The sequence below is a fragment of the Protopterus annectens genome, chromosome 2.part0, assembly GCF_019279795.1.
Source record: "Protopterus annectens isolate FY-2018-M chromosome 2.part0, PAN1.0, whole genome shotgun sequence".
Classification (NCBI taxonomy): Eukaryota; Metazoa; Chordata; order Ceratodontiformes; family Protopteridae; genus Protopterus; species Protopterus annectens.
Window position 1 is genome coordinate 1,514,380,840 of NC_056728.1, and position 72,089 is coordinate 1,514,452,928.

Genomic DNA, 72,089 nt, shown 5'->3' on the forward strand with positions numbered 1-72,089 from the left:
TGTGGACAGGGTCATCCCACAGGTTGGTCCTCTCCCGCAGATGTTGCTGGCTTTGGGCCAACATTACTGTGTGGTTCTGTATTATGGCTTCAATTATCAGGTTGCATTCCACTGGTGAAAGGGCCTCCTGCCTGTGATGTAACATTGCACCTGGTAGACGCTAACAGGGAAACACATCACAGGACTCCATACATTTGGCAACAGTATCTCCAGTACCTACACATGTACCTTGAATACCAGTAGCCAACACTCACAACCATACCAGTAGCCACCACTCACAATCACAGCATACCCCTGTAATCTATCAGCACAGTATCAGCTTGCATTGCACTCCTGGTCCTGAGTCATATTGCCCACAGTGAGGGCAAGGTGTTTGCATAATCCGTCATTTCTCTTTCTGGTCTGTGTAAATGGATGACATTATCCATCTTCCATGTGGATGATGCTGTGGCTTGGTTTGACTACAGTGTGTAATGCAACTGGGAACACATGCCTGAGTTCATGTAGGATGCAGACAGTGATGGTATGACAAAACAAAAAAGGCAAACCGGTATCATGAAAGGTACCGTTTATTCAAACTGGTTAAAAAAAACATAACAGAAATACTAAGCGCTTTCACCCATGACCATTCTAGGCATCTTCAGAGTATATTGTCATTAAAAACTTGCATCCTTATATACACTAAGAATACAACGTCCTAATGTTAAAACCAATGAGTGACTTCCACCAATCTTGTATGTTAATTAAAAATGTCATATCTAAGTTAAAATAAAATGAAATGACAAGGCAAAATAACTCATACAAACTTACAATAACTACCATCAAATGTATATATAAAGAGCTTTCTCTTTAACCCTTACTTATTATTAAACTAATGTTGTATACATACAATTGTAATTTTATGTGACAATTAATACAATATTTAAAAAACATGCGTTTGTGTACAAAAACTTATATAACACTGTTGACTGTTGGAAATTTGGAATATATATATATATATATATATATATATATATATATATATATATATATACCTGCTTAGACTAAAACATAAATGTGTATCAAAAAACTTTTCTGGTGTCCAGTTAATCATATACAGTATGATTTCTGTTTTAATATACTTGAAATGGAAATGTAATCATTAATTCCAGGTGAATTAGTGGCATCCAATCTCAGTTGCCATAAACATTCCTTTGCTTCCAATAAATTTTTTTCATCACCTCCTTTAGTATTATTAGGAATTCTATCAATCACAAAAAATATAAATCTCTTGAATTGATTACATTTCTGGCTGTGTAAATATAATGAACACACTGTTTTTTTTGTTTTTAATGTCCCTTATATTTTCTAAAATTTGTAGCCTAAGTTATCTGATGGTCTTCCCTACATAGAAAGTGGGACAGCTTGTGCATGCCACAATATAAACCACCATTTTGGTATTACAATTGCAATAACCAGGACATCTAATGGTTCTCCTATAGTTCTGAACTGCTGCATAGGGTCCATCATTTATAAACTTACAAGTACTGCATAGACCACATTTACTCATTTTAGACATTTTGTGTAAGTTCTTATTGATACCCATCTCTACTAGTTGTTTCAAATACATACCCCTACCGTATGTTATCTCTGAGTAACAAACAATAATATCCGTGGGTTCAGTTTTGTTCTTAAAAACACTAAGCCATGTTTCATGTACTATATTGACAATTTTAGATGCTGTTTCATTGAATGGAAGTATCAAAGCATCTTTTTTCTTTCTCTTTTAATTCTTTGATGTTACACTGTCCATTCCAAATTTGATGATGGGTTTATAAATATTGTTTATTTTTAGCATCACCTCATTCCTAATATTGTTCAATATATCCTGGGGATATCCTCTGTCACTAAACATATTAATAAGCTTCCCTATTTCCTCTTGAAATACTCTGTCATCACTCACTATTCTAGATAGTCTAACCATCTGCCCTTTCACTAAGTTCTTTTTTTGGAATTGGGGATGGCAAGTCTCATAGTGTAGGAATGAGTTTGACTAAGTCTTCTTACGGAATATGTTGGACTCAAGTCTATCCTCTTCCTTATAAAATAATATGTCAAGATACTCACATCTTGTGTCATAAATCCTACTTGTAAATTTTAAGAAGGTGGTGTGGTACATAAAAACTCAACAAATTCCTGGATTTCTTCTTTGTTACCCTTCCAAAAAATGAGTATGCCGTCCAGGTATCGTAAATATAGTGCTATTCTGGACCAATATACAGAAGTGAAAATGAACTGTGTTTCCCAAAATGCTAAAACTAGATTAGCATATATGGGAGCACATCTAGCACCCATAGCTACTCCTGTACTCTGTAGTACTCACCATCAAGAAAAATGTAGTTGTTATGTAAAACCATTTCTGTAAGCTCCACTATCAGTTTACGCTTTACTGTGTACATATTCCCAAATTTAGATAAACATGCTTCAAACATTTCTAATCACAAGACGTGTGGTATAACTGAAAACAAGTTAATAACGTCTATTGTAACCGTAATAGTGTTAGTGTTAATATCGGTTGTATGTTACCTAACAACATCTAGGCAGTGCCAAGAATCTTTTAGAACTTGGGGTAACTGACTCAAGATATCTTTACAATGAAAATCCATATATGAGACCATGGCTTCTGTTTTGGAGCCTTTAGCTGAAACTATTAGTTTAAAAGATGAATTGTTCACATCTTTGTGAATTTTTAGAATACCAAAGATGGATGGTGTAATAGGTATCTCAACCATGAGATAATCATATTCATCTTTGGACAATACACCTTCCATCAGAAATTCATGCAACTGTCAATCCAGTTTGGTGTAGGCCCTGTAAACCTCAAACTTAGAAACCTTCTCGTATGTATCATTGTCACTTAACATAAATGTCATTTTGTTCAAATAGTCCGTGTTGGAAATAACCACTACTCCAGCACCTTTGTCAGGTTTCATAACCCTGTATTTGTCTGTAGAAATTAATTCATTCAGACAGAATCTTTCTTCTGAGGTCAAGTTGTCTAGTGATGTCATTTCTTTCTTAACACATCTACGTATTTGTGTTTCACATAATATTTCAAATAGGTGTATCATGGGGTTTTGTGGGGGTATAAAGGTACTTGTTCTCTTTAATACCAGTAATCCTTCCCCTATCCTAGGACTGACGTTGTTAGCAAAAAACATTTTCAAATTCAACAGTCTAACATATAGTCTGAGGTTAATCAAGATTTTTCCCTATGTCATACTTAAATTTTGGGATAAAGGTGAAACCTTTTTTAAACAATGTAATATGATTAGATGTTAACTCATTTCCAGTGTAATTATATATTGAGAAACCTCCATTTTGTATTATGGTACAACATTGTACAGGCATACATAGTTCATCACTGTTAAGCATAATATCAAAATCTGCAGTCTCTTTGTTCACACTGAAATCCAATAGTATGAGGAAAGAATATTGTCTGTCATATTGTCATAAAAATGTTCACCAGAGGAAAACAAATCACTCTGCCTTGAACCATCTTTTAAAGTTCCTGCGTGTAAATCAAGACGAGTGACATAGGGATGTCCATCAGATTCATGCTCAATTTCAATCTGTTGTATCGAGCTGATGTGTGTGTAGTTATTTGATGTCTTTGACTGAACCGGTGACAACCAGATCCCTCGTAATGGCCCTGCTGGAATTGTTGGCCCTGATACCGGTCTCATATCCGGTCGGACCGCCTGAGAGGTTGCTGTTCTAAAAAAACCTCTTCATCATCTCTATTAGTAACCCTGTCATGGGTTGTAGTAGGTTCACTCATTACAGCCTCTATTGGATGATGTGACGTCCCATGGATACTTACATTAGTTGCTTTTCAGTAGGCAATATGTACCTGCTCACTGGTGATGAGAGTAGGGGTGTGGGTGCAGTACATATTGACCTATAGTGATGCTGAGCCAGGTGAGGATGTTTGTCCTAACTCTATCTGCCTGTAGCTATGTTGTGTGTGTATGTGACCTGATTGATCACCATTACAATTTGAGTTGGTATGTTGGCTCCAAGATTGCAGACATATGGGAAGATGGCCTTTTGATTGTCCCTGGTGGATGTCTTCAATTTGTACTCATAGTTGGCCTTACAGTAGTCCAACTGAGACCATATATGCCTGTTCAGACAATGTCTGGCTTGATGCCAGGTCAGTTTCTGCCCCTTCTTTGCCCTGTACAGCCACTATAGGGACCAAGTCTGTGGTTTGTGTAATGCTGCTGTCCAGCAAAGGGGATTACTTAACGTTAGTGGAGGCAGGTATGACAAGTAAGGTATTGCTGAGTACATACAGCCATATATGTGTTCTATCACTTGTTTGTAGTGGGCATGGCCACAAAGTCATAACACAGATGGACACCTCTCCAATTTAGTCATGATAATCATGCTTACTGTACTAACCATGGCTGTGTCAGTGCAATGCAGCAACCAGTAGCTGTAGAAATGTCACTCTTTTGGGTGCACAGTAACTAAGATTACACACATGTACAACATGTACAGCTGTTTTAACTGACATTTTGCATCCCATGTCTGTTTTCATGAGGTGGACACATACACCTACTCATACTGACATGTGCATAGCTAATACCTCATATACATGTCTGTTCTATGTCAGTATGGCGCACTAGATTCACACTATTGCTGTGTAGTCATCCCTCTCAACCTGTTACTGCAGGACACCTGTAGGATGCCATGCATACATGGGTCCAATGGGACACAATCAGTGACAGTGTCTCAATATTGCTGTAACATACTTGAGTCATTCAATAGCAGAGTAGCCTTTGCACTGACAGGCATCCTCTGGAGGATGTCCAACAGTCATATGGCAGAAAGAGAGGGGAAAGGCTAGGAGGGTGGTATTGAGGGTAAGAATTGTTAATGTTGGCAGTAAGAGTGGTATAGGGACCAGGCTAGCTGATATGATGGCCAGGGGACGGTTGCTAAATTGTCTGTGTGCAAGGGGATCATGGCTGGGTGTATGGTAGGCAGGTCTCAATTGTGCTATCAAGGTGTGGACTGGGGGTGGAAGGGGGTAGGGCTTCTGCTGAAGGAACAGTATGCCAAGAGAGTTTTTGGAGGATGACATAAGTGTCTGATAGAGTGATGTTTCTGAAGCTGTCAGCTGATGGTGTAATGATGACTGTTGTGAGTTCATATGCTATGCAGCTGATGGTGTAATGATGACTGTTGTTAGTTCATATGCTATGCAGGTCGGTTGTGCGATGGATGAGAAAGAGAAATGTGGCATCAGTTGGATGACACAGTGATGACTGTATCCAAGGGTGACAGACTGGTCATAGGTTCATAGGTTCATACTAGGCTATCTGCCCTAGGGCATTTATAAGCCTAGTCAGAGTGTGTTTGGCTTTCACCACCCATTTTAAATTAATTTTGCTATGCCCTTTTTCGAGGTTAGTATACTGTGCCTCTGTCTAACAGTGACACAGAAGTGATACCCGGGGTAAACCTATGATCTCCCATCCACTCATCAAGATTCCTCTTGAAGAGAGTCAATGAGGGACTCTGCCTAACCTAGACTGGGATTTTATTCCAGAGTGAAGGGAGCCTCTGGGTTATGAATCTGTCCCTCCAGCATGTCCTATTTATTTCAGTGCTGAGGTTCAAGTCTCTCAAGCGCGTAGCTTGATGGGATTTGGATTTTCTGAGGTGCAGCATGTCCATTAATTCCGGGTTGGGCATGGCTTTATACGTCAGGCACAGATCGCCTCTGAGCAGGTGGTATGCCACTGAGTAGAGCTGGAGTTTCTTTAACCGGGCAGCATATGGCATCTGTTTGAGCCCTATGATCCTCTTGGTGAGGTGCTTTTGGGGTCTTTCCAGTTGCTGCAGGTGTCTGGTAAGGTACATCCTGAAAGGGGCATTGTGCTCAATTATGGGCCTGATGAGGGATGAGTAAAGAGGCACGATGACCTCCCCTGATCTAGATGTGAATCCCTTCATGATTAGGTGGGCTATATAAAATGTTTTCTAACCACTTTGGCCACGTGGTTGTCAAATGAAAGATTGCTATCAACTTGGGTCCCCAAGTCCCTAATTACTTCTTCTGTACTTAATGGATTACCACCTATGTGGTAATTTGTGGGCACTTTGTTTTTGCCAAAGGGGATGACTATACACTTTTTGGCATTTAGCTTGAAGCCATGGCTCTGGCACCAGTTGTCTGTTTCTATGAGGCCCTTTTGGAGGATGCTTGTGTCAGCTGGAGAGTCGATTATGGCACCCAGTTTGCAGTCATCTGTGAACTTAGTCAGCCACAGTCCTTCCGTGTTGGCCTGTACCTCCAAGAAATATATACAGAACAAGAGAGGTCCCAGGACTGAGCCTTGTGGGATGCCACTTGTAACTGGTTTGGAGTCTGACATGGCTCCAGCAATTCTAACCATGTGGGTTCTGTCCTTGAGCCAGTTTGCAACCCATCTAGTGACATAGGGGTTTATATTAAAGCTGGTGAGCTTATCTATAATGCCCGAGTGGGGTATTGTATCAAAGGCTTTTTTGAGGTCCAGGTAGTCTGTGTGGACTACCTTCCCCTCGTCAATGGCCTTGGTGACTGTTTCAAAGAAATCAACCAGGTTTAAGAGGCAGGATCTGCCCTTAACAAAGCCGAACTGGGTAGGATCCAGTGTCTGTAGGTCCCCAATATCTTTATTTATGAGGTCCATGATGATCCTTTCCATAGCTTTGCAGACCAAGCTAGTCAGGCTTATGGGGCGATAGTTTCCAGGATCCGTTGAGGCACCACCTTTGTGGAGAGGGACCACTGTTGCTGTACGCCACTCTTTGGGTACATATCCTGTAGTAAGGCTGAGATTGAACAGTAGTTTTATGTTTGGGTTTAGCTCTTCTTGAGTTCATGTAGGACGCAGCCGGGACACTGTCTGGTCCCATTGATGCTGTGTTTTTTGCTTTGGAGAGGGCAGCTCTTACCTGAGAATCTGAGATGTCAGGGGGGCAGCACTCTGCTGGGATAGATATTTGCCATTTTGGTGGGAAGGGGGGGGGGGTTTGTGCTGAACCTGTCAGCTAGGATGTTGGCAATATCTGTGGGTTCGGTGTATTTTTTGTAATTTTGGACTAATTCTGAGCATATCTGGGAATTCCCACCCAGGTTCCTAAGATAACTAAAGAAAGCCTTGTGATTATCCTTAGTGTCCTGTGCAATTTTTCTCTTGAAGCTGGCCTTAGACAATTTTATGAGTGCCCGTAGTTTTTTGCTTATACTGATTAGAGATGCCTTCCCTTTTTGGGATTTTGCCCTATCATGTAGTAGCTTCTTCTTTCTATTGTATAGTTTGTTTATGGCTGGGGTCCACCAGACAGGACGTCTGCCTTTGGAGGATTGGGTCTTGGTTTTATTTGGGATTGCATGATCCATGCATTCCTGAAGGTGTTCATAGAATGCGTTTATAAAGGATTCTGCAATCTGGGCCGTATTTTCCACAGGCCAGAGGGCTTTGAAGGACTCCACCTTGGTTTTGAGGAGTGTGAAATTTGCTTTAGAGAAGTTTTTCACTGTGGTTTTCAGGGCAGGGGTTGGAGTCGGGATGTGAATATCCAGTGAGATTAGTTTATGGTCTGATCTTACCAGTGAGGGATACACTTTTTGTCTGGAGCATAGAGTCCCCATGTTGGTTATGATCAGGTCCAGTATGTTTTCCCCTCTTGTGGGAGTGGTAACAAGTTGTTCCATAGCATTTGAGTTTATAAATTCTAGGAACCTTTGGGCTAGGGTGTTGGAGCTAGAGTAATGCTCCCAGTCTATGTTTGGGTAGTTGAAGTCGCCCAATATAATGGTGTTTGGAGAGACCTTCATATTTTCCAGTGTTCTCAGGAAGGCCGAGTAGGGTTCCTGGGTTTGGGAGGGTGGTCTGTAGCAGGCTATAAACTGGAAGGCAGTTTTACCCACTGTTAGTTGCACATGGATAGTCTCTGATGCTTTGTGCTGTGCCACCAACCTGGAGGTGTGGGTATCTTTGAAGAATATTGAAACTCCCCCTCCTTTTGTGGTACGGTCCAAGTTTTGGGGCCGAAAAGCTTGGTATGAGGTATAACCTGGTAGTGCTGGGATGCTCTCGACAGCCTTGAACCAGGTTTCTGTTACTGCACAGATATCGATGTTCTCCATGCTAAGGAGAGTTTCGAGTGCGTGCATCTTGAGGTTTAGACTTCTGGCATTGAGTAGCATTACTCTTAGTTTCTTATCCCTTGTGATACCTATGGAGGTGGGTTTGTCTTTTGAGCCTTGCCTAAAAAAGGCACTATGGGGGTAGCAAGAGCCTTTGCCAATATCCAAAAGCCCAGGGGTGACAGGTGCAAGCCGTCCCTAGCGAAGCATCGTGGCTTGTCGAGCATGTCATCCAAGGCTGACAGGCATTGGATCCCCTTTGAATGACACCAATACTTAAGCCTATTGTTGAAATTGATCATCTTGTCTTCATATTGTGGCATCATTCTTGGTGAGGGTAAAATGCTACTCAAGGGCAGGGTCATACCCGCCTGGGCTACATGCTCAGAGAGCTCCTCTATGTCTCTTTTCATGTAGTCCGGGGAGGTACATCTCAGGTCATTAACACCAGCATGGACAATGACTGAATCATATTTGTACTTGCCTTGGAGTAACCTGAGTGCTTGTGTTATGTGGCAGATCCTAGCACCCGACAGGCAGCTCACCGTGACCTTCTCCTTGTTCAGCCTGGTGAGCGGGACGTCAGTGTGCCTGATGATAGAGTCACCTATTACAAGTGTATCAGGTGTGTTGTTTAGCTTTAAGGGCTGTGACTGTTCGGCACACTGGCTTTGTGAGCTATATGTTGCACATGTTTTGTTTTGGGGTAGCGGTTGCTTGGGTGTCTGCTTTGGAGGTCTCTGCTGCTTAGGCAGATTTTTATTTAGAGCCTCTGAGTATGTTTTTGTGTGTTTATGTGTTTGGTTTGCTGTCGTGGTAGGTCTATGTGAGACTGGAATTGTAGTGAGTGTGGTTTCTTTCTCCTCCTGACTGGTTTCACCAGTACTGAGTTGAGAGAGCTTAGCCTCCAGTATGGCTATATGGTTGCATCTCTCACATGTGTTGGAATTTGTTGGGAGGAGGAGAGGGTTGTCTGTGTACATGAGGCAGTTGTAACATTGCCTCAAGATTCCCAGATTCACCAGCTGGACTGGAGAGGAGATTGACAACTGACCTTTGGACATGCTAGAATAGTATTGGGAATTCCTTTATAATTGAAAAAAAAGGGCCAAGTGGGAACGAGGTACTCAAGGGGAGTTTGTGAGGGTGTAGTGCATTTAATATTTTAGTGCTGACTTATATAATTGCTTTAGTGAGCAAGTGCCAGGTAACTTAAATGCAATGTGTTACAGGTAACTTAAATGCAAAAATGACAAACAGTAACTTTCTTTCAAGTGAAACAAGGAAATAAGTACAGTAAGCAATGCAGATATCACTAGGGATCCACAGAAGTGCTGAAAAGCCGCGTTTTAGGTGGAATTAGCGTTTCAGGGAAATAACAAGCAAACAAACAAGCAGCATACAAATAAAGCTAGATTCAGCAGGCCTGGATCTAGTCTATGCTACAGCAAACAAGGTGTACCAATTTCAGTAAGAAACAGTTCAAATATGCAGGCACTATAAGCCTTTAACCAGAAATTCCCAGCTCAGAAGGGCAGAGTCCAGCCTCTCCTCCCACAAGAGTGCAGACCATGAGCCTTCTTAATGTAAAATAACTGGCCTGAAGCCCAAGTGCTTAAACCAGAACTAATACACTTTTAGAATAACAGACACTGAGCCCTCAATCAGCAGTTCACAACTTTGAAGGATGTAAGCTACCTGTCCTGCCACCACAGTGCAGACCACAAACCTTCCTAATGTAAAACAACTGGTCTGACTTAGAATGATAGCTACTTATTAATACTACTACAGAGCAGTAGTAATAATTGAATAATTTAAAGAATGCCTGGATTATTAGTGCTCAGGTTATACAAACAAAGCAGCTTTTTTCAGGCCTTGATCTAGTCTCTATGCTACAGCAACACAATTGTAATACAAGTAAGAAGAGTAGCAGTTATGCAGGACAGGCAAGATAAGCACCAACCGAAGAAATTTTTAGAAGGCAGAGTCAGGTCTCCCCTCCACAAGAGTGGTGCAGACTTAACCCTTTTAATGTAAAATAACTGGCCTGAAGCCCCAAGTGCTTTAAACAGAATTAATACACTTTTTGAATAGCAGACACTGAGCCCTCAATCAGCAGTTCCCAACTTAGAAGGATGCTACAACTGGTCTGAAGCCCAAGTGCTTAAACTAAAAGGCTTAGAATGAGTGACACCAAGCAGTAATAAATACAACTGAGTACTTTTAAGATGATGCAATAGCAAAATAAAGTAGGAAGAAACACAAATACAGTAAAAGCAGATTTTTTTTTTGCAGCAGATGTCAATGGGCATGTTGATGAAGGCAAATAAGGGGATGGGGAATTGATGGGTATTTATGGTGTTAAGAGGAGTGGAGACATTGAGATGGTAGTGGATTTTGCAAAAAAGATAGACATAGCTGTGGTGAATATACACTATAATACGAGGGAGGAGCATAGTGTGTCATATAAGAGTGGAGTAAGATGCACACAGGTGGAATATATCCAATATATGAGGGACAGTTTGAAGGAGATTGGAGACTGTAAAATGGTGACAGGAGAAAGTGTATTTAGGCAGCAGAAAATGTTTGTATGTGAGATGATGTTGGTGATTGAGATGAGGAGTGTGGGGGCAGCACCAAGGATCAAATGGTGTGAATTGGAAAAGTGTGCTTGTGAAGTGGAGTTCAGAGAAGAGCTCAGACAGGCACTGGGTGACAGTGATTATCTAACAAGTATCTGGTTAAGCACAGCAGAGCTAGTAAGGGAGACAGCTAGATGGGTGCTTGGGGTGACATGTGGATGGAGGAAGCAGTACAAGGGCACCTGTTGGTCGACTAAGGAAGTACAAGATAGTATACAGAGACAGAGGTTGGGGAAGAAGGAGTGTGATTGTCAGAGGGAAGAGGAAAGTAGGCAGGAGAATGAGGAGATGAGGTGCATGGTAAAGAGAGAGGTAGCAAAGGCTGCGGATGGGCATATGAAGAGTTCAATGACAGGTTGGATACTAAGGAGGGATGAAAGGAATTGTACCAATTGGCTGGACAGATGCACTGAGCTAGGAAAGATGTGCAGCAGATAAGCGTGATAAAGGATAATGAGGTATATGTACTCACAGATGAGAAGAGTGTGTTGAGCACATGAACAGTATACTTTGAGTGGCTGATGAATGAAGAGAATAAGACAGAGAAGGTTGGATGATGTGGCTATGGTGAATCAGGAGGTGCAATGGCTTAACAAGGAGGATGTAAGGATAGCTATGGAGAGAATGAATACTTGCAAGCCTGCTGATCCACATTACACACCTGTGGAAGCATGGAGTTTTTTAGGGGAAATGACAGTGGAGTGTTAACCAGACTGTTTACTGATATCTTGGGAAATGTGAAGTTGCATAAGGAGTGGACAGAAAGTGCTTGGATATGGTGTTAAGATTGAGGTTGATGTGCAAAGCTGTGATAACTACAGAGGGATAACACTGATTAGTCACAGCATGAAGTTATGGGTAAGAGTAGTGGGAGCTAGGTTACGCAGGGAGGTGAGGAGTACTGGTCAGCAGTATGGTTTCATGTGTGGAAAGGGCACTACTGATGTGATGTTTGCTCTGAGACTGTTACTAGTGGAATACAGGGAAGGTCAGGAGTTGCTCTGTGTCTCTCTGGACTTACAGAAAGCATGTAACAGGGTGCCTAGATAGGAGTTGTGGTATTATATAATGAAGTCATGAGTGGAAGAGATATATGTAAATGTGGTACAAGATATGTACAAGGGTGGTGTGACAGCACTGATGTCTGCATTGGGATTGATGGATGTGTTAAATGTGAAGGTGGAATGACATCGGGGATCAACTGTGAGCCCTTTCTGATCTGCAATGTTGATGGACAGGTTGACAGAAAAGAGCATACGGGAGTCCCTGTTGACTATGTTGTTTGCAGATGACATTGAGATCTGTATTGAGAGTAAGAAACAATTTTAGGAGACCCTGGAGAGGTTGACATATGCTCTTGAGAAGAGAGGAATGAAGGTCAGCAGCACGAGGACAGAATATATGTGTGTGATTAAGAAAGAGGATAGCGGAATGTTGAGGATGCATAGGGTACAGTTGGCAAAGGTGTGTGTTTTCAAATGTTTGGGATCAACATTTAAGAGTAATATGGACTATGGAAGACAGGTGAAGAAGAGAGTACAGGCAGGATGGAGAGGGTGGAAAAGAGTGTCAGGAGTGATATGTGACAGACAAGTACTAGTAAACATGATATGTAAGGTCTACAGGAGGGTAGTGAGACCACCTATGCTATATGGGTTAGAGACAGTGGCATTGACAAAAAGGCAGGAGTCAGAGCTTCACATGGCAGAGTTACAGATGTTATGATTTGCACTGGGTGTGACATGGGTGTACAGGTTTAGCAATGTGTATATGACAGGCTCAGGCCATGTTGGACGGATATGAGACAAAGTTGGAGAGGCAGCATTACATCAGTTTTGACATGTGCTGAGGAGGGTGCTGAGTATATTGGGAAAGGATGTAACTGCCAGGTAAGTGGAAGAGAGGAAGGCCTCAGATAAGGTTTCTGGATGTAGTGAGAGAGGACATGCAGGTGTTTGGTGTGAGAGAGCAAGATTCAGAGGACAGGCAGAAATGGCAACAGATGATCTACTGTGGCAATCTTGAATGGGGAAATCCAGAGGACAATGAAGGGGGATGTTGTAATGCCAGTCTTCACAGATTTGGCAAGGATTTGACAGACATAACACAACTCTATGGGTAAATGACTACAAATATGAGGCACATATATGGTCAGTGTACAGAACAATGGGCAGCTGAATGGTATGAGCTCAGTATATAACATGCAGTTCAACACACACATCTGCAGCAGTGCATTACTCTGCACATGCTCTATATAGTTGTCTTATATTTACAAGACAAAATGTGTATCATAGTTATATGCACAGGTAACATATGGATATGTACAACATCCCAGTAGCTGGCCTTGTTATTACAGACAGAGCCACATGTTCTGACCATCAGTGCTGTTCAGCAGTAAATCAGTGCAGCAAGTCTTGTTGAGACATATGCTTTCAACCCCCTATTTTCCATTATTACAGACCACCTACTGCATTCAATTACATGCTTACTTGTCTCACATACCTTTTTTTCTTTTTTTTATGGATTTTTCACAGATATATCCTTTTTTTCTCACAATACTTCAGCATTGCACTGATGGACTGTCTATGACAGAGGTGGTTTGAATAGATGGCAGCTTGTCTTTTGTCAGTAATGCTCATGACTATGTGATGTCCTGAGCACCAGTTGATTGCATGCAGAGCAGCTGTGTAGTTATTCCAATAGCCATGTCATGGCAACACACTCCTATAACTGACTACACCATGTGGACGTTGGCCCTTTCACTTACCTGTGAGGAAGACATATTGGAGTTGTGTGAGCTAATACCTCTTAGAACAAGACCTGTGGAGACAAGCCAACTAAATGGTGGAGAAGATGCAAGACTTAGGGGGCAGAATATGAGTATTTTCAAATCTAGGTGCTTAGGATTTCGCTCTCTCTTCCCCCCTTGGCTGACCTGGTGTGACTTTGTCTGAACTCTACAGTTCCCTACAAAACGGTGTCTACAGGACTGCAATCAGTTGTTTTCAACATTTAAACAGACTGAACTCTGCAGTTCCCTACAAAACGGTGACTACAGGACTGCAATCAGTTGTTTTCAACATTTAAACAGACTGAACTCTACAGTTCCCTACAAAACGGTGTCTACAAGACTGCAATCAGTTGTTTTCAACATTTAAACAGACTGAACTCTACAGTTCCCTACAAAACGGTGTCTACAGGACTGCAATCAGTTGTTTTCAACATTTAAACAGACTGAACTCTACAGTTCCCTACAAAACGGTGTCTACAGGACTGCAATCAGTTGTTTTCAACATGTAAACAGACTGAACTCTACAGTTCCCTACAAAACGGTATCTACAGGACTGCAATCAGTTGTTTTCAACATTTAAACAGACTGAACTCTACAGTTCCCTACAAAACGGTGTCTACAGGACTGCAATCAGTTGTTTTCAACATTTAAACAGACTGAACTCTACAGTTCCCTACAAAACGGTGTCTACAGGACTGCAATCAGTTGTTTTCAACATTTAAACAGAGTAGGTTACACAAAAAGCATTCATTAAGCTTTCACTTACAGTGCTTTGTAATTAAGCAGGTCACCATACTGGTCAGCCATAGGGCTCTTTGTTTCTACTTGAGTGGTTGCCTCCTTCCCCTGTAACTGCAGTAAATTGACTCTTACATTAGAGCTGTAATACTTACCTTATAGCTTTAGGACACCTTAGGAAACCTTGTAAACTGCAATAGCCCCGCTACGTTCGCCCTCACTATGCTCGGGCTCTCTTGCCCTCCCTGCCCCAATTTCCTCCGCCCCCAGTACCTCTAAATTTATAGTACTATAGCCACTCCCCACTTTCTAGATCCTATCTGCTTTCATCTGGGATAATTCCACCCACCCCTATTCTACTACCTACATTTAATAGCACCTATTAGCTTTCATCTGGCATTCTCCCATCCCCCTTCCAGTACCTTTACCTCACCACTCTATCTTCTGGTGTTGCATCACCAGGTAAAACAGTTCCTTCACTCACTAGCTGAATCACATATAATGATATACTCCTCTTTACTACCCCTCTTGTTCACACCCCTCTTGTTCACACCATACCTCCTTACCTTGTATGAAAACCAGTTTCTTACGGGATTTCAAGTCCCAAAGGCCATACTATCACCCCAGCTGTAAATCCTTCCACCTTCAACCATACTTACAGTACCAGATCCTATCCAACATCTTGTTCAGTCTATCAGCATCTCAACCCCAGGCACATTAGCTCTAGATCCAAACACTACCACAAACTAATAAACAAATTCCTGAAGTTCATCACCAAGTATAGACTCAACCTAATACTTGGTGGTGATATTCACCCCAACCCTGGCCCACTCACTTCAGATACACATACCCCCTCTACTTGTAATCTAAGCTACAAACCTACAATTTATAGGCCAACTAACTCTCTCCTAGTCTGTCATCTTAATATTAGAAGCATTAATAACAAGGTACATGAATTGCATGCACTTCTGGATGTCCACTCCCCTGAGATTCTCTGTTTATCTGAAACCTGGTTAAAACCTAACACTAAAGACAATGAAGTGTTACCACCTGGGTACAACATACACAGGCTGGATCGTGCTTCGAGGAAGGGGGGTGGGGTAGCTGTACTCTATAAATCTGAGTTGAATGTCACCATAGATGTAATACAACCTCCTCAGATTAATAACTCTGAGATTCTTGCCACCAAATTGCAACTTAATAAAATAAATGCATTAATATCATCTGTATGTGCATTCCCCAGGTAACAATATATCTACATTTGAAGATATCCTGCACTGGTTATCATGTCACTACCCCCAAGAAACCCTACTACTTGGAGACTTTAACATAGACTGGGGCACCTGTTCCTTAGAATCCCCAACCACCCATATTAACCTGCATGCATTTACACAAATCATATCCACCCCTACCAGGATAGGTAAACCCAACCAAAAGAAAGTATACTTGACTGGGTACTCATAAACTGTCACCCCATCTGTACACCTCTGGTACCCTCCTTAATGGCCATAGCGATCACCTTCTCACATATGTAATTAAGCACAAAACCATTAATTCCCAACAACCCTTACTCAGAAAGGTTAGAAACAATAAAAACTTTGACCCTGCCAAATTCCAACAAGAACTAAACTCATGTAATTGGTCTATTCTAAAACACCTCCCTTAGAGGAAGCAGTAGCATACTTTAACAACAAATTCCTTGAGATCCTTGATTTGCATGCACCTGTTCGTTCAAAGAGAACCAAGGCAAAACTGCACCTTGGCTTTCTATAGAGTCTAAACTCAAAATTTCCCTTAGAAACAAAGCATGGGCTTTATGGCATTCTTCTAAAGACCCTCAAGATCACATTAAATACAGGCAATCCAGGAACGAAACCAAAAATCAATTTTACAAGACAAAAAAACAATACTACTGCAATTTACAGACAGTAAATCAAAATAACCCTCAGAAGTTTTGGGCAGGTTTAAATAATCTACTACATCCTGGACAAACTTCAACCCCAATCCCTGCTGCTACTATTGATAAAACTCCTGAAGATGTTTCTGATAGTTTTAACCAATTCTTTACTGAGACAATTCAAGCCCTAGCTGGCCAACTACCTCCTAGCTCCCCTGGTCCTGAAAGTAGCACCCTAGAAACCTACTTGCGTTCAGCTTCCAACCAGTCACCACTTCACTTATCCGTACCTTGATCAAAAAATTAAAACCCACTACACTTTCTGCTGAGTACCTACAAAAATCAGCTGATGCTATTGCTTACCCGTCTCAATACTAATCAATCGAACCATAGTAGAAGCTAAAATTCCCACCATCTGGAAAATATCCTATGTAATCCCACTTCACAAAGGAGGCAGCTCTACTGAATTCTCCAATTATAGGCCAATAGCTATACTCTCTCCACTTGCAAAGATTATGGAAAAATGTATTCATAGACAATTCATGCACCACCTAATCCAAAATCACCTTATGGCAGACACTCAGCATGGCTTCCATCCTCATCACAGCACTACTTCAGCCCTCCTAGCCTTTACTAACACCATAAACCATAATCGCAACAATAATTATATATCCTCAGCCCTCTTTTTGGATCTTTCCAAGGCATTCGATATGGGGATCACCAACTTTTAATCCACACCCTGCAAACATTCTGTCTAGATACTGGAGCCCTCCAATGGTTTCACTCCTACCTGAATGGTCGACAGCAGGCTGTCCTCTGGCAGAACAAACTCTCTAACCTTCTACCTAACACCCTCGGAGTACCACAAGGCTCTATACTAGGGCCCTTGCTGTTCTCTATCTTCATTAACGACCTTTATACTGTCATCCCAAAAGTCAGCTGTATCCAATATGCTGATGACTCTACTCTGATTTGCTCAGCCACATCTCCAGTAGAGTTATGGTCAGCTACCCAGACCACCTTTAATACAATAGAAAACTGGCTTTCTGAACATCGTCTGATCCTAAATCCCAAAAACTAGAATGCAGTTATTTTCACCAACACGTAAGGCTATCGCATGCACCTTTACCATAAAATCAAATGATGGCACAATAATCTCCCCTGACCCATCTACAAAACTATTAGGTGTCATCATAGACAATAATCTCAAATTTGACCTACATGTTAACCAAACTATCAAAACCATCAATAAAAAACTAGGGTCACTTTACAGAATAAAAGCCTTCTTAACCCCTCCAGCTAAAATTGCCATAGCTCGCTCTCACCTTCTTTCAACCCTTCTGTATGCATCCCCTCTACTCTCGAATTTGAACAAGACTGTCCTTAACAAATTCTCAATTTGCTTCAACCACATTGCCAGGTTTGCCACTGGGCTGCCTTTTAGGACACATCATTGCATCAATCTAAATCAGCTTGGTTGGCTTGAACTACCTAGCCTAATCCAGTATAACCAACTGATTATGGCCTATAAAATCCTCTATAATCCGGACAATACTCCTGCACTTAAAAATATTATCACCCCCTATAACAATCCTAGACCGCTGATCCTCTAACAAACTACTAATTCAGACTAGCAAAATTAAAACACAGCCGGTGATTCTCTCTTTGCAAACTCTGTAAGTAGATCCTGGAACTCACTTCCAGCTGATATTACCTTACTTTCCACCTTAGGTCAATTTAAAACTAGACTCAAACAACATTTGTCACTTAACTGGCTATGTCAATGTATCAAGCCTGGCTAACTCGAATGTGTAAAATCTGTTAACCAGTTTACTGTGTAATTTAATTTAATCCTGACTTGTGCTCAGGACTAACTTTAACCTGTGGAACTTGTTTAACTTGCTTACTTATGTAATCTCTGTAAATAATCTGTTTGTAATATGTAATGCTGGTATTATGTAATGCTGTATCTGCTTACCCTTGGAGCTTTTCTCCCCAGGCCTCCGCTGAAAATGGACATGCATCCAGTCGGACTATCCCGGTCAACAAATGTAAAATAAAAATAAAAATAAAATATTGCTGTTATAAGTTTTGAATACTGCTTGTCTAACAGTGTTTACCTGAACATGCTACTTCTGCATGGGTTTCAGTCTGACAAAGTTCAGTGTCTGCATAGCTCTCAACTGTAGGGCTATCCACATAATGACCAGAGGTTTGCCTGTTATGTTTGGTCTGTTCCCCAGACAGGTGTTCTCCTTGGCAAATCAGAAGCATACTCTGGTGATTGCAATCAGTAAATGTTAATATCCATTTGTGTTTCACACTTTATATCCCACAGAAAAGATATGTTACAATAAAAATACAAGAAAGTCCCAAAAATATGAAAATACAACAAAAAGTCCAGTAAAAAAAAATAAAAATCACCAGCTTGCACTTTATTAACAAGAACGTCTCAAGTCACTAGCGCTTTGGCAAGAAATGCCTTCTAGGAGAGCATCAGTAAGGAAAAACAGTGTCATTTTATACAAACATTAACTATCAATTATAAAACACAACTAATTAATTAATATCTAAAACAAAAAATAATGTATTTCTATTGTACTTAAAAAACAATTATATCAAAAATTTCCATAAACATTCAGTATTAAGTCCACAAGAGCTTAAAGTATTGTATTTTAAAATATAAATACTTTCTTTATATAACAAATGATGTTTATTCTTAAACTCAAAGTTGCCAACACCCCAATTAACTTGTTCAAGGATGCTGGCTTGCAAGGAGTCTGGGTTGCTATTGTGAAACAACTTAAAATGCATGGCAACAGGACTAGCAACTTTTTCCATTTGTATGTCTCTAATGTGCTCCTGCAGTCTCAATTTAAAACTTCTCTTAGTTTCACCTATATAAAGGAGACTGCAGACTGAGTTTAAGAATAAACATCATTTGTTATGTAAAGAAAGTATTTGTATTTTAAAATACAATACTTTAAGCCCCTGTGGACTTAATACTGAATGTTTATGGGAACTTTTGATATAATTGTTTTTTAAGTACAATAGAATTACATTATTTAATGTTTTAGATATTAATTAATTAGTTGTGTTTTATAATTGATAGTTAATGTTTGTATAAAATGGCACTGTTTTTTCCTTACTGATGTACTTCTAGAAGGCATTTCTTGCCGAAGTGCTAGAGACTTGAGATGTTCTTGTTAATAAAGTGCAAGCTGGTGATTTTTATATTTTTACTGGCCTTTTGTCATATTTTCATATGTTATAACAAACCCTGTAACATCAGCAATTTTCTCATTGTATACCAGCAATATTTCAAGTATGGCCATGGTTTTGGGCTTCTATCCCAAATTATGTTAGGCTTTGTACAGATGCCATACAGTAGGAGGTTGATAGTTAGGGTCTACCTATATTTTGTTCTGTCATTCCTGCTGAGGGGAATGGGTAGACAACATGTGGGACTCTGCACATTCAATTAGTTGGTGTATGGACAATGTTTTTAGATGCTCTTGTAACATATTTTATGTGGTGAGGAGTAACAAGTGTTTTAAAACTAAGCTGTTAGAACATGTGAGACATATTACTGATGAGAAGGAGGACAGTTCTATAGCTATACATTTTGCTAATTCTCACAATTGGGGTAGTAGTCATGAAAGAACATTTCTTATGTACAGAATCAGTCTAAATTCTTAAATGTGATACATTATCCCCTAGGGGCTTAAATGAGTAGTGTAACTGGAGGCTGTGTATATACATGTAATTAAGTGTGGTGGGTTACATGGTACTGCTTTGGAAAAAGTATGTTTCTCAGTTTGATCTGTCATAAAAGAACAATTGTTATGTACAGAATCAATGTATGTTTTTAAATGTGATACATTATGCCCTAGGGGATTGAATGAGGAGTGTAGTTAGAGGCTGTGTATTTAAATGTACATAAGTGTTAATTGTGTCTTCTAATTAAGGAAGTATTTCTTATAATGTGTTACTCCTTGAAGGCTTTGGCAAATACATCATAGTAAAATGGACTTGTGTGAATTACTGGCTGTTTGTATTTTTGTTTACTATCTCCACTCATTGTAGTTGTTTGGCTAAGAGGTCACGGTATATGTCTGGCCATTGTTTATGACCTATCATGATTTTGTAGCAGCGTACTGTTCACATATTATTTGGACTGGGGGAGCAGATATGAGTGTCATGGGTCTTTTTGTATCCAACTGTGCATGCTGCTCCAGTTATGGGTGGTCTATTAGCAGCATATGTTTGTATGAGCATTCAGAGACATGTATGCTTATATATGTACTTTTATACACACACACACACACACACACACACACACACACACACACACACACACACACACACACACACACACACACACACACACACACACACACACACACATATATATATATATATATATATATATATATATATATATATATATATATATATACATACATACATACATCAGTATTTCTTGGTACTAAATCTATATATTGTTATATATATATATATATATATATATATATATATATATATATATATATATATGTCTCTTGACATATATCTATTCCTCTATATATGTAAATATTTTTTATGTATGTATTTATGAATAACAATCATTCCTCATTGCACAGTGTGTCTTTTCTATTGTAAACTGACTATACTGCATGATATGTTGTAAAAAACATCCTAATATCTCACAGCTAAGATGGCCTAGTGGTAAATTGCTGTGACTATGGTGTATAGCATCACAGACTCAATACTGAACACAGCTGATTATTTTGTTGCTGGCCAGAATTGGGATGCTGGATACAGAGTGATTAAGGCACTTTTAAGCAGTTGTAAGCGGGTTTGCATTGGGTTTGTGCAGTGCTAAGTGACCAATAGGCAGTTAAACTGTGTAGGCTTCACTTACCGGCGCTTACTAGTGTGCAAATATGCTTAGCAGAGCTAACTCCTGGTTATCATTCACATTTAAGCAATGTGTACTCCTGCTAAGCATAGCTCAGCCCTGGTAACCATTGTTTACATTCCAGTCTCATAAAATAGCAGAGTAATGACATCATGTAATATGTTTATTTAATATACTGTACATAACATGCTTTCATGTGCTCTCATTACAGTAGCAAGGGGTATGACTATACTGTAGAGGACACATGGGTAGTATCACGTTTCTTTATTTATTATTTTTTATACATGGGTAGTATCACATGTCATATGCACTCACACTTGCATGTTACACCAGCATGGTACACTGGTTGATGAATATGATTCCACACATATTGTATTATGAAATTAATATTGTTGACACTGCTTTTCCATGTAAAATTAGATTGCCTATTGTAGTACTCCAACCATGCACCTCTGCATGCAGAGCATGGACTCTGAGTACTATACTATCTTGTTCTTGGTGTTTCAGCTGTATGTTTTTATGTATCTCCTATTGGATATTAATATGATATTATTATATTAACTATAGAGTGCTATGTTTTCTGCCTATGTCATTAAGAACTGCTGTCATGTAGTAATGGCATACATTTCAGTTTCAGACTTCTATCCTTCAGGCCATTAATCCTAATACATAATATGTTTGATGTCTGCTTCCTGTCTGTCCTCTGTGCAAATGTGCAGATGTCAGGTATTGCTAAGGCCATACACCTCTTTAGGTGCCCACATAGTTTTGTGCTGTGGGCCTGGGCACTGCTGCTAGCTCCAACAAATGGGACATGTTTCAAGTGGGTTTTGGCCCTATTACTTGCCTGTGTGAGGGACATTGCAGAGGTGGTGGGCTACAGATTCACAGACAGTAGGTGGAATACTTCACAGGACATCTGGAGACAGCACAACAACATGGGTGACAAATCTCCAGAACTGTGAACAGATTCTATGTCATCATCAGTGCTGTTATACACATGGTGGGTTGATAGGTTGACAGGGTTTGTGTGGACCTGGATTTAGTGAGTGACTTCACTTCTGACAGTTATATGTCTCTGACATACCTCTCCACTGGCATGCTATCCACAGACTGGCCACATGTTTGCCTGTTATGTTTTGTCTGTTCACCAGACAGTTGTTGTCCTTAGAAAATCAGTCAGGGACTCTAGGGAATGCAATCAGTAAATACTAAACTCCATTGGTATAACTGCCTTCATATTCCTCATAAAGGATATGTTACAACAAACCCAGTAACATCAGCAACTGTCTAAATTTCTGACACCGATATGTCCAATCTACGCCTGTGTTTGTGCCTCTGTCCCCAAATGATGTCAGTCCTTGTCCAGATGTCATGCACTATGAGGCTCAGACATATTTAGTAGCATTATTTCTTGCCTTCATTCCTCCTACCATCCCAGTGATGTAGTAATCCCACAGACATGTTACAGACAAGAGGCCATAGATAGTCCTGAGCCTGTACATTCTGAGGTGAACTGTACATCTGAGCAGTCTGTGCATGTCTGGCCATTGTTGACAGACTGTCAAGATGTGTACAGATGTCATATGTCATGTGTACATGTTATTTTGGCTGTGTATAGAGGGGGTAGATGTAAGTGTTATGGCTCCTTTTTTATCTGTCTATGTATGCTGCTCTAGTGTCTGCTGTTCTATTGGCTGTATGCCTTTGTAGTAGCAGACTGAGATGTATCCTGTACCATGGTCAGGATTCAGACTACACTGAGAATTGGACCACTATATGTAGGGGTAGTGTGTGACTGGAAAACTGTTATGTATTTCTTCACACAGTCCATATACTCTACTGTTCACCTGACCTACCAGTATGTGACTGTGGTGGAAATGGTTTTGGGTATGCATTTTCACACTGGTGTCTGATGTTTGGTGCTGTAACATCCCTGGTAGTGCCTGACATCCCAAAGGGGGATGACAACACATTCACTGACATTGAGCTTAAGGCCTTGGCTCTGACACCAGTCATTGGTCTCAGTGAGGCCTTTTTGCAGGATGTCAACATCACTTGGGTAGTTAATAGCTCCCAACTTGCAATCGTCTGCAAACATTGTCAGCCACAGTCCCTTCATGTTGGCATGGACTTCAGAGAAGTTGATAGCAAACAGGAGAGGACCCAGGACCAACCCCTGTGGAACTCCACACATGACTGGTTGGCAGTCTGACTTGGGCTCAGCTACTTTTACACTGTGGGTTCTATCTGTGAGACAGTTTGCAACCCACCTACTGTTATAGGGGTTGAGGTGTAGCTTAGTGAGTTTATCCATGAACCCTGAGTGGGGAATGTTATCAAAGGGCTTGGCCAGTTTGAGGTAGGCTGTATGAACCACCTTGCCTTCATCCACATCCTGGTGACTGACTCAAAGAAGCCGACCAGGTTGATTGAACAGGCATGATCTACCCTTCACAAAAGCAAACTCTGCAGGATCCTGAGTCTGGAGATTCCCATATCCCTGTTTCTTAGGTCAATGATGATGCATTCCATAGCTTTGCATGACAGCCTTTTCAGACTAATGGGGTGATACTTCTCAGGGTCTGCAGCCACTCCTCCTGTGTGGAGAGGGATAACTGTAGAAGTGCACCAGTCAGTAGAAATAAAGCCTGCGGTGAGGCTGTGATTGAAAAGGGCACACAGGTGTGATGCCAGTTCACTCTGCAGTTAATGCAGAAGACAGCCAGGGATATTGCCAGGTCCAATAGAAGCTGTATTCTTAGCCTTGGGCAGTGGTGCATTAACCAAAGCAGCAGTATTACTGGGTGATTGGCAGTGTACTGATATTGTGATAGGTCCTTTGGGAGTGGGGAGAGGGGTAAAGTTGCCACTGAATCTGTGTGCCAGTATCTAGGCAATATCTGTTTCCTCAGTATAGGAGTTAACATTGTGCAAAAGCTCAGAGCACATGTTGGCATTGCTGTGGAGATTCTTCACATAACTATCAAAGGCCTTGTGGATGTCTTTACTGTGTGCTGCAATTCTGTTTTCACAGCTAGCTTTAGAGTATTTCATGAGGAATCTCATATTTTTGTTGAGGGACTTGACTTTATTCTATATCAGTTTCCTCCTGTTGTAGAGTGTGTTTATGGCCAGAGACCACCAGACTGGCTGCCTTTGTTTGGAGATGAAGATATTGGTTCTTTTGGGTATGGCAGAATCCATGCATTTGTGTAAATGTTCATAGTGCATTGGTGTTTGATTCAGCAGTCATGCAACTAGTCTCCATTTGCATGGCTGCCATGTGGATAGCCACTTCTGTTTTTAGGAGCTGAAAGTAAGCTTTGGAAAGGCTTTTCATGGTGGTTACCTTTGCAGGGGGATGTGGTAGGGATGTGGGTTTCCAAAGCTGATTACTTTGTGGTCAGGTCGAACAAGGGAGGGGTTGACTATTGATGTACACCAACAGTCGCCTATGTTAGTAATAACCAGGTCAGTGATATTGCTACCTGTAGTGGGTGTAGAAACGAGCTGTTCCAGGCCATTGGAATTGATGAATTCCAGGAAATGTTGGGGAAGTGCATTGGTACATGAGTAGCTTTCCCACTTAATGGTGGTGTAGTTGAAGTCAACCAGTATAAGTGTTAGGTTGGACACTAATATTCTCCAGGGTGATTAGGAACATAGAGTGTGAATCTTGTGACATGGTTGGAGACCATGAGCAGGCGATGACCTGTCTCACTGTCTTACCAATGTTAGCTACACCTGCAGTATCGATACATTATGTTGTGCTACAACTCTGGAGGTGTGCGCATCCTTTATGAATATGTAAATACCACCACCTTTGGAGTTTTAGTCCAAGTTATGCAGCCAAAAGGTGTGGAATGAGTTATAGGCTGATAGTACAGGGGTGCTTTACCTTTCTACATATATGTGAATGCATATATGTAGATATATTTTAGATGCATGTCTCTCTCTCTCTCTCTCTCTCAATATATATATATATATATATATATATATATATATATATATATATATATATATGTGTGTATCGATTTGTCCACATATATGCATCTCAATACATATATACATGTACATATAGAAAACCTGAATGATTCTACAGAATCTTTTCCCTGCTGCTTGAATGACTCTACTAACTGATATGTTTGAACAATCATCGCTGTTTCATGGAGCTCACATGGTGTGATGGCACATTGCTTTGATTGTAGTTTACAGGGCCATGGGTTCAAAACTTGGCAGTGCATATTATTTTATTGCAAGGCACAACACTTGTTGCTGGAGAGGGGGGATAATGGCAATATTTTGGGAATGTCCCTAGTTTGGACCCATTAACCCCCATTTTGACAGTTTTTGAATAGATTTGTTGCAGTAAGTGGTTCTGACTATGGATCTGCGGTACAACTGCAATACATACATCTACATCTACATCTATCTATCTATCTATATGTATATATGGTTCCCCTTAATAATCTTGAAATACTGAAATCTCGAATTTCAGTATCCCAAGACCATAAAGGAAAATTTTTAAAATGTCGAAAGTGCATAATCGCAAATTTAAATATCTCGAATTCGCAGTTATGGCTGTACATTACGTGACATGCAGTGTTGGGTTTGGATGTTGGTTGGTGTAGTGTATGGATTTACGTGAAATCTAAGGTGAGAGTGTTTTGTAAGGGTTTTGGGTGGGAGTTTGAGTGTATGTGAGGTTGTTTGTAAGTTGAATGTGTGGATTAGGGTAGGAAGGTGAAAGTATGAGTGCGTAAGTATTGGATGTGTTGGTGTTTGTCGATGCGCCCTCCACCACACCACCTGGTGCTCCCATCCTGGTCTACTTACACCAAATAAACACTGAAAAAGCACCCCCTGCTACAGCGGCACCCTAGGCAGATGCCTAGTTGGCCTATGCCTAAGGCCGGCTATGTATAAATATATATATATATATATATATATATATATATATATATATATATATATATATATGAGCCCTTCATTTGTGCAAACTTTCAAATGTTCTAAACTCATATGGCCGACACCATATGAGCGAACGTTTGAAAGGCCGACAAATGATAGCAAAGATCCCGCTACAGTGTGGGACTGGGAGATTCCCCTTTCCTGCACTGTAGTGCGATCTTGGAGTGACAATATTTAAGTAGCAGGGGGTGTGGGGGGGTGTAGATAAATGGTGCTATTTCAGGATGTCGGTCTTTCGGAATGTCGATCATATGGTGTCAGCCATATGAAAGTCTGCATTCTGAATGGTCGACATTCTGAAGTAGACCCATATATATATATATATATATATATATATATATATATATATATATATATATATATACATATATATAGATACATGGTTTCACTTCATAAACAGGAATTGCTGAAATTCAGCAATTCATGTCCATGAAGCCGAAACCTCAAAATAACGAAAGTGCATAATCATGAATAGGAGTATGTCAAATTTGCACTTATGCATTTACGTTATCCTATGGAAGTGTTTCGATGGGATGGTGTCTGGAGTTTAAGGTGAGTGAGTGTGCGTGAGTGTTTGTGTAACTTGTACGAGTGGGTTAAGATAGGAAGGTGGAGGTATGAGTGTGGGAGTTGGCTGTATGTGATTTTTTTTTTTTTTTTTTTTTTTACTGTTTGAGCGATCTCGGAGTTAGTATATATAAGTAGGGGGGTGTGGGAGGTGCAGGGGGGCTTGCTCCCCTGCATTTGTGTTGTGTAGGTGGGTGTCTGTGTGATGTTGTGCTGTATTTCATTGTTTTGTAGTGTGGGTGTTATGGTTTGTGTGTTGTGTGCTATATACTGTGTGTTTGATGTTGTGGTTTCGTGATTGTGAGGTGTCGGTGTTCTGATGGTTTTGGCTGCATGCTGTCGAAATGCTGAAATTTGATATTTCAGCATTTGGGCAATATGAAGTGAAACCATATATATATATATATATATATATATATATATATATATATATATATATATATAATGTGTATCTCTACATATATTATGCATTTCTTTTTTCAGTATACATATATATATATATATATATATATATATATATATATATATATATGCATCTCTATACATATATATATATATATATATACATATACACACAGCACAACTAATTCTACAGCAACTTTTCCCTACAGTTGAATGACTGTACTGAATGAAACATTTGAAAAAACATCAGACCACTCTACAGATCAGATGGCTTAGTGGTAAATATCTATGGTGTGCAGGGTCCTGGGTTCAATACATGCAAGGGCTGATTCTTTTGTTGCTGGGCAGAACAGTGGCTGATGGAGACAGGGTGATTAAGGCAGTTTTAAGCAGTTATAAGTGGGTTTGCGTGGGTTTGCTTGGAGCTAAGCGATACTTACGTCCGCTTATGTCAGCTTAGCTGGTCGCAAACTTTTATTTCAAAGAAAATTGGTAAGTCCGTTTACATTTCCATATGGCATTTTCCCAGCCCTACACTACCATACATGAGGCATTTGACTTACAAATATCATTCCAGTTCATAAAATTCATAAAAATTAATTTACAACTGCTTCCAGACATAACATATATTAGCCGGAATTCAAACCATGCATGACTTGTATGCTAAACTGGTGCTCTAACCACTACACTACATCAGCACCAAGGATCTTCCCCTTCAGAATTCTATTTGACTCTAAAACAGTATTTAACCTGGGCTGAGCAATGTGCCACGGTGTGCAAACCCGCTGCACTGTGCTTAAACTTTTTTTTATTGTAAAAAAAAATGAAATATTAAGTTATTACATATATTTATAAGCAGGTTTCAGACATGTGAGGCAGGGATCTGGCCATTCCGGGGACAGTCATGTACTGTGCAGGCTACTTCTTGGGCATTGTGTGTTTTTTTTTTCTTATTTCAGTGTCCACGGATACTGACATGCTAGTTTTACATTTCAGTGTCCGCGTGCACTGAAATAATGCATAATATTAGTGGCAGTCTCTAATATTATGCTACATCCTTATTTGAAAGTGCAGCACAGCACTTTCTGAGTGCAGGGGGCATATTTAAGTGTCCATGCTGGACTTGTACATGCCCCCTGCACTCGTACATGGATCGTGTAGGTGTAGGAGTACAGCAGCGCACCCTCATTAGTATGTAGGATGCGCTGCTGCTGTATTCCTACATAGAACAGTCCATGCAAGACTAGACTATTCTTGCACGGACTGCTCATGAGTCCCGGGGATGGTCTTTAACAAGTAAATGTTATGGCAAAAGTTATACATTTTTAATTCCATTACAAAAAATGCTTGAATGCTGTAACTCTGCTACTATTATAGTAGCTGTTTGTTATAAAGGACACCAATTCTTCATACCAGTGCATATACAAATGTGATTTATTACATGAATTAAAAAGAAAAAAAAAAGGAAAAGACTAGTAAAGGACAATATTCTTTCACTCTGACTCTGTCTTGGAAATATTGGCTGAATCTGGGATAATTTAGCAACCTAAATCATGGGCTGATATTGTAGACTTTTTAATATACTTTATTTCATTGTTGTGTCTTTCGGATTTTCCCAGTTAGGGGTCGCCACAGTGGAACTCCGGTCCGCTAATGATTGGCAGTAGATTTTTACGTGCTGGCTTACCGGGCCTAACGCACAACCTTCAACGAAGGAACACCCATTCACGCATGTCACCACACAGAAGATGCTCTAATTGAGAATCGAACGGGCAACGTCTAACTGTGAGGCGACAACGCTACCGCAGCACCACCACCATACTTTATTTCATAACTCATTCAATTTTTCTCATGCTGAGAATGCCTTTATTTCTGATATGAGTCGTATTAATTGATATTTCAGTGTAAGCTAGCTATTTCTATCTTCACTAAGTATGTTACACTTTCAATTATTATTATTTTTATGCAGAGTAGTACAAATTCAAATTATGCCTTTGGGGATAGGCAGCTGGCCTCTAGTAGACTTATGGTAGAATAGCAGAGGGTGTCTTCCATCTGGCAACCCTACCTTAAAATTGAAATCTTGTTCCAGCCTTTGGTATGATGCCATACCAATGATGGAATTCACTTACCTAGGAAATGATGTCATGCCAGGATTACTGTTTTGCATGGTAAGTGCTATAATAGACAGACCTGCACCTTCACTCTCAGTGATGTCTAATCACAGCTGAATTTACAGCACTACTTATATCACAGCCATAATAATATATGCGAGAAGGAAAATACTTTTGTCATGCATGCTGTCAGAATGTGTAACTATAGAGTCATCCAAGTTTTACAAAATAATTATAATTCTGACACCAGCTTTATACAAACTGGACAGCTTACTAAACTTAACTGAGAAAGCAAACCATCATATCACTTGTGTTGAGTAGACACTTTGCCAACTAGAGAATAGCTGCATCTGCATGCTGGTAGCATTACTGCAGGAATATTGGATTTTCTTCTGCCTGCAGTAGCTGCCTGCACAGAGATTATGCTTTACCTCTGCTGCAAAAGCTTTTGGGGACAATGGAAAATGCTGTTAACTGGAAAGTGTATGCTGACATTCAATGCTAATGTAATATTTTGTAACAGAAAATGTATTAATTTATTATGTTATTTCATATGAAGTGCTGTCAAATGAAAATGCATTTAGTTTACAGCTGTGGTAAATGAAATAGTCAAAAAGTATACCAATCTGCAAATGTGACCGAAAAAAGTTGAAATGCATTGGAAAGGTAACCATTCCAGTCTGTGGGTGTAGTTTCTTTTTACCATGCTTTCCATTATGCTGACAAAACATAGCCTATGCTGGAAATTGTACATTCTATGCAGAATATCTGCTCATGTTGAGGATCATCCCATGGCAGCATCTTATGTTTCTTTTCCCTTTCATTTTTATTAATTCTGAAAATAAGAACCTTTTAAGAAGTCTCACCAGTATTCACTAAGTGCAACCATGTGGTTTAACTTTTTCGTTTTGTCTTTCTGAGCCATGAAATGTGTGGTGTAATCTATTTGTACAAGTCATCATAACCGCTGCTGAAGTTAGTACAAGCAAGCATTGTGTACTCTATAAACAACTTAACATACTTGCTAGATGAGTAAAATGTAAATTTCCTTTCCTACACACAAATGTGCCAGTTTTCATGTTACAAAGACTAAAAATGAGTGCCCTTATGATGCAGACATTACAGAGATATAGGTGAGTATGGATAACAGGTTTTCATTCAAATATGACACACAGACAGTGTTCAGGTTTTTTGGTATCTAAACTGATGTGATGATACTTATAAGACACCTGGTGGGCCATACTTAGAATAAACACACATATGTCAAGGAAATAACCTCAGGTTAGAGTATGTTCAGATATAGTTTACAAAGATTAGAGATCTATCATGGTTTATTTATACTAAGTAGTTGATTAGAGTAAACTTTTATTAAGTGTTTTATAGACTTGTTGGATGAGATTATGGCCTTTAAAAGATTACATTCTGGGCTGACCATATTAAGAAAATAATCTGATGATAAAACAGGTAGCTAGCTTCCAAAATATGGTAACATGTTTATGGAATTATTTTCATATAGAAGGGATATCATCAAATTCATTACAAGTTCAATTCAGTAAATGTATTCTTATATTGATAACCCTAAATTTGAGTCCTTAGGAGTAGATACCAGATGCCTGCATAATTTCTTTTATGGTTGTAAAATTGTAGTACACTAGACATTTAACAATACATACTGTTTTCTTCTCATATTTATAAATTATTGTAATGCTTTTATATATTAGGTCTACTCACTACTCATACTCAGTCTTTAATTTTCCATTTCATCTAGTGTTGGTACTTTTACTTATGTTTTCAGTGACGGTTATTTTTGTTATACTAAAATGTGATGCTTTTCATAGTATGTACTAATGATCACTTTTTCTTTTGATTACCGAAAAGACCCGTCTTGTCACTTATTCACTAAAAATTCACAATTAACCAAAAGTGGTATATTTTTCCTTGGCCTCTAATTCTTTGATTATTTTTTTTTCTGTTGCATTGAATTATAGATAGAGTACTGAACTCTATTTTATTCCTACAAGACAGAATTTCTAAATTACTTACATTCGTAACAGAAATCCATTAGCTTTCAGACTTGCATTATGTACTTGGTTAACATGGAAGGTATTTAACACGATTTTCATTAGCGATTTTCTTTCATATTGCCTTTCCTGTTGTCGTGAGAAGTCAGTATGTGTTCACTATAATGACCTCTCTTTGCATATTACACATGTTAAAGGAGGTACAAAAATCAGACTGTAGTATTTTGCATGGCAACAAAACTAAATCTTTTGAAAGAGGCTCTATACTACAGCCCAGATAAATGGGCAAAACTTTATCTCAGTTCAGGAAATCCATAAGCTACCACAACTAAAAAACTGAGCACAATCACATGTTCTTCTTTTCAGTGGTGTGATCAAATAATAGATATACTTAAAAGTAATGACAACTAAACTGTGGCATAAGATAACCTATGAATACTTAATGTGTACATATATGTATGTATTTTCATTGCACATTTTATCTTTTCCAGTGCTGCAGGCAGCTTGATCATATCCGAGTGAAAAATGGGTAAAAAGAAGAAAATAGTCCTGTTTTAGGCAATGAGACACCATTCTATTTTAGAATTCACAAACACATGCACGAGCGCACACACGCACTTCTCACTTCTTGAGTACAATATCTCACCTACTTGCAATATTTACAGCAGATGTTATTAGCTTTCATTACACCAAGTCCTTCTGCTTCATTCAAGGTTACCTACTGATGGTTTATAATTATGATGTCAGGTTGAGTTTGTCTGAGCAACAAAGCACTGTGAATATACATAATCTGGAAGCATGACTCTAATGGACAAGCTTTAGATGAAGTTCTGTTAAACCTTATTTGATATTGAAATGGCAAAGGAAGCCTATGTTTCATTGCATGCAATGTTTAAGTGTATCTGTATAAATATCTGAAAAAAATAAACAGTGGAGTAACAGCTGTATGATAATTGCAGACATCTGCTCATTAAACAGTGCTGACCACCTACACAAAATTATAAATGTGTACCTGTATTTAACTAATTTAGAAAAATTGTAGCTCCAGAGTAATACTAATATATGCATATGGAAATAACTGTTTTCTCAGGCTCTATGAAACTGTATTTTGAAAGAGGAAGAGCATGGTCCCATGGATAATCTGACCTGGTATCTCCTCAAATGCTTTCAGAACTGTTTGTTATATGTAGAGAACTTAAATATTTGTATACTCCACTGTCTGGCAACTATCAATCCTTCTGTGTTTAATAGATCAATATTTTCCCCTGGTGAGACCAACTCAGCAAGTGTTGTCATCAAAGCAGCCAAGAGGATTTTATTGATTTAAGGCCATTAGCCTTTCCCTAACTGATGAAATGCATGTCCACAAATTTGAGAGGCAGCTATAGCTTCTGTGTGTGCGCACATTCCCCTACATGTGCTATGAATGTTGCCGCACAAGCAATGCTTTACAGAGGCAAGCACACATCTCAAGCCAATATGCTGCATACAGTATATATACCTGTACAGTAGATTTTGGCATTACAGTTGACAACCAACATCAGACACTCAAGCCTAGCCCTCCATCACTGGCTCCTCCTGTCTGGTTAGCTAGTCAGTCTCACATCCTCTGAGCCATTTTTAGGGCTTCATCAGTCTGTGCAGTAAACTATGGAAAATACTTTTTTACTGATAAAACAAAGCAGCATCCCATCTGTGCAGAACAGATCATTATAGATATCATCCCATATTTTTAATCATTGATTGCCTTTACACTCTGCATAAACTGCTAGCTGCTCCGATGCCAATGTGGACAAGATATAAATGACAAAAGATACCACTATCTTAGGCTACTTTGTAGTTCTATTTCTATTCTAGAGATGAGGTTTATGCCAAGTTCCCTGCTGCTGTACCTTAATTATCATGCTAGTTAACTATTCAAGAAAGTAAAAATACAAGAGTACTCAATCTTGTCACTGTCTTTCAAATACATTTTCTTCACCCAAAGAATGTAAAGCTACAGTAATGCATTTATTTTTATAAAAACAGACCAAGAAAGAATCCTAATGATAAATAAAAAAAGTTTGGAAAAAAAAAATGACAACCTAGTTTTCCTTAAAGGTTTCACTTGGCTCTAAAGGTTGCATGACCTTAGAGCAGGTAAGGAGGATTGGGTATTTCCCTCGCACTTCACCTTCGACTTCATCCATGGCTTCTGGAGGTTGGTATAATGTTTAAGGTGTTTACCTCACAGATACATAGTACAGGGTTTGTTTCTCACCTTTGGAAGGGATATTAGCAATGTTTAAAATGGCCTACAAAGGCAGTTAGCCTAGTACTGACCTATGAACCTCTATAACATGATCCGTTGCTTAACTCAGCTTCATTTAAATGCTATAACTATTGCCTATATGTTTAGGGGTATGTGGTATTATATTTGCTATTTGCAAGGATGCTGCAGAGTTTGTGAAAAATACAGAGCAGGTAGACCAACCGGGGACACATACTGCCAAGGAGCAGGTATCAATTGGGGTATATCTGAGCTTCTACATCTTGGGGTGACCAGATTCTTGAACTCAGACACTAAACAGTGGACAGAAGCAGAGTTTTTGTGGAGTCACATATGAACAATTAATACAGTCTGGAGTGTGTCTTTGCAAACTGAAAAAGGAATAGTTGTTATTCTGCAAAGAGAAATTGATTGTCACTGTCTGTAGGATAAAGAGAGAGTTTTGAAGAAAAGAAAACTGATATATTTTAAGTACTGTTTGTTTACTGGTCAGATCTGAGGAAAGCACTATTATAAAATACAAAAATTATTTTAATGAATTTTGAAAAAATGCAACCAGTGCATGTATGACTGTATTTTTTATTGTGTATTTATTTATTTATTTATCCTTTGTTTACTTGGTTAGTTAGAGTCACCTCTTTTCAGGGGTTATCCAAGGTGGTATTTATACTATATGCTACTTTTATACTACATTTATTTTATGTTCCTTTTCTTTCTGCATTTTTCTTGTAGATAAACTTCCACTAAAACCTGGAAATGTTGGCTACATAGAGTATTATTTTATTACCATAAAACTATTAGTTGATACATTGAAGCTGTACTGGGTAGAATTACTGTTTTTATTACAAACTTTGAGTTTCTAAGATAGCTCATTTGAAACTATTGTTCTTCCTGAGTTGTTTTTCTCCACCATGGAAAGAAATGTAAGCATTCTAGAGTGAGTACACCTCTCAAGGCAGAATTTACTGACTGCTAAACTGACCAGGGATATTGGCTCATCTTGTGAACTTGTGTGAAAAACTGTCTTAGAAATATATACGTATCTGTGCCCATATGAGGATTTAGTTTGGCAAAAGGTTATCATGGCAGTCAGAAAGGCAAGATTGAGACACAATTTACTGTTGGTGAAATGTTTCTATGAAGCTGGAAACTTGCTGGAGAAGGAAATTTCTGTTGGTGTAGTCTTTCTGTGACTCTAGAAACTTTGCACACTGAAACTGTAGCTGATATGTTCTTATTAAAAGAGAAAACAAACAATTGCTCAGCCTCCACTGATAGATATACATGATAATGAACTGTCTACCTCACCAAGAATCCCAAAACCAAATATACCTCTGAAAAAAGTCAAAACTTTAAGCAATGCTTCCTTGTTGCAGTTGTGATATTTAAAGCTAGAGAATCTTGCCAAAGCAGAGTGAGCCCTGATATTGTTCTTATATCTGACAAGGAAGTCAGCAAATGTTTACATGATCTGTAAAGATGTTGATGCACACAACTACCTGAAAGTGAAGCAATAAATTCTTCTTAGGGCTGGACCTTCATCCAAGGCACAGTCACACAAGTTTCATGACTGGAAACTCAGCATGAACAGAATAGAAAGTTTGTGAATTATTGATTATTCTGCATTTTGGAAGTCTCTAGAACCCAATAAGAATGATATAAGTAAAATACTAGAAATCATGACTGCAGATAAATTTAAAAGGGAATACCCTATCAACTTAACAACATGCATATCCCAGAGTGGTCCTAAGTATTCTGATCAGATAATTCTATTGCTAGAATGTATGTTGATAACGGAATTTGTAAACCCTAATCCAGGCAAGCTTGCAGCAAGGACTAATTATAAAGCTTGCACATAAATATTTCCCTTTCATTCAAAATGTTGCCATTAAAACTGGTCTGTTGTATGTTTTCTAGAAAAAGTCACAAGGAAAACTGCTACAGTTACTAACAATAATATTGTATCTGTAACATTGTTAATGATAAGCAACAAACTGTATTAGAAAATACACGCATGGAATCTGATAGTAATGCTATTCAACGCCAGAAGTCTAAACCTCAAGATGCACGCACTCAAAACTCTCCTTAGCATGGAGAACATCGATATCTGTGCAGTAACAGAAACCTGGTTCAGGGCTCCGGAGAGCAGCCCAGCACTACCAGGTTATACCTCATACCATGCTTTTCGGCCCCAAAACTTGGACCGAACCACAAAAGGAGGGGGAGTATCGATATTCATCAAAGATACCCACACCTACAGGTTGGTGGCAAAGCACGAAGCATCAGAGACTATCCATGTGCAACTAACAGTGGGTAAAACTGCCTTACAGTTTATAGCCTGCTACAGACGACCCTCCCAAACCCAGGAACCCCACTCAGCCTTCCTGAGAACACTGGAAAATATGAAGGTCTCTGCAAACACCATTATATTGGGCGACTTCAACTACCAAAACATAGACTGGGAGCATTACTCTAGCTCCAACACCCTAGCCCAAAGGTTCCTAGAATTTATAAACTCAAATGCTATGGAACAACTTGTTACCACTCCCACAAGAGGGAAAACATACTGGACCTGATCATCACCAACATGGGGACTCTATGCTCCAGACGAGAAGTGTATCCCTCACTGGTAAGATCAGACCATAAACTAATCTCACTGGATATTCACATCCCGACCCCAGCCCCTGCCCTGCCCAGAAAACCACAGTGAAAAACTTCTCTAAAGCAAATTTCACACTCCTCAAAACCGAGGTGGAATAATTCAAAGCCCCCGGGCCTGTGGAAAATACAGCCCAGACCGCAGAATCCTTTATAAACGCATTCTATGAACACCTTCAGGAATGCATGGATCATGCGATCCCAAATAAAACCAAGACCCAATCCTCCAAAGGCAGATGTCCTGTCTGGTGGACCCCAGCCATAACCAAACTATACAATAGAAGGAGGAAGCTACTAAATGATAGAGCAAAATCCCAAAAAGGGAAGGCATCACTGATCAGTATTAGCAAAAAACTACGGGCACTCATAAAATTGTCTAAGGCCAGCTTCGAGAGAAAAATTGCACAGGACACTAAGGATAATCACAAGGCTTTCTTTAGTTATGTTAGGAACCTGGGTGATAATTCCCAGATATGCTCAGAATTAGTCCAAAATGACAAAAAATACACCGAACTCACAGACATTGCCAACATCCTAGCTGACAGGTTCAGAGCAAACCCCCACCAAAGGGCAAATATCTATCCCAGCAGAGTGCTGCCCCTGACATCTCAGATGCTCAGGTAAGAGCCGCCCTCTCCAAAGCAAAAACACAGCATCAATGGGACCAGACAGTGTCCCGGCTGCGTCCTACATGAACTCCAAGAAGAGCTAAACCCAAACATAAAACTACTGTTCAATCTCAGCCTTACTACAGGATATGTGCCCAAAGAGTGGCGTACAGCAACAGTGGTCCCTCTCCATAAGGGTGGTGCCTCAACGGATCCTGGAAACTATCGCCCCATAAGCCTGACTAGCTTGGTCTGCAAAGCTATGGAAAGGATCATCATGGATCTCATAAATAAAGATATTGGGGACCTACAGACACTGGATCCTACCCAGTTCGGCTTTGTTAAGGGCAGATCCTGCCTCTTAAACCTGGTTGATTTCTTTGAAACAGTCACTAAGGCCATTGACGAGGGGAAGGTGGTCCACACAGCCTACCTGGACCTCGCAAAAGCCTTCGATACAATACCCCACTCGGGCATTATAGATAAGCTCACCAGCTTAAATATAAACCCTTATGTCACTAGATGGATTGCAAACTGGCTCAAGGACAGAACCCACATGGTTAGAATTGCTGGAGCCATGTCAGACTCCAAACCAGTTACAAGTAGTGTCCCACAAGGCTCAGTCCTGGGACCTCTCTTGTTTGGTATATATTTCTCAGAGGTACAGGCCAACATGGAAGGACTTTGGCTGACCAAGTTCGCAGATGACAGCAAACTGGGTGCCATAATCGACTCTCCAGCCAACACAAGCATCCTTCAAAAGGGCCTCATAGAAACAGACAACTGATGCCAGAGCCATTTCCTCAAGCTAAATGCCAAAAAGTGTATAGTCATCCCCTTTGGCAAAAACAAAGTGCCCACAAATTACCACATAGGTGGTAATCCATTAAGTACAGTAGAAGTAATTAGGGACCTGGGGACCCAAGTTGATAGCAATCTCTCATTTGACAACCACGTGGCCAAAGTGGTTAGAAAAACATTTTATATAGCCCACCTAATCATGAAGGGATTCACATCTAGATCAGGGGAGGTCATCGTGCCTCTTTACTCATCCCTCATCAGGCCCATAATTGAGTACAATGCCCCTTTTGGGATGTACCTTACCAGACACCTGCAGCAACTGGAAAGACCCCAAAAGTACCTCACCAAGAGGATCAAAGGGCTCAAACAGATGCCATATGCTACCCAGTTAAAGAAACTCTAGCTCTACTCAGTGGCATACCGCCTGTTCAGAGGCGATCTGTGCCTGACGTATAAAGCCATGTCCAACCCGGAATTAATGGACATGCTGCACCTCAGAAAATCCAAATCCCATCGAGCTACACGCTCGAGAGACTTGAACCTCAGCACTGAATTAAATAGGACATGCTGGAGGGACAGATTCATAACCCAGAGGCTCCCTTCACTCTGGAATAAAATCCCAGTCCAGGTTAGGCAGAGTCCCTCATTGACTCTCTTCAAGAGGAATCTTGATGAGTGGATGGGAGATCATAGGTTTACCCCGGGTATCACTTCTGTGTCACTGTTAGACAGAGGCACAGTATACTAACCTCGAAAAAGGGCATAGCAAAATAAATTTAAAATGGGTGGCAAAAGCCAAACACATTCTGGCTAGGCTTATAAATGCCCTAGGGAAGATAGCCTAGTATGAACCTATGAACCTATGAACCTATGATAATTCTGAATTCTAAGCTACCTGAACTGCTAATCTGCTTACTGCCCTTTTCGGGTATTAAACTTATTAAATGTATAATTGTGGTGAAGAGAAACAGATGCAAGGGCTGTCAGCAGTGGGAAACACAAATACACCCATTAGGCACAATATGAGTGTAAGCATAAAAGAAAACATAAATGGAAAATCAAAGTAATATGTGTATATGGAGACAAAACTGAGTAGCCTGTAACACAGGTAAAATGTTAATGTCTAAATCAACACATGATATAATAAATGATGAATATTTTTTCCCAGGTGTAAGAGCTGTGGAAGGTAAGAGGCAAGTTCAATCATGCATTGCCAGAAATACATAGCACTAATAATAATAATAACAATAATAATAATAATAATAATAATAATAATAATAATAAAAATATAGGACTGGAAGACAAAAAAAGAACTAGATTTGGCTCTCAGTGGAAAGCTAGAAAAAATGATATTGAGTCTTGACAAACGGCTTTAGTTGTTAAATAAAAAATAAGATATATTACATTAATATGGAGACTATTACAGGTAAAAAGCCCATAGAAAATTAATCAACTAAGACAAAAAGAAGAACAGGAAGGGACTGATGAATCTTGGACAGAAGAAAAATGAATGAAGCTTCAACAGAGTTTTAAGTCTCTCTCTGTTATACCAAAACAACGGGCCAGCCAGAAATGAAAGCAATACTTGAATGGTAAAGAAAGTATCATAGAACTCAGAACAGAGACAAACAGAAGTAGGATTCCAAAGATAAAGAACGTAAACAAACTACTGAAGGATGATAGAACTCAGAACAGAGACAAACAGAAGTAGGATTCCAAAGGTAAAGAACGTAAACAAACTACTGAAGGATGATAGAACTCAGAACAGAGACAAACAGAAGTAGGATTCCAAAGGTAAAGAACGTAAACAAACTACTGAAGGATGATAGAACTCAGAACAGAGACAAACAGAAGTAGGATTCCAAAGGTAAAGAACATAAACAAACTACTGAAGGATGATAGAACTCAGAACAGAGACAAACAGAAGTAGGATTACAAAGGTAAAGAACGTAAACAAACTACTGAAGGATGATAGAACTCAGAACAGAGACAAACAGAAGTAGGATTCCAAAGGTAAAGAACGTAAACAAACTACTGAAGGATGATAGAACTCAGAACAGAGACAAACAGAAGTAGGATTCCAAAGGTAAAGAACGTAAACAAACTACTGAAGGAGAGAAAAAATACCAGTACCCTTTGTCAAAGAAATTTATTTTTGTGACTCATGCTTATAGAGGGTGAATTAGAGGATATGGAAAAACTTGTACCTGTAGCTAAAGGAGAAGGTGCTGTTACCTTCACTTCTCATCCAAACATTGGAGAAAATAATGCTGACTTGGCTGACTTCCACATAAGCCACATTATATTCAAGGAGGATAGGTGGGAAGATAATACAATAAGGAGAGGCAGAGAGCATTTAGCAAGAGTAGGTGGGGAAACAAAGGGACATGACAGCCCCACTTCATACTCCTATAGGTACTGAGTTAGGTTTTAGTTCCAAAGCATTTTAGACCACTTGCAATGAAGTTTGCACATAGCCAGACTAGAGCTAGTCATTTAGGAATGGATGGAGCAAAAGCTATAATTTTATTTTCAGTTTTCTGGCCTGATGTTTTAAAGGCTATAGGAAATGTCTGGGCTACTTGCACAGAATACCAAAGGACAGAACCTAGCCAAGTGTTAAAAACCCTTTAATACTTTTACCTGTTGTGGAAATCTCACTTGAAAAATATTTGTAGTGAATATCATATGTGTACTTCTTAAAACATCTGCGGTGGTACAGCGGTAGCATTGTTGCCTTGCAGCAAGAGGTTCTCCCGTTCGATTCTCGGCTGGAGTACGGGGAGTGCCTTCTGTGTGGAGTCTGCATGTCCTCCCCACGGTTGGGTGGGCGTTTGAAAGACATGTGTAAATGGGCGTGCCTTCATTGAAGATTGAATGTCGGGCTGGCACCTTGGCGTTCGTCAAAATCTACTGCCAATCATAAGCTGACCAGAGTTCCGCTGTGGCAACCCCTAACTGGGAAAAGCCAAAAGACAACAACAACATCATATGTGTACTTCTTAAATAAAATAAGGTTCATTACTATATCCTGGTAATTATTTATTAGGCACAAACAGATCCTGAAGCAGTACCCTTATGAAAAGTTAATGAAAAGTCCACAGAAAAAGGGCTAGTATACTTTTATTCTCAAGTCTGAATTAACTAAGAATATTTCTGACAATGCAGTCCAGTCATATCTAGAGTAATGCAGGCATGTCAGTTTTTTAAGTGAAGCAGCTAAGGATATCTGTATACCATCCTGAAACACACTAACCATTTTAATTAAAATTTGAAGCCTAAGTTACAAAATTTGAACCCACTGCTTTCATATGTTCACCTTCGTGTAATGGAAGTCAGGGAAGTATATCAAGCCTCAAATGGATTCACATCCTTTGAGACATATGACAGACATCTCTACGGTTTGCTAGATACAGCAAGAGAAACATAGGGAGAGAAAAAGAGTGCTGTTCAAAATGTGACATTTTATAGACCTGCAGGACTTCTTAAGAGCTGTAATGCCTACATTAAAAGAACATATAGAAAGAGTGCAGGAGAAACAACAGAAAGAATATGGCATATAGCAAATATGCTCACCTCAGAGAATTGAACACAGGGGATAAAGTACTTCGGATTGCCTCACTGCTGAAAACAAGCTTCTTTCAAAGTTGTAAGAACCTTTTGCAACCATAGAAATAAACAAATTAAGTAAATTATAGAGTCAGTCAACCAAAACAAAAGAAAAGAAAACCATAACAGATATATTGCATACATTTTCTGAAACCTTGCAGAAACTCGTATTACTCGTGTTAGCACATTTGCAGAGGAAGTTAAGGCAAACACAAAATATCTGGAAGTAAAAAGAGATCAGACAATGTCTCAGATAAAAGAGGTAAAGGAATGAAAATTATGTTATCAGATTTGCTTGGCAAACCCACCTTAATATAGCATAACAAGGAAATTGTGCCTAGAGAAAAAGTAAGGAAGTAATCATGAAAAATATCAGCTTTCTAATAAAAAACAGGTAAGAAAGATGTCCAGAAACTGTTCAAAATTAGGGTCATAGAATAATCACAAAACATACCAGCTTTAGGAGCACAGCAGAGTTACAAGGCAATACTATAACTTCAATAACATGATGTCAACTTGAAAATCAAGTCAGATCACTCAAGATAATGCACCACACATTTATTATGTTCACAAATAAAAACAAATGTAGCACTTTTGTCCTTTTACTTCCAGGGACTCCCTCAGAGTAAAATGCATCATGACCTCCCTTCCTTAAATACATTCACTTATTGATTTAAAGTGCACAAGCCATTATTTAAAACTATAAAGCAAATGAATAAGAATTAAATAACCTCTCTTATTCGTACTGCGGTGGTGGTGCTGCGATAGTGTTGTCACCTCACAGTAAGATGTTGTCCTGTTCGATTCTCAGCTAAAGCGTCTTCTGTGCGGAGACATGCGTGAATGGGCGTACCTTCGTTGAAGGTTGTGCGTCAGGGCTGGCAACCAGGTACGTTAAAATCTACTGCCAATCATTAGCGGACCGGAGTCCCGCTGTGGTAACCCCTAACTGGGAAAAGCCGAAAGATATAACAACATTCATGAATTTAAAACACTGATCACAGCTCATTTACTTTCATTTTAAGAATACGAGCAATAGAAATGTTCCTGGCTTAACTGTGGTGTTTAAACGTACTTGCCATAAAAGTTCCTTTGATTCTAGCACATTTTTGTAAGCTCCACCACTTTTTTTGTATATTCACCACATATATTATAAAGAAAATGAAACTTTTACATACCCTACAATCAATGGAGTATCTGTATAATGCATTGTTTTCCTTCTTTTTCCTAATATCATATGTGTGTGTTCATATATTCTGTCCTTTATCCTCCTTGAGGTCTTACCCATTTAAAATACTTCACATGACGTACACGTAGTTAACTATACCACTCCTACTGTATTACAGTTACATTTTCCTGGGTGTCTTAAAGTCCTTTTGCATCCTTCGTCAATCACATAGGAACCATCACTGATGTACTTACAATATTGGCAACAACCACATTTCACCATTCTAGAAATCGAGGAACCAAAATTGTGGCTGTTGCCATTCTTTAAATAGTTTTTAATATTTTTCCTCTACTATATACTATGTTAGGTTTATTTCCTCGTATGTCATTTAATTCAAATGACAGTATATAGTTCCAGCAGTCACTTATAATATTAATAATTCTTGGAGTCATTTCATTAAATGGAATAATCATTGCCCCACTTTTGTTGTGTCCCAAATCTTTATTTTTTTTCTTTTGTAGTGTCTTCTAGGTTAAATATAATGTATTTCTTCCCTGACAAACTAAGAAATGGGGTATATTTATTCTTTGTTCCAACAATGATTTCAACTTTTGTTGAATTCAAAAGTGCATCTGGATAGTTTCTTCTTTTAAACATTTTATTAAATTATCAAGTTCTAATAAAAAAACTTTTTTAGATACCAGCCTAGATAGCCATACCATTTGTCCTTTGAAAATACTATTCTTTTGAAAGAAGGGGTGATTACTTTGGAAATGTAAGAATGTATTAGAGTATGTTTTCTTCATATATATATATATATATATATATATATATATATATATATATATATATATATATATATATACATATCTGATGATTTGATGTTCTACACCAATACTTTATACAAACACTTGCATAACTGCACTCACGTGGCCGAACCTGATAGGACCTAAACAAGTTGCTCAAGGAAGGGCAAACCTGCCCGGCAGACAACTGCCATTAACAGGCTTTACAATAAGAGGAAGAAACTGCTGTCTTAGAGTAAGAGGGAGTGAGCCCTAAACTGGAAACACTCCCTCCTCAGTTGAAACAAGCAAATAAGACTTCTTGTGAAGTCCTCCAAAGCAAACAACAAATCCGAATTAGCTTCCTCAACTAAGGCCAACCATAAGTCATTCTTTAGTTACATCTGTAACATAAAATGTCAGGCCCAGATATGTCCAGAACTGGTAGTTAATGATACCACAAATACTGAGTCTGTAGACATAACTAACCTGTTGGCCACCAGGTTCTGTGAAAACTTCACTCCCCTGTCCCCTCCACATGTACCCCATGACATCCTTACCACCTGTCCCCTACCTTGTATCTCTAAAAAAGAGGTTATAAATGCCCTCTTTAAGGCCAAAACCACAGCATGTATGGGGCCTGATAACATCCCAGGCTGCATCCTACATGGGCTCCAACAATAATTAGCAACAGCACTGGGTACTCTTTTCAGTCATAGTCCAAGCACCAGCTTCATCCCAGCTGAATGGAAAACAGCCACCATAATTCCCTTGCACAAAATTGGTGCTTCCACTGCCATGGGAATTATACACCTATTAGCTTGACTAGCCTTATCTGCAAGGCCATGGAGTGAATCATCATGGATCTTATCAACAAAGATATAGGTAATCTTGAACCAGTTGACCCTACTCAGTTTGGATTTGTCAAAGGGAGATCATGCCTGTTAAACCAGGTGGACTTCTTTGAGACAGTCACCTAGGCCCTGGATGAGGGGAAATCTGTTCATATAGCCTACTTAGACTTAGCCAAGGCTTTTGACACTATCCCCCACTCAGGCATAATTGGCAAAATCACCCAACTAGGTATCAAACCCTTACAACATTACACATGTCACTAACTGGCTCACTGATAGAACACATAGTTAAAATAGGGGAATCCACCTGCAACAGCAGACCTGCAACCAGTGGTGTTCCACAGGGATCAGTCCTGGGACCTCTACTCTTTGTAATCTATTTCTCCAAAGTACAAGCAAAAGCTAAAGGTCTGTGGCTGACAAAGTTTGCTGATGACTACAAACTGGGAGCAGTCATAGAATCTCCAAATGATGTTAACATCCTACAAGATGTTCTTACACAAATGATTGTTGCCAAAGTCATGGACTCAATAAACTCAATGCAAAAACATTTATTATCATCCCTTTTGGTAAGAGCAATGTTCATACTACCTACCACATCATTAGAAACACTCTAAGTACACACTCTGTGATGAAAGACCTGGAAACACAGGTTGACAGCAAACTTACCTTTGATCACCATGTGTCCACAGTGATAAGAAGGGCATTCTATACTGCTCATCTCATAAGTAAGGACATTGCTTCCAGAAAAAAAAAGAAGTTATAACCTCCCTGTACTCTTCCCTCATCAGGCCAATACTTCAGTTCAACACCCTTTTGGTATGTATCTTTCCAAGCACCTGCAGCAATTGGAGAGACCACAAAAGTTCCTCACAAGGAAAATTCAAGGTCTTCAGCATCTGTCCTATGTGGAGCATCTGAAGTCACTGGCGCTTTATTCTGTTTCATGCAGACTACTCAGAGGCAATCTCTGCCTTGCATATAAGGCAATCTCTGACCCTGCTTTATTGGAAATGCTGCATATTCACAAATGAAATGGTACAGGGGTTACTCAATCTAAAGACCTTAACCTGGTATGTGACATTAATAGAACCTGCTAGAGGGACAGATTTGTCTCCCAGAGGTTACCACACCTTTGGAACAGACTCCCACTTCATTTCAAACAAAACACCTCATTGGCCCTCTAAAATGCAGTCTGGACGATTGGATGGGTAACCGTAAATTCGCTCTGGGGGTTCCACCTGTGTACCTCTTGGACATGGGCAATAGGTGATGATCGTGGAAATAAAGGTAGAACTTGGCTAGGCTAGTAAGGGCCCTAGGACCATTAGCCTAGTAACTTCTTATGATCCTATGATCCTTTGTAAACATTTTGTTGACTGCATCCATAGAAATTGTCACATCCAAAAAGTTAATCTTTTTTCATCACTATTTGAAGTAAATTTTAGAAAGTCAGTTGTATTGTACAAATAGTCAACAAATTGATGAACGTATCTTTCTTTCACAACCATAGTATAAGAATGTTACACAAAAATGTGAGATATTTTTACATTTGGTTGTTAAAGGGGGAATTGAAAGCAAAACAGTGCTCCCAGTCTGCTGACAGCAGGTTTGCTTATATGGGGGCGCATCTTGCTCCCATAGCTACCCCAGACATTTGTTGAAAATATTCCCCTTCAAAATAAACAAAGTTGTTCTTTAACACCAAATCTAAAAATTGTAGCATAGAAAAATATTTCATATTTCAAAGACTTTGGATTCTGTATAAACTTTTACTGAAAAATTCTATTCCTTGATCATGAGGTATGATCAAAAATAAATTAATAACATCTACTGTACCAAAAATGATGTTATCATCCTATGAGGTGTCATTCAATAACTGTTAAAGATGCCAAGAGTGTTTTAATATATGTTTTTCACTCAATAGAAAATGTTTACAATAATAGTCCACATATGCTGCTAACAGCTCTGTTTGTGACCCAGTGGCAGCTATTATTGGTTTCAATGGAGGGTTAAAAGCATCTTTGAGGACCTTTGGAATTCTGAAGATGGTCGGTATGACTGATTTCTCAATGTTCACATACAGAAAAACATTGTTGGGTAGACTTCCTTGGCATAACATGCCAAATAAAATGATAGTTTTAGAATATTCTACCAATACTTCATTTCTAGGCACATTTCTATTTCTATCATTTAAAATATCCATCATTTTACCACTGTAAGAAAATTGGTCCATATTAACCACCCCATTCTGTTCATCAGGTTTCATCACTCTTACTGAATAATACCTTTACGAATTTATCAAAGCTGTTTGCTCCCCCACAGTTAAGTTATTGTAGTTATGTGACTTAGATAGCAAGTTCATGATCTGCCATTCACACATACGTTCAAATGCAAGAGTCACAGGATTGGAAGGTAGAATAAAAGTACTCTTTGAACTTAACCTCTCCTTCTGCATGTCACTTTTTTATTGTTAAAAATATTTTTAAATGTAACTGCTTGGTGTACAACTTTAAATACAAAAGCAAAGATGCAATGTCACTTTTAAATTGGGGGACAAACATTAAACCTTTTGATAATAGCGACTGAATGTTAGCATTGATTTCTACATTGATATAGTTATTAAAATTAAAGTAAAGAGCAGTCTCATTACAATCACATACTGTGTTTGTGTTGTTGTAAGCATCATCTAAATCATTCGAGTTGAAAATTAATAGTTCTTTCTGCCCTTTCTCCTTGTGTTTCTCTTTGCAGGTTGTCATGAACTGGATTTCTGGTGAACTACCTGTTGGTTCCCTTTGTGGTTCTCGTTGTTGAAAAAATCTCTTAGATGGACTGTATTTGTAGGCTCTAAAAAAACTTTCTCTTGGGCATTGGTTTGGTTGTTTATTCTGGGGTGAACTACTTCATTGTCATAGTTCCCCTTATTACCCAATCCCGTGTGTATGGGTTTTTTGCTCTTATTGGTTTCGGATAAGCTTTGTCGGGTTATATTCTTACTTATCTCTCATCATTTTTTTTTTATTTTCCATTGTTTGTTAATTTCAACAGGTTTGTCTGCCTTGTGAAAAAATTTTGTATTCCAGCTCATTAGACGTAAATAATAAGTCATTCTCAAAGCTCACACTTAAAGCCCTGATGTGCTCATCCAAAACATTTAGTTTATGTCCATTGTCAGTGGTAATCAGTTTGACAACTTCTAATCCAGTCTGGATAAATCAAGAAGCTCTTGAGGTAAAATGGAATTTTCTAGTAGTCCTATCAGGAACTTCCACAAACATAACCCTTTTGGAACATGATTAACCCTCACACATTCTCACATGGCAATTGTTGTCTAGTTGCAAATTTCTATACTTTTAATTAATAACTGCTCAAAGTCTTTTAATTGCACTGATAGTGTTCCTCTCACCACCTGCTCAGTACAATGTAAACTTTTGTTAAAATTAGTCAACCAGGAATCATACCTGTTAACCTCTTATTCCAAGAAATCTTGACAAAGTCTAAAATAATGGAGGGATAAAGGCCTAAAAATAGGGACAGGTTTAAATATTGCTCTTAGGAAGTTGCTAGATTAACAGGATTTGTGTTAACATGCATTTCCTGAAAGATATCAAGTCTGAAGCTCAAATGTATGTCATTGTTTAGTGACTTCAATCTATGGTGATTTGCCAACAAACTGCATATTTTATGAGGAACAGACCAAAAATATGAGGAAAAAATCTGGACATTCTGCAAAAATCTAGACAGTTGAGAGCTATACCAAGGAACTGATATTAGATACTGAGGTGTCACCTCCACTGTTCATGTTCTGAGCCCATAATGGATTATTAGCTTGTGCTGAGGGTAATGATGGAAGAAAAATTCACTGACTGTCTATAGTTTCAGTGTTTTCCATATTGATTCAGTTGGTTGGGGACATCAAGAAATTTGCTGTAATAAAACTGTTAGATCCTCCAGAATGGTTGAGGTCTGAAATGCCATCATGTACTGTCACATAACTTCGATCCGATTTGATCGCTGGTAACAAAATCACATGAACATTTTGTAAAACAAAAAAACAGGACAGTCTTGAACTAGTAAAAACACAAAAAATACCAGCTTTAGGAGTGTCCCGGTCTTTAGTCATAGAATAATCCCAAAGTGTATAGAACCAGAGGTATAGCTAGGGTGGGCAGAGGTGGCTGGGGGTATGTTAGGTGGATGCCTTTCAGTCAGGAGTGAAATACTGCATTCATTTCTGTACCAGTATTTACACATGTCAATACTGCATCTGTGGAGAGGGTTGTTTGTGGTACAAGTTGTAGCAAGCTATTTGCTACGGTTTTAGAAAGTAGAAAGTGTTAAATGTGTTTTTTTTTATTATTTTTATCTTGTCAGCTTAGAGCACAGGGGTAACAGACCGAGCAATGCCACAAGATGGTAAATAAGTCAGCTATGGCTCTGTGTAGACCAGCCTCATTTTACTGGTTCTTAAGCCAGATGAGTCCATAATGCTTCACAATGGCTTCTTAATATTAAACAACATATCAAAATTTGATTCACAGCCCATTCACTAACCATACATTGGATACGACAAACTGAATAAAAATATGGACAAAGTTAGGTTTCTGTCTACTCTGTTCTAACCAAACACTATTAGTAAATTCCACTGTCTCCAGACGCTAAACAAAAATGGCATTTTCCATATCCGATGGATTCTTCTATTACAGACTCCTGTTTCTTAGCCTCCATGCCGCACTGGCTACATTGCAGTGAGTGACGTACAAAATTTGTACTCTACCTCCCCTACTCCTGTACTAGAAATAAAACAACCTACATGGATTTTGGAATAATATTTCCTGAAAACTGGGAAAGTCATCTTTCTAAATTTCAAGTTGTTTAATCTTATATGCACTGAGCCAGATTTACTGGTAACCAATCAAAGTGCAATGGCAGAATACAGCTATTTGGGGTATATAGTAGGACAAAGGATAATAAAACCACAGGCAAAGAAAATTTATGAATTAACAGGCCTGCACCAGCCCCAGATAAAAAGTGTAATGCTTTTTTAAGCCTGACAAAATATTAATATAAATGTCTTCCTAGTTCTGATATAATTTCATACCTGTTGATTAACCTGATCAAGGATCAGTCTCCCTTGAAGCTAAGTTGATAAGTTAAAGCAAAGCAACCCTTTAGGCAACTAAAAGATGTGCTATGTTAGTATTCCCAATCTTCTCCAAATAATTCCTAGTGTATACAGATTCTCTTAGGTAGGCATAGGCATGGTATTGTCTCTGACTACACGTAGGGGTAAGCACACCATCTGTTATACAAGTACAAAACTCAGCAATGCTGAGAGATGTTATTCAGCTACATAGAGAGAATACCTTGTCAGAAAAATGGATGTCGACCATCATTAAGCATTATTTGTTTGGTTGGGAATTTGTGCAGTCACTGACCATGCCCCTCTGTGGTGACCTAAGATTGCAACACAATATTCTCCAAATGCACATTGACACTCCTGCCATATAAGTTTAAGATCAGTATTGTCCATGCCACAGTACTTGTGGATCTGTTGGTAAACTAACTTTGTCAGAAAAGAACAGAAGGTTTGCTTTTAACAGTCTCCTGAATCTCTCCAGTCGCCAAGTCTCCAACATCCTAAACTGGACAGCGGTCCTTGAGTTAAAACTAAACTCAGATCCTTTACTTCTGTATCAGGTAACAAATGAAAAGATGCTCTATGCCTCTTGCAACACCCAGTACCCCTGTTAACATTGCTACCCAGAGCACGTAATTCTTTTTAGAGATGCTAGGTAGTCACCTGACTCCAGCCAGCTATCTGTTTTTTTTTTCCATTCAGTTCTGACTGCCAAATTTTCAAGCTTCTGCAAGTAAGACTCCTGCAAGAGATTGGCCATGACCTTTGACTCCTTGCCTGACCAGCTTGGAGCTCGACCTTGTGCCTTTACAGATGCTTCCATCTTTAGAAGTGCCAGAACAAAAGTGAGGAATGAAAGCACATGGGAAAAAGGATGTGACCTACATTGTCTAAGGTGTGACATCATCTTTCCCAACCCATGCAACCATATAGAGGTATTACCCATGGAAGTGATAGCATTGTCAAGTTTGGTTTATTTATTTATTTTTTGTATTGAAGCAGTTGCATTGTTTTCAACTTATTTTAGTGTATACGTGCACCTTATGTTGGTATGTGAAGGGAAATCAGTGATCATTCCATTAATTTAATGTGCTTTAGTGTGTATTTTTTAAGCAGAGGAATGTTCTGATCTGAATTGCACAATGTCATTATGGTGATACATTAATCTGTTATAGCAAGATGGTTTTAAAAGTATTGCTTGTAGTATTCCTTTCATAATTGCTGTTTAGTAACTGCATTTCATTAATAACATGTTCAAACTGTGTTTATGGCTTTAGTTAAAATAATTGAGCGTTAGGAAGTAATAAGGCATAGCATACAAGATGGGTGCATGGGGATTAGGCTTCAGTACACTCCAACCTACATTTTTACTCACTGCAGATCTGATATTGTTATATTTCATGGAGCCATTTTATGCACTGCTGCTCATTCTCATTGTCAGCGCTGCTGAACACAGCTTATCTATGACCACTCAAAACCACCCAAAGTCATTTGACACCTATGAGATCGCATACACTAATGCTTAAGACTGTGATTCATACAGATCAGGTTAGCTAAGCTTCATTTGCATAAGGAATGCATAAATGAGTGAGAATTTCCATCAGCATTTATACAGCCACCATATGCTCTAACAAACTCAGTATAAATTTTTGTGGAAAAGCACAACATTTTCAAAGTAAGCTAACATACTTAAAAATTGCTGGAAGGCTGTGCAAATTTAATTAAATTTAATGGACAATTTGCTTTGAAGAAACTCATTGGTTTTATACTAAAGTGAAGTTAATATAGGATTGCTCTATGTTGATGTCAGTGACAGGAGCTATGAATGTGAAGTGTCATTTATTAGTTGTGCATACCTGGCAATGCAATGTGTACAGAGGAAGTTAGAGGGACATCAGCATTGAACATTATATCCTGTGCTTATCAGGTCATGACAAATTGATTTTGATATTGGAAATAACAGATGCTTACACTGATACATTAATTTATTCATGATGGTGTACAGGGCACTGGTGGAAAAGGGTTATAATACATTAAATGGTGTTGAAGACTGCTTTACTTTATTACTAATACTATCTGCTGTCAGAATACTGTAATGAAATTACTACAACTGTTGTAATCATTCTTTATGCTTATCTGGGCATTTTCTTGTTTTGAACTTTGGTTTCAGGGATTTCTTCTTTATGTTGCTGAAAACAATGTTTGGCAAGGGACTTGGGTGTTAAGACTACAACTATATGGTAATACAAGGCCTAAACAACATGTCCTACATGGACAGACTCAAAGCCTACTTTAAGTGCTTTAAGTGCTTTGCTGTAGGGCTGATGAATGGATTTCATTTCTGTAAATCAGCTTCACTAGGGTTGCTCCTATTTGTTGTTTCAAGTGAGTGTGTGATGCAGCAGTAGGGATACAGGGAAAGGAAAAAAAAAAAACTTCAGCCCTGAGGAGAATCCCAGCCTCATGGGGGCTTTCAGGACATATGGCAAGCACCTATTTGGCACAGTGGAGGGGGCAATTTGAGAGAGCTAAGGTATGGAAAAAGCAATTTTAAATATTAATGTGTTTCTGGGGAGGAACCACACATTGATGAAATACAGAATAAGGGCCAACAATATGGAGTGTTATACCAGAGCAAAGGTCAGGCTAAACACAATTGACTTTGGCAGTGCCAGAGGAATGGATCTCCTATACTTATGCCTTTAACACCCAGGGAGGAATGCCTCATCTTCATATGGGGTAATGATGATGATGACACTGATAAGGATGCCACAGGTGTAATCAGAGATTGTGTGTCCACATAAATATTCTATTTCCCATCCATATATCTAAGTTACACTTGAAAAAGGACAGGGATGAACTTTGTTTTTTTTTTTTTTTTTTTTTTTTGTGTATAGGGAATCTGTTCCACAACAGCAGTTTCCTGTGTGAAATATACCTGCCCCTCCAAACTGTTCTGTTGATGTTGCAGAAGAGGTTTAGATCCCTTGATCAGGTATTTCTGATGCCATTTTGCTTCCTGATGTGCACTAAGTCCAGCAGTAGTGGGTTAGGATGCCCTGTATGCCAGATACGGTTCACCACTTACCAGTCTGTAAGACACCAAGTATAATGACAGTGCTCTGAATCTGTCCATGTAAGACATGTTGTTTAGGCCTTGTATCCTTTTAGCAAGGTATCTCTGTGGGTGTTCCAGCTGTTGCATGTGTCCAAACAGATACATACCAAAGGGGGCATTATATTCCATGACTGGCCTAATGAGGGCTGATTAAAGTGGGACAATGACATCCCTAGATCTAGACCCAATCCCTCTATTTATAAGCTATGTGATATAGAGAGGCCCTGACAACAATAGACACGTGCCCCCATTTCCCCATCTGTGGGCCATACATACTCAATAAAGCTCATAAATGATCCCTGTTCACTCTCAATTAATCAAACATTTCTCGATTATCAATATTAAACTGCGTATTTCTTTTTATCTGTATCTGCGACTCCTTGGCCAGCTAGTGCCATTGGGTGTCTGCTGATTTGGAATGGCCAAGGCAAGCACCTCACACCAAAAATGAAGACAAGCACCTCACACCAAAAATGCTTTGCTGGAAGCAACAGCTAGCAACTTTCTCCAAATAAAAAGTATAAATGCTCTGCGTATGGTGCCAAATGGCATCAAGAAATGATTATGAATCGGAAATAGAAGGGAAGAGGGTTCATTGGCATAAAAACTTCTAAACAATTTCTTATTTAAATCTCATTAGCTTTTCATTTGCTTACAGTCATTGAAAGCTAATGTGCATATGCACAACTGCCCTCTGTTACTGAAGCTGCACTTAGGAGTGACCTGCACATATTGGCTTTACGCCTAAATGCAATGACTACGAATACCACCACAGAGATTAAACTGAAAAGTTCAGTTCTGTCAGAATCCTTTGCTAAAGTTTTCATCAGGAAGTTAGAGTATTGTTTCACAGAGCATAACAATCTTTCTGTAAGAAATGAATGCTATGCCAGAGGTGGGAAACCTGTACCTCCATCACTGAGACATCACAGTCTAGCTGGAAATAACTAGAGTGCAAATATAATTATGAAAGTTTTCTAAAGGTTATATTACCATAAATATTTCCATGTACATAGATTTTATATATATATATATATATATATATATATATATATATATATATATATGTATATGTGGGTCCTAGTTGTTACATCGAAAGTACGGTGCATCGAACCGTACTTTCACGGACCCACTTTAGCAAAAGTGCATTTTATTGAAAATGCACTTTCACTAAAGAAAATAATAAAAAAAACATGCAGTTTGCAATTAACGTTAGTTATACATCAACGTGTAGTGTTGATGTACACTAAGCAAACTCTTGTTGAGATCGTGGTACAGTGGGGATAAGGAGATATTCCCTTTTCCCCACTGTAGTGCGATCTTGGAATAAGAATATTAAAGTAGGGGGTGTGGGGGTGCAAGGGGGCTTGCCTCCCTGCATAATCATGTTTAGTGTGTTTTTTTTTTTATTTAGTTTTTATTTTTATTTTTATTTTTCCACAAAAGTGCATTTTCGATATAATGCACTTTCGTGGAAGTCAGTTATCAGAAGTACGGTTTGATGAAATGTATTTTCGATAATATAACATAGACCCATAAATGTATATATAAATCTACACTGAATCAACAAAATTATGTTTCAACAAAATGTAATTTCATGACCCTGTTTTTCCGAAAGTGCATTTATTCGAAAATGCACTTTCTCGAAAACTCAAGTGAATGAAAAGCATAAAAAAAATAAAAAAAAAGACAACACAAACCACATGATACCCCCCACACCCCAGCTACATATATATTCTAACTCCAAGATCACACTACAGTGGGGAAAAGGCAATATTCCCTTATCCCCATTGTGCCAAGATCTACAACAACAACCTCTGTTGTTTTTCGTTCACTCAGTTTTTTTTACAAAAGGGCATTTTTAAATAAATGGACTTTCGGAAAAAGTGGGGTCGCAAAATTATGTTTCCATGAGACATATATATATATATATTTATATATATATATATATATATATATATATATATATATATATATATATATATATATATATATATATTTATATCTTAATTAAATAGTATCAGGGAGTATAAGGTTAGTGTCCTGGAAATTATTTTGGCAATTGCAACTAATCAAAGTGCCCAAATAATTATACAGAGCAAGAACCATTGCACTTCCAGATTCTCAACTGCCAAGGTCACACAACATTTAAGAAGAGAGACACAGCCAAAACAACACACAGCTGTCTCAAGAAAACATTGTTTGATTTACTATGAACAAGCAAATGATTCCTGATATACTTATGAGCAAGGAACTGAGGAAACACAGCACAGCTACATCATCTGTCTATCTATGTTAAGATGTCATACTGTACTACTTACTAGGATGACCATTCATGACCTCAGATGTGTACCATCTAACAATCTTCTTCCTTGTAGTTCTAATAACCTAATGTACTGGCTCTCTGACTAACACCAAGCACTGGGACAGTTGTTTGTAATTTATACGAGCATACTAATAGAGTTACACCAGTACTGTACTTTGTCTAGTAGTATTAAAAACAAACTCTCTTATTCTTGCTGGCATCACCTGGATGGATCTACTTATATCCAATTCTCTTAGTATGTCTGTCCCTAAGGACAGCATACTGTGCATTAGAAAATCTCCTACATTACTTAGGAATAAATTCCTCAAGCCTGTAGATTCCATAGAAAACTGAATGAATGTTTTGAATTGAGTAGTTATTAATGCCGCCCCTCTCTACCCCCAGATAACAAAATAATGTTAGTTGTAGGTACAAGAATAACAGGCATAGCATTAACTGAAAAAGAAAAAAAAAACATGGGTAATAACATTCTTCCTCCATACTTGGGAAATACATCACTTGCTGGGAGCAAATATTATTAAAACCACTGCAGTAGCTTAATTTACCTAACCTGTATTTTGAACTCTATTCTTTCCATTGTCATTTCATTTTCATACATATCTCTATTCCCCTATCTCCTGAGACTATTCTTAATAATTGCTCTGCAAGTTTAGAATTCCTTTGGGGCACCCACAGTGTGCTCGGGTTTACTATCAAAATTCCGAAACACACTTGTTGGAGTAATGATTTACTTGAAAAAAAACATTGAAAATAAAAATATTGTGTACTCAAAACAGTGAAAAAAGTAATGTTGATAAGTCAGTATTCAGCATTATTGACATTACCTAACTTACCTTGAATTCAAGTGATTGCCAGCTAATGTTTTGCAGGAGTGCAACCCCCCCCCCTGCCCCCACACCCCCTGCTAATTATATAAACAAACTCTGAGATCACACTAAATTGAGGAAAAATGTAAATTTCCTGATCCCCAGTGTAGTGCAATCTCCATTCAGAATATTGACCTCACAACAACGAATGCACACCAGCATTCACTGTTGTGGAGTCGAACATTTTCAGTTCAGCGTTACATGAACTTGAAAACAGCCTTTCGACCATCCAAGATCATGTAACTGCCTTCTGAAATTTTGATAGTAAACCATGTGCTCACTCCCATCTTCTGAATCTTCTGAGAAAATATTTCTAAATAATTTCCATTGATATGGAATCTACCACTAATGCTGTACTTTTGCCTCTTCATGATCTGTTCAATGTTCCCTCCAGACTTAAAGATCTAGTAAATCTAGTTGGTAGCTTTCTAATCTTGTCCTGTAATCTATTTTCTTCATCCCAGCCCCTTTTTCACTTCCATTGCTTGCTAAACCCTCTTTTTTTGGATGGATCACTATGCCGTGTAGACGTTACTTGTCTGGTAGCAACTTCTCAGGAAGTTGGCTTACCACTCTTGGATGATCTCTATGAGTAAGTAGTCCAGTGTTTCCTTATCGTTTTCTAACATTCTCCTTGACATACATCTGGTTCCAACTTGTAAGCAAGATGGCAAAGCACTTGTGAGAGATTTTTGACTGACTGTTATCTTTTCATTCTTTTGAGCCCTCTTGGATCTAACTGGAATTGTCATTGAGTCAGACAAAAAAGGCTTGTATTTCCTCCATTGAATAAAAGATCAGACTATCATTCCTCCACTGCCATTAACTTGGCTTGGTACACTAGCCTTAAACATTTAATTCTTATCAATGACTTTTATTCAGTAGATGTACAATTCAACTTTTTCTACTTAAGGCAGGAGAAAAATCCTTTACATTACTTTTCATGAATTTACTTCAGATTAACTTTAGCAAGCTATGCTCTCTTAAAATATAAAATATGCTCATTAATTTGAAAGGGAAGGATTCTAGCCTACTCCTTTCCAGGGAGTGACACAGCAGGCATTTTTTCTCCTATCGCTTACAATGCAAGAAGCTTTTTTTCTGTGGACCACATGAAGAAGCCCTTCTATCATGCAAGAAAGTCCACAGTGATGTCTAGTGTTTTATTAAGCTACTCAGGCACAGACAAATTCATGTATGTAGACACTGCATGCAGTCATGATGAGAATGAAGTTGTTTTCTTTATAAAAGAATGAAATACTTTATAGAGTATACCACTAAAATGCATGACACAGCATTCTCTTTTTGAAATTTGCTGATAACTAAACATGAAATAACATCTGCACTGAAAGCGATAAAATATAATTTGGGACTCTAGGAATGTGTCAAGCAAATGGATATGAATTTGAATATGGCTTTTAAATCAGTCAGGAGAAATGTGTACACTTACAAAGGTGATATTTTTGGAATCCATTAGGGAAAATCTATATTACTCCACTGGAAGTGTGAATTTCCTAACAAATATTTAATTTGGAAGCATGTAATCAGTAGAGAATGAATACTGAAAGTGATGCGATCATTGTACTGCACAGATAATACAAAATCTGTTAATTTTACATTTTTAAATACTACAAAATTATATATATATATATATATATATATATATATATATATATATATATATATATGCGTGTTTTCATTGAGCTTCATATGACACACCTTGAATACTGCATTGCACAGTCAAAGTTGCCCTATCAGGGTAATGTTATGCACTCCAGTGTTACCTGACAAGTATGCAAAGCCTCAAAGCAGAGATAGGCCTACAGCTGAAAAAAACAGTAAATACATATTTCACCAATTGGTGTGAGAAGTTTTCTCATAGATTAAATGCCTATCAGATAAGATAATGTTAGATAGATAAGGTTACAAGTAAATACAGCAATAAAATGCATGCTAATATTTCATCTCTGTCCATATAACAACAGGATGGGTACAATGACTATTACATTCAGGCTAATTGTGTACATAAAGACTTAAAAAGAAAAAAGTAAAAAGTCATTGCCATTCAAAAGCCATATAGGTGAAACACTTGAAGTCCTTAAGGGCTCATTTGCATATATTGCATGAGACTCTTATTACAGGAGGTTTATGTTATCACACAGTGGAAACTGTAGCTTGGCTAGGTTTTTCTTGCAGCTATACTTAGTAGGTACAACACATTGAGTAGAATAAGAATATGGCCTGCAGTAAAACTATTTCTGTTTGAACATTGCACTATGTATGTCATAGATGCAACATTTATTTACATGGCATGTGGAATTAGATACAGTAGCTGAGAAATGGGGGTGTGATAATGTAATATAGGTTCGACATATCTTAATGTAATGTCAAATCATCTAATGATTTAGATTGTTGTGAAGCAGTGCTTAACAGGCTGTGTACTTGGCAGTGAAACCGACTGATGTCTGAATGTTGAAAGTAGCCGGTGAAACGTCATGGTTAACTCTTGATAACAGAAAATGATCCTTATCAAGAATGTGTAATGAGGCATGGCTAGTTAATTTAATGGAAACCAGAGGATGAAATACGGCAATAGGTTTGACCCATTGTTATTTTAGATGTTATTTTAGGAGGTTTTAGTTTGCATTGCCTCTTTTTACCTTTATGACCAAACGTGCTATGTCTAACCAGTTTTCTCAGAAAATCATTGTGATACAAAAAACACAGCTGTGAAACCCCAGGAACTGATATCTTCTTGAGTTGGTGGCAGCTCACTTGGATGCAAAAGATCCATCAGCACCTTTTGTAAAACGTTCCTTGATAATTTGAACACATTTTCCCTAGTAGTATAAATACCTCCTCAGGGCTCCTTTGAAAAGAAGGCACTAATGTAGTGGGGATAACCCTGTCAATGAAAGATAAATAAATAAATACATATATACATAACATTAATAAAATGTAGTTAATGTATGGCATATACACCATTTAAAACCCTTCAGATGTTAGGGATATGGATAACACATTCATTGAGATTCTGACACTCCAGAGTAAACTATGTTACATAGTGTGTAAGAATCTGCAAGGTGATGTAAATTATGTCTCATCAATTTTGCTACATGAGATAATTAAACATTTCTTGCACATTATTTTATTATTATTTTAGTTTCTTTTGTTTGGCTGTAAAGTTCACTATGCTTAAAGTCCCTTTTCAGTGGAAGCCTAGGTAGAAAAGCTCAATATATAACTTACAATAAAAATACAAAAAAGTGTATATACACTGAAAATCCAGTAAGAAATATAAAACCAGCCCCATGATCTTACTGCCATATAATACACATTGAAAATACATTCAGAAATATAAAAGCAGTTCAATGATATGATTCTCTGCTTTATTATTAATCTAACAATAAGGGTGTTCTGCAGAGTGCAAACTGTTCTGCTGCATACTGTGAGCTACCTTTCTCAATAACAAATATTTATGACAAGGAATGTATACATCCTAACAGAGAATGCAGTAAATGACTCTGATGCTCATTTGCTAAGATAGTATAATGTCCTTTGATATTTGTCTTTCTGTACTCAGCAAAGAGAATAAATGAGTTTGATGTATATAACCTGTAGCTGTAGAGGAGATTTTATGCAAATGTTTACATACCCTCTGCAAGTCTTCAGGGACCTTTAAATACAGCTTGCACATTTCTTAATCACTAGACAGCAAACGACGAGAAGCCATAAAATATATGTCTGTTTTTCAGCTATGCAGATCAATACAGAATATGTGGGATTGCTGAGAAGCTTATGCAGCAAACTGGAGAATGCTACCTTTAGATTGCTTAAGCTTCAAAGCTTTTTTATGCATGGTCCATAATGGTTACTTCTGTTGCTTTTCAGCTTCAGGGTTTGGAGTTCAGTCTTGGCCTCTGGATGATATCCCAGAAGAGTCTGCATGTTGCCTTCATGGTTTACCAAAGCACACTCTGATTTCTTTCATCTACTTTCTTTGTTTGACTGGTTACTCCCACAGCAGAACATTGTCAATAAGGTTTTTATAGTGGATCTGATGTCTCGTATAAATGAAATTTTCTCTCAGTGGAAGTAACCAGGTTAACAAAATGGAAATAAATATTGGGATGAAAACTTTTTGCATTCCCTCTACATGTTTTCAGTTTCATGGTACAGGACATTTAAGGAAGTGCAAAAATATATACTTAAAAAGTTTCATATTTAGCTAAAATTCTTTTAGAAACTCTGAATTATTTAAAATGTGTGCATGGTAACCAAGGCAACACATACTGAGAAGGTGACTAGAATGTAAAGAGCACCACCACATATGATCAAAATATCACACACTAATAGAGCCCAGGTGAAGTAAATCTTAATTGCTTTGTCTGGAGGCATTATGCAGACAATATATTCAAGTCTGAAACCTTTTAAAACACTGCAGTGGCTGCATGGTACACTGCTTTTAGAAAGAAAATGTGGAATGTGAAAGGGTGAGACACATTTCTATCCATCTGCATGATTAATTACTGTAACATCTTGGACAGCTTCATTGTTAGCACCAGTTGTATATTGATTTGGAATTGCAGGGTTACGATGGCTGATTCCTTTAGAACCAGAGGTGAGAACAGGTTCAAAGGAACAGTTCAATCAGCTACTGGAAGGTCTCATCTAATCTCTCAACGTGACCTTTCATATTGGAATCTCCAGTCACATCATTCTGATTTCTTTTAACCATTTTGATTATGTCAGCTGATAAACAGTATAAGGATTATCAGTAATGGAATCCCTGTTGGATATATCTGTTTAAAAAACATCAGGGCATGTAAAGGCCATTAAATGAGTAAGAACAGTCAATTTTCCCATGGTGGTAAGGCATTTTGATTCAAATTCATCTTAAATGAAAGTGAATTATTTGAACAGGTACCATAGTTTAATATTTGCAAACCTTTGATATCTGTGACATTTGAAAAAAAATATTTAATTAACGACAAAGTTAGACCAGTTTCCAAAGTCATGTTATGATGTATAGGAAAATTACACCTACGCAAATATGCCCTTTTTATCCAACAGTGCCATCCACTGGTCATCCTAATTAAAATTATGCAAGTCTACGAGTTAAAACACTGTTTGTATTACTCAATTTACTTTTATTGTACATGTACAGATATGTATTATTTTATATGAAGTCTGGAAGTATAAAGGCAGGGTATTGATTTATCATTTGAGTGTACAGAAACTGTGAGAGGTTACATAGACTAAAATAGCAAAATAGGTTAGAAATTCTCAGTTTTCTCAAAATGGGTGATTTTCAAATGAAAGCTGTTCATACACATAAAGCATCATCCATTTTCTTTACCAGCTCTTCTGCATCCACATGCTGACTATGTATGTGATGTAACAGGAGAGCCTCAAAACTGCAGCAATGAGCAAAGCTGAAGAGACCCAAGCTCCATTTTGGCATCTACATGTGACCTAAAAAAATTTTGTCATTCTGTGGGACTATGATACACAGGGAAACCAATGGGCTGGGTATATGAGCGCATGCCTATAATCATATGCAATACAGCATTCCAAAAGTATATTTTGTTATAAGATGACTATCTAAGTCAGAAAAAGTAGCAGGGCATTAATATACCTTTACAGTTACAATGGACTTATGGCACAATCTGCTTTACCTTTGTGTACAGCTCTTTTCTTGCTTTAAAACACAGTGCTCACAGAAAACTGAATCGGTTTAATTCTTTTTCTTATAAACCTACATTCTTGTGTGCTTTTTAATAACAGATTAATGAACACTAATATCTTTTTTAGAGGTCAGATCTCATAGAACAAGGAAGGTACGTAACTTTGTCAGCATCAATGTGTGTGCATCTGAAAACTAATGAGACTCAAACCCAGATGTAAAGTTCATTTCTGTTTCTAACATGTATATTTTTGTTTGAGTTTTAAAATAACACACATAAACATACACACACACACACACACACACACAGTGCAGTCTGCATTGCTGCAGTGCCACCACCTACTTGAGAGGTAGATGCATGTCAGGCAGCATATAGGCCAGGGATGTACTCACACTATACCAAGCTTTGTCTGTATGGTAGCCTTCACAGGACATAGTCTGTAGTGGATGTTTTCAGTGGAAGGCATAGCAGGCTGTCACATCTGCAAGCACAAATGTCAACCACAAGGGAGGGACTGGGGACCAAAAGAGACACACTCTCGTCTCCTACAATCAGTTACTTCCGCCTGCAGGAATGAATGGGCCAATTGAATATGGATGGAAGGATGGTTGATGGCTGGCTATTAATAGGTAATAAACTGAATACAAAAAGAAAATTCCATGGTATCTCTCGAAGTCTCAGAAAACCCTGTATGCAACCTATATTGTGTCAAAAACAAACCAAGAAGAAACTTTGGAGGGCGTAATGTTCCTTTCCTGAATTATGTTAAGCACCTAGTTCATTAATAAAAATCAAACTGTAAAATATGAGCTACAAAATAATCAAATAGAAAATAGTAGGTAGTCCACATCTGAGTTAAAAATGGAATATCCGTTATTGAAACACACAAACAAGCGATCCTAGTTGAGTAAAATGAAAAGCATCAAAAACATTCCTTATATATAATCAGGTTGTTTGGAGCAGGGAGTAGTTACAGAGGGGGGTTCTGTTAAGAGCAATACATACATAATCAAATAAATAAACAGACAGAAAATAAATGAGACATCAGACCATGTCTTCATTCCTTCTGCTGTTAAGCCAAAGCCAAAGTTCACCAAGTAATGCGGTGTACAAAAATCAAATTGTTACTAGCGCCACAGGATACGTCCACTGCAAACCTGCACTATCCCTTCCCCCTACCTGCCTTCACACTGCATAGTAATATGGCTACCACAAAACTGTCATTCGTGGAATATTTCACCACCCTACACAATACATTGCATCTAGTACCTCTCCCACACTATATCCTCTCCCTTGTCCAACATATAACAATCCTGAAGGTATCAGTATCAAAAACACTCAGGCTGGTATTAGCAATTTTGCCCCCCCCCCCAACAAGGTTATTCCTATATCACACCTTTGTTTATATTTGAAAGCCTGAAAAGCCCTCTAAATCATGAATGGTAGACACATAGACAGTAAGGCTGTTGTTATATTGCACCACATTTATGTACCTTACCACAGTAGCTGGCATCACAGGCAGCCATTCAATTCACAACACTATTTGCAGTTGCAGTCAAATGTACCATATATATCAGGAAGAGACACCGATCACAACACTACTAAGCATATCAGTGCAGACTTAGAAAGACACATCCCACATTCAGAAGCCTACTACACAAGTTTTAATTATGAAAAATAATATGAACCACTTATATGAGATGTGCTCAGCACTACAATATCAAAAATTGGCATTACATGCAAAGTATTAGGATATTTTGAAGCAGGTGTTTTTGTGAGGGCTGGGTCAGGCTACCCTATACTTTTCCACATGGATGGTAGCTTCCTTATATCCTCTAAGTTATGTATATCAGCTGCACAGCCTTACAACACTCAGAAAGAGAGAAAGTATAGTATAAACCATAAAAGGAACACAACAAAAATCACAAAAAATATAAAACACAGACTACCAAGCAGAAACTGACATATTATTAGTTTCTGACACACACACACACACACACACACACACACACACACACACACACACACACACACACACACACACACACACACACACACACACACACACTCAATCAAGTACAATGACCATTCACAATTCCTTTTAATGAGTTCATTTACTCATCTATCCACATCCTTTTTACAAGGCTGACACATCCACTTACTCAATTATCAAACTCAGTTCCCCCCATTACAATGCATACATTTGTCAATACAAAAAAAATGCAAATTATAAATCCTCTTATAAAAAAATACAACTTTTATTTAAATTAAGCTTCCATATTAATTTCATAATTCAGCCCCCTAAGTGTTCGGGCATTGCATCTTAAAAACTTTTTTGACTTCTAAATATAGTAACTGCTTTTAAATCACCTCCTCTGGGTAAATTAGGTTTAGCTAGTACACTACAAATAAAGGAATAAATCCATTCATGCCAACAACTCCCATGAATAAATCCCTTCATGGCAATCCAAACAATGGACTGGCACTGATTTGTTTACATTTTTAATCATTTCAAAATAGTCCATGATTCTCACCATGACTTTCTTTCTTTTGTCTCATATGTCATTGTGCATTTTTACAGTTATAACCCAGGGTATAACAATCCCATAATTATTATAATTAAATGCATGACTGAATCTCTGCATCACACCATTAATCTTCACATTGTGTAGATTACTCAGCCTGCAATGCACTTTGCAATCGCCAAAGGAAAAACAAACCTTTTGACAACTTTCCAGCCTGGCTCTGTGGAGCAGATAGAGCCTTGACTGCAACCCAGATTTGATTAGAAGCCCCAGCACTGGAGATATCAGGCAAGGAAGGAGACGAGTGAAGGGTGTGTTTCACTTGCTTCTTCCAGGTGGAGGAATGGAATTATTGCTCCATGCCTCCAGAAAGGGGTCAGGGCTGCTTGAAAGGAATACTCCCATTATGGAAGTCAAGGGATACTGCTGTAAGCCCATTACAATCTCCTCTCTACTGCCTTGTCAGGTGCGTACTAATAGGGCTGGGTGAAAAATAAAGAAAAAACTCAAACCACCTTGATGGGTGTCTGAATGGTATCTAGGACTATTCACTGAAAGCACATTTCACTGAAACACATTTAACTGTGCTCAATTCACTGAAAACACAATTCACTGAAACACATTTCACTGAAAGTTATATATATGGCCTTTTCCCCACTGTAGTGCAACCCTGGAGTTAGAATATATAGCAAGGGGGGTGTGGGGCACCACTCCCCCACATTGGGGGGGTGGGGCATAGCCCCCCACCTATTTTAAATATTTTTAATTATACACATGGATACTTGCAATTTCAATAAATTACTCTTTTCTAAACTTAATATATATCCAAACTATGTGGGGTGCTACGCCCGCCAAACAACTTAATGTGGGGGGTGGTGCACCCAACAGTCCCCCTTACTATATATACTAACTCTAGGGTCACACTACAGTGGGGGAAAGGCCATATATAACTTTCAGTGAAATGTGTTTCAGTGAATTGTGTTTTCAGTGAATTGTGCTTTCAGTGATTTATGCACAGTCATTTGACTTTCAGTGAAATTTGTTTTCAATGAATAGTCCTAGACCCATCTGAATGATGCACTTCCAGTCAACTCACTACCATTGATGGGGAGCAAATATGCTAATTGGCCAGTAGGGTTTGATGATCAATAGAGAGTAGGACCAAAGATTATTATATCCTGGCAAAAGTTATGTCTTGCATTAAAGTACAGTAACTTAGTGTTTGTGCAGTTTATTCTATATCAGTTTATTATCCTGACACAAGCAAAAAAAAAAATAAAAATGACATTTCCATAAAGTTGTAAAGTATCTAAAATAGATAGTAATAAATTATTAGTGCATTTTAACTGAAAGAAAGTAAAACAGATTTTTGGCCCATTCTGGGCAAGTCTGTCAAGGCATGTGTTCTCCTGTTCAAGTTTATTACTGAAACGCTGTTCTGTGTATTAAACTAAGGCATTAAAGACTTAAAGCTTCCTTAACCCCAAATCTTGGCAGAGTGCAGGTTAATAGCTTATCCTCCTTACCCAGGAAAACAGGCTGCAGTGAGGTAGTCTTCAGCTAATGACCTGTCCTCTATTAGGTAGCATGCCTTTTTGGTGTGTGTGTGTGTGTGTGTGTGTGTGTGTGTGTGTGTGTGTGTGTGTGTGTGTGTGTGTGTGTGTGTGTTTCATAACTGAGTGATTCTACCTGCTATTTGCATGCACATCAGAAGTCCTCACTTAGTGTCTGCAGGGGAACTTAGTCTCAATTGCTTGTTTAATTAGAAACTCCCCTTGCACATTTGTTTCTGATCTTGAAGTTTTCTAGCCATACATATAGATACAGTTATATGGGTATACATACATACAGGTGTGTGCGTGTGTGTGTGTATGTGTACTTACCTTTATATTACTTTAACTGTGAGAATGCAGCCCCAACAATATAGCTCCTTGTCTCTCCACCCTTCTGTCTGACTTGCACAGATATTGTGTAGCTGTAATCAATAGGACTTCTGCTTTGGATGTTCACACAGGCAACCCCTGTCCTGTCATCATTACCCTGACCCCACTGTCAGCTCTTTCTCCTATAGTCCCCATTTAGACTGCTGACCATGCCATCTGTGAAACCTACCCTTTACCTACACAGACATGTAAATGTGGTGTGTTTAGTACCACAGCTGTGCTTATGCACATCTGTAGCCATACGATTAGTTTTGGTTGCCACTGAGATAACCCATTGTCCAAATCAAATCTTTGACCTTTATTATTTTCCTATGCTGTACAACCATGTGCTGTTGTGTCTAGCCAAGATGAACTAATGTTTGTCATTGTCAGCCTGTTGTCTCTGATCTACAATTATCTTTCATCTTTCATAGATGCACTCATGTCCTCCACAGCTGGGCTAAGAATAGTATCTTAATCAAGGCACTCATGATCTATGGACATGTTGGACACTGATGTGATAAATACTGTGATTGGGATCATATGCATAATATAACAATGTCAAAGTGTGTTAACAACATGCTATGGTTTACACCCCAAAAAGGCATGCTACCTAATAGAGGACAGGTCAGTAGTTGAAGACTACCTCACAGTTTAATTCCAATAAATGTTTAGAAATTATCAGCATTCCTATATGCAGATGATGAATGCATAGGTATAATAACTGGAGTGGACACAGTCTGTGAGTCACCAAACCCCATGTATCACATGATGAGAAGAAACCAGTTAATATGCACATCACTATATGTTACACAGTAACATTGCACATACAATAGAAAGAACACAGATGACAGCACATATGTTCTCCACAGATACATTGGGTGTTCAAGCACAGAGGAATTCCAGCAGACATATGTGAATGTTTCATAATGAGTGATTCTACCTGCTATTTGCATGCACATCAGAAGTCCTCACATTTACAGAAGTAGTCACATTCCTCTACCATCTTTTGCATTGTATATTCATGGGCAAAACCACTGCTATAGTGACCCCTATACAGGGTATCAAAGCATCAGTTTGAGATGATCACCTAACCAAAGTCTACCAATGATGCTAACACACACAATGAATCACAGTAGTAGGATGCCTAAGCATTGTATGTACCACCCCAGCTGGTCCTACTCACATTGACCAGGATAAATGTTTAACCTCATCCACATATTAGCCAGGGGCTTTCAGCATAGTTACATACCATCCCTGTCAGTGATGGGCTCCATTGTGCAGCCACATGTCTTCTCCTTGGGCTGCAATAATAGACGGATGTACTGGATCTGTCATGAGTATACCAACTGTGCAGCAACCTATCAGGGGTTCTGAATGAGATCCACTGTATACTAGACAGCTACTGAGATGCACACAGTGCTTTGTATCAAGCCAAAATAATGCAGGGGTATTAATCCAGGCACGTTTGTTGATTAGTGTGCTGCATGGCTTCCAAGAGGATGTCTTCCATCATTGTGAATGCTTCCTTGAGGCAATGGAGACCATGCACAATGTCATCATAGATCTCATGAGGACTCTTCTAGTGTAGCATATATTCACCTCATTCAGTAGAATAGGGCAGGATATCTTCATTGTCCTATCCAGTAGTGTCATCTCTGGTTACAAGTGTGAGTGTGTGTGTGTGTGTGTGTGTGTGTGTGTGTGTGTGTGTGTGTGTGTGTGTGTGTGTGTGTGTGTGTGTGTGTGTGTGTGTGTGTCTGTGTCTGTGTGTGTGTAAGTGGAGATATCTGATACATAGCATGATTCAACTTCATTCAAATTCAGCTTAGCTATTAAATAACCCACTCTAGGTATCATGTTGTTCTGTATGACATTGCACTGTTATGGTGCACTCATCAGGGCCTATAGCAGTTGACCAAATAATGCTGCTGCACCTTTATTGCTGCACATGTTGCAAAATGCTGTCAGGGTGTAAACTATAGGCACTGTTTGGTCTCTGTCAATGTCACTGCCCTTGCTGCTTAAGGATGATTTTATGGTGCATGCAAAAAACTGTGATGTTGTGGATATGGAGGTTCCTGGGACTCGGAATGAGCTGACTGCTTCCTGGTGATCAAATTATGCAGTATGCAAAATGGTACAAATAGCTTTCAAGTAGTCATATGGTGCTGTTCTGATATAAGCAGGGAACCACATTTTCAGCAGGATGAATACTCACTGTATGATACTCCCAATTTATGCATGAAAGTGTTGCATTGCATTTTTGGTCATACTACATGTTCTTTATTTATGTGTTAATCAGGTGAGCCCACTGGATAAAGCCTCCCTCTTTAGAAGTGATCTGTAATCACTGTATGATTAAGTGACATGCTTAAAGTCCAACAATAGCTAAACTGAGGTGAAAGAAATCAATCCCTCTTCTCTCACCTACAGATTATAGGAATCATCAACCAAGGCTTAGTAGGAATTCTACAAACCTGAAACACAATGGAGACATGGAGGGATAAGACATTTGTACACACTGTCTGTGGCAGCTACCTACTATACAGGAAGTAGTGATACAGATTACTTGTATGGCATATGTGTGAATCATGTGAACTACCAGGGTTCTGTATAGACACATCACTTGTCAGCCTCTGTGAGTTGCACAATTACATACTACCTGGCAGTTGATTGAATGGTGGACCTTCTAATGATGTACGACCATCTGTGCACACCAGTTGGGACATATATTGCTACAGAAATATAATCTATATTTCCAGTACTTTACGGTGGTCTGCAATGTCACAGAAGCTACTCATGATCGTGTCTGTCTCCCATGCAGTATTAAGAGAATGACATGAATGTGTAGCACAAACTTGTTGAGAAATGTTTTGATTATTTCGGAAAAGGTGATCACACTTTAGCTCTGATAGGACACTGTAGCTAGAATACTAACAGCTACATATACCTTTGCATATACTTGTATAAGAAGTCAAAGAATTTCTTCCATATCTAGTTTGTGAACTGTATATGCCAGCTAGTACATGTATAATATTGCTAAGAACATAGAACCAGTCTATCAGCTGCTGGTCAGTTAGCTGATGGTATGCTATTCTCTGCTAATAACAATTTAAATTGCTATGCCTGTGGCCAAATATATTCCAAACAGTTTAATGCTTTTGCCCTTTTAAAACAGGGCTTCATCAGAACTATATCACTCAATGCACATTACAAATTTAAATCCCTTACAGTAAGTTTCACCACCAATCATAATGAACCAGTTTACATTATCAAGTTCAATAAAGAAGCAATTATCAAATTACATTAAGAAATAGTCCTAATAAATTTCCAGTGAATTTAAATACTTATGAATATGTATAAATGCATAAATGCGTAAAATAACTAGCACATTAACTGCCAATAAAAAAACAAAAAACTACATTTCTAAATACAGAAATGTGCACCAGCTTATTAAACAGTGTTAAAACTTAGTATCTAAAATTGAAAAGCATGTAGAAAGATTTTCCATATTATTTTTTATTTTATTTATTTATTTTATTTATTTAACATTTGTTGACCGGGAATGTCCGACTAGGTTCCACAGATCCTGTTTTCAGCGGAGGCCCGGGGAGAAATGCTCCAGATATTAATACATTACATAAATGAACTAAAAAAGATCTTCAAAAGAACAATAGGGTAACCTATAATTTTGCTGCCCTTAATTTTAATAGACAAGCAATAGAATGGGAGTTGTTTATTTAGCATTTTGTGATTTTTGTTTTTCATTCTATGTAGGAAGACTGAGTGGTCTCTACAAAAAAGGATTTCTGAGCATAAGTATGCTGTCCTGCAAAAAAAAGAGATGGATGCTTTGTCTTGACACAGTCTCCTGGATTCAACAAACTCCATGCAAGAATAAAACTATTCTTGCATGGAGTGGTTCGTGCCTGTTTAGAACAGCAGTGCACCTTGAATATTCATGAAGGCACGCTGCTGTACTTCCTATACGGACATGAACCGTGAACAAGTGCAGGGGGTGTGTCCAAGTAGTGCACGGGCACGGAACATGCCCCCTTACCTCAGAAAGTGCCATACTGCACTTTCTAAGGTGAACTGGCATAATATTAGAGATTTACTCTAATATTATGCCAGTATTTCAGTGTCTACAGACACTGAAATAAGATAATGATCATTTCAGTGTCCGCAAGCACTAAAAGAAACATTGACATGAAGAAAGCTATGCAGGGGGTGTGTAATAGGTTCTGTGACACACCGCCTGCATTTCTAAAGTGCAGTACGGTACTTCTGAAAATTGCTAAAGCAGGAAATGTGTGCAAATGCACACATAAAGGGGATAAATCCCCCAAAAGTGACAAAACACACATATAGCCCTCACAAACATAGAAAGTTGATAGAGAACAGGTCATGCAATAGCATGAATTATGGAAAGGTAGAAGTCTGAAAGCAAATGTATGCCAATATTCCCTTACAGCAGTGCATGTTGACAAAGGCACAAATGATGGGGGGGGGGATAAAGAATAAATTAAAGACATGCCTGAAAAATTGCCCTCACACACTAGAAAGTTGATAGATAACAGGATATGTATTAGCAGGAGTCCCTCAAGGACAGAAGCCTGAAAGCCAAATGAATACCATTATTTCATGATTGCAGTTCTCAATGATTTGTCAGAATACCACAAGACTCACTTACATAACATAATATAAAAATAATATAAACATTTTTTTTCAAGCCTAAGGAATGTTTAATCTATGCTACGCAGGTGTGCCTGTTATGGCCACCCACTTAGCATAGCTTAAACATCCCCTAGGAGATTAATGCAAATATACAGGGGAAGTTTCTAAGCCAAGATAGTTCAGTGGTTAGAGTCCCTGTGTTACATTCAGGCATTCATGGTTTCAGTACCAAGACAGACAACTTATTTTTCTATGGGAAAGAAGTGTTAACATTATTTTTGTAAACTTAATTATGTAGCAACTGTTTTTGTCAACCAGGGTAGTGTAGCAGGTCCAAAGGTGAGATGTCAGTCTAGAAAAGATGACAAACCCCATATAAACACAAGTGCCCCATACAGTATAGTCACACAAGAATATCATTTAATGAAAGCACATAGGGGGGTGTCATGGAAGGTAAATATAAAATTATAATATGCAGCAAAACAAGAATACCAGGATATGCTGAACAAATACTTCAACAGCAGCAGTAGAACAAATCCAATGTAAAAAAAAAGTGGCAAAGCAAAACCACGCTTTCATAAAAATAAAAATAAAAACTTTTATTCACAAAGCAGGCACAGGCATAAGCGCTTTCGCAGTAACACTACTGCTTCATCAGATGCATGAAAAACTGTTAATTGCTCATCCATTTAAATAGGAGATAACTGAGTCACATGCTAACATCCATTAACCCTTAAAGAAGACATGGACATATACTTCACATATTCATCATACAAGCACATACTTATATAGTACAGTTTATGATCTTACGGGTATAAATAGAGTTGAAACTCTACTTAAATTATGGACGTGCTTTAAGCATTGGTTTGATCGGTACTTATCATTAAGTCCTGATCCTTTATCTGCCCTCAATCTAATGATCCACTTGCTTCAAGACACTCTGTTACATTCATTATGTCTCCTCCCCTCAAGTTCTCCTCTACCTTGTCAATAACTAAAAATCTATACCTATGTTTGTCAAAGTGTCAGAGACATGTCGCGCTAAAGCATTATTTAATGTGATATTCCTAATGTCATTTAGGTGTTCTTGAATACGTTCCTTAAGACGCCTATCTGTTTTGCCTCATAAAAACTTCTGCAGGCAATACATATTGACAAATAGAATATAAGAACACTATTGCAAGTTGCTTTTATATGAAATTTGTAGACTTTACCCTGATCAGGGTATAAAAACTCTCCAGAGTCATCTATAAATGTACAGAAATTACATGCATAACAAGGTATTGCTACATAATTACTACCTTTCCTACAATGGTTAACAGAGTCATAACCCAAAAGATGTTTAGGGTAACATAACAATTATCTGAGAGACTTATTCTTTTTGTATACTATACTTCGATTTTCTCCTATTATAGTTTTTAACTTTGTGTCAGTGGTCATAACCTCCCAGTGTTTCTTATTAATGTCCACTACTCCTTTCGAGTCTCTTGAAAACATCACAGGTACCCTGCATTTACCTTTTTCATTTATTCTCTCATATACTGGTGGATTCAGTGAAAAATAGCGTCTTCCTTCATCACTTCTCTTTGCAGCTACCTCCATTAGATTCTTACTTACTGTCTTTCTATTGTAGCCCCTGATAACACTGACATGCCAAAACACCGACAATGAAATAACCACCATGAAAACACCGAAAAAAAAGTTAAAAAACACGAAACTTCATATGCCCGACAAACCAAAGTCCCGACAAACAACAAAACAAATACCTTTCCTAAAAAACACACACACAACACAAGCACACCAAAAACCTTA